The following is a 72,089-nucleotide window of genomic DNA, read 5'->3' on the forward strand; positions in this document are numbered from 1 at the left end:
GTGATCTTATTAGAATAGTCAACAAAACTAACGTTTTGGAACGCATGCCAAATAAAACCCACATTTATTATTGCTATTTTAATCATACACACGAAAATAAAAATTGCCAATTGTTATAGTCATTGCCTTTAATACAAAAAAATCATGTTTTTATTATATAATTTTGATTCAAAATCCTATTTCGGATTTAAATAACTCTATAGATTTATAGTTGTACTTATTTTATTTCGAAATATGGCTCTGAATCGAAAATTTATTTAATAACGTAATTTAAAAAAAAAAAAAATATTTAAGGAACAAACATAGAGCAATTGAAAATTTAATATTTTGAAGACTTAAACCTTTGCTCTGAACTCAAAAGCGTAGATAGGATTGTCATACCCCACTAACCTATTTTGTTGTCAATTTTTATACTTCTTTTCATCTAATTGGTGTTCTGATGATTGAATTGGTTGAATTCGAATTAGCTCTTGCGCAGCAGTGAGCAATTACCCCAAATAAAAATGAAAAAAAAATTGTTTTAGGGCATTTATTTATATTTTTGATAGAAAGGTTGCGATATACAAACCCTATATAATATATTTTTGAAAATTACTTAAGAGTAGACGGGGATTCATCAGTCAGAAAAAGAGATGTTCATACCCTGACGATCTATAAAAGAATGAACAAAAAAAGAAACAAGAATGGTCCTCAACAAATCCGCTTAAAATCAAATTGAATTATGTTTCTCAATTTGTCCAAAGTAATGATTGATTATGGATTTTTTACGTTTTGAGTTATCTTGACTTTGAACTCTCAAAATTTAAAGACCTCCTAGTTTGACTTTGTATCATCTTCGTACCAAGTTTGATCAAAATTGATTTGTAACTTTGGGTGTAATCCTGGTGACTGGGGCAAAAACATAACCTCGGTTTAACTTCGTTGGCGGAGCAAAGAAGAAAGATAGCACGAACTATATTTCCTTTTTTAATGATAAAAATGTTATTTATATCAAAGTTATGCCATCTATATTTATGCAATTAATAGCAAAGGATTACCCGGCTTTATTCGGATCAAGGAGGGAGCAAAAAATCACATAGATAATGGTCGATGAAATTTTCTTAATGTTTAGATCTCTTCGACACAGGCAAGCGGTAGTGTATTCTATAATTCATTATAGTATAGCGCCTGTATATTATATATGAAATGTATTATTGCGATTTTTTTTTAAATTAGTGTTAAAAACTTCAAATAACATATCAAAATGAGAAGTCCATCGTTTATTTTTGTCAACAAATTCCCCCATCGAAATTTGCAAACAAAAAACTGTACTGCCATAATTTGGACAATTAAGCTGTTAATAGAATTTATTAGCATTATAAAAAGGATCATAAACCTACCAATAAAAAAAATTTTATTCGCAAAACCAACAAAGTTATGGAGAATAATGTCTTCAAAAAAATGAAAAAAAAAAATGAAAAATTGTTCAGAAATTGACAAATATTTCTGTTAAACATCCATTTTTATGCAACGAATCTCCAAACAAATTTTTACAGACTTTATTTTATCTACAAATACAATATTTCATTGAAAATCCATGATTTTACACCTGAAAAAAAGAGAAACTGCAATTTTTACTAATTCCTTTTTTTACCCATAACTATTTTTGATTTTGAATCTAGAAAACTTCCTTATTCGTATAGTTGTATTTTTGAGACGTCCGTCACTATTTTATTTATAACTCAATCCCTTATCTAGTCTCCTTTACCTCCAAAAAATAGTTTTTGCTTTTGGGGTATAGAATAAGCATGTGGACGGGGCGGTATTTTCCCGCACCTCAAAAAAATATAATCGCCACTCCCGTCTTAGGCTGATCAGTTTCAAAAGAGGCACCCATAGAAAGTTTTAGCCTCTTAGTGGGAGTACCCATAAAGGACACACATACTCTATTTTATACACATACAGATAATCACAATAGTGTGCTATGAATAACAGCGAGAAAATCATCAATTTTTCAAGTTCTACTTTTACGAATTTCGACATGATTTATTTCTAAAATATGTACCATTCATTTTTTAAATCATAGTTACCATATTGACGACTTATATCGACCGATGCACGAAGAACAGATGTACATTACTCGTGAGTAGACCTATATCATATATTTGGGAGTAGACATTAATAACCATTTATTGACTGGAAAAAAGATTTTTGTTTTTCTTTTATCAAAGAGTTTGGAGGTATTTTATGGTGTATACGTATGTTTTAAGAACATTATATGTATTAAATAAAATATCCGCACACAAAAGAGACAGACATTACATATATGGACCATATCAATGTATCCCTTTCACATTCTTTTTCTTACTCAAATTATAAAATGACACACACACAAAAGGGTTGGTTACAAAGTACCTTATAGTTCCACTCCCAATTCTATTAATGTTATATATAAAAGTTTGAGTTACTTTTTCATTTCAAATATGTACTGGTCTATTATTATATTATAGCCCAATATGTCCAATAAGGACGGATCCATTATTTTTATAATCTATATAATGTCAATACGCTCATTATTTGAAAAAAGGGACACCACCTTATTCCTCCTGTCCTTTCTTGATACCCCACTATTTTAATAATGCATTTGTTGTGTTTGATTTGATTAATGAGTCAAAGTATGCACGTCATATATTATCTTTTAATACCGATGAAATTGGAGACAACAAGAACGGAAAGTTGAAATTCAAACCTCGCAACCTTTCATTAATGATGAAAGAACTTCGCTAAGCGAAGTATAGCGTAGCAACGCGTATTACTGGATGGTTTATTAAAATCTGAATACTTTGAATTTTAAACTTCAACACGATAATATTTATTAATTAACAATAGAATTTCAACAAAATTAATACAATAAATAGATGTGTGTCTTACCAATCTTAATCATTAATGTAGCTAACCTTAGCGGTAATGATGGCTTCCAGTCGGCGGTGCAAGGCCTGAAACTCGCTGCGGAAGTAGTCCTCTCTCATGGCGTACCAGTGCTAGCTGACAGTGGCTTTGAGGACATCAGTGTTTGGATGGCAGACACTGCAGGCCTTCTTCTTGACATTCACCTTAAAGATATAGTCGATGGGGTTGCCATCAGGGGTGTAAGGGGCCAAAAAAGAGTCAGAAAGAGTTTTGCAACAGAGGAGATGAATTTCTTTTATTGCTAGTGTCAAAATTGGCCTCTCCAACCTAGCAAAGCTCTTTTCACTCACTTTTTTGATATTTCCCTGGGCAGTCTGGTGTGAAACTAGCACATCTCTTGCATGGACACTCATGGGCTTGAAGGGATTGGCCTAGGCTGTTTTCTTTAACTCCTCTAGGACCAGTTTGACCTTTTTGACAGTGCCTTTCTTCCTCTCCAACGTTGCTGACTGTGTAGACGGGGGTCCTGGAAACACCCAACTGCTTGAAGTCACGAATGGAAATTCATCGATCACGTTCTAGTGTCATTTTCTCGAAGTTTATGTAACCTAGAGAGCTTAGGTTTGTTTTGTTTTGTAACTAACTGTTTTTGCTTTAGTATATTCATTAATTTCAATCACTCAACCTTCATTAATTATTTAATTAATAAGGGATCCCATTTGAATGGACCACCCGGTATATACAGGAAATCCCCGCATAACACGGTTTCAAAAAATAACGTTGTGTTTGGAGTTATTTTGACTCCCCGTATTTGGCGGAATTTTGACACAGAGTATGTGAATGAATACACGGAATTCTAGACTCATGGAAAACTCACGCTTTTTTTCACGTTGCAGGATGGGTGGAATATTTTCTTTTCTTTTTTTCGGAAGTTAACAATAATTTATTTATGAGAACAATCAACCTTCTACGTAATTTAAAATGAAGATGATTTGTTTCGTTGCCTCTATAGAATAAAACAAAAATCGTTCAAAAAAGTAATTATGGAGTCAGTTTAATCAAATTACATCAATTTTCTTACTAGCTTCCTTTAACTCCAGTCCATTGGTTTCACGATTATTCGAATATTCTGTGATATGGAGTTAATAATCAATGATTCAATCCAAATTATACAAATGAGGAATAATACCAAATTTCGTTGTTACGCATAAGAAAAACATTTTAAACTAAATAAAAAAACAAAGAACCTAACACAGCGTTTCCCAAAGTGGGCGATACCGCCCCCTGGGGGTGTTGCTTTGATGTCAGGGGAGCAGTTATGCAAAAAGGGGATTAAGAGGGGAAGTAGAGTAAAATAGCGGTGATAACATAAAATTAACAAATTGATTTTTAAAAAATTTAAAAAATGTGATTACAAGGTAGGAGCAATGAATATGTTGAGTATTATTCGGTTGATAGGATAGAAGTATGTAATGTCTAGATCGTATTATTGTACTTCATTATTGATGCCTTCATATTTTATCCTATATTTAGTATATTATTACTCCCAAATGCAAACAGATTACTTAGAATAAATACTTATACTTGAGTTAAAAACGTGGAATTACAAAAAAGTAAGATACCTAAAGCAAAACCCAAATTATGTACCCTAAAACTTTAAGCAACTACTTAAAGGACGTCCAATAAATATAAAACTTAATTAAGATATTTTTTGTATCAATAATCTTTTATGTCTTTCCCTATTTAAACCCAAAGTCCCTGAGAGTCATGAAACATATTTGTTTGTTGCTTTGAGAAAAGTTTAAGGCATTAAAAACTTATGGAAATATGGTTTTAATTGGTTCACAACAATCAATTGACAGTTTGCGTGCTTCTACAAACCTTTCTTTGCTTATAGATAGATCTGGTAAGGCTTACACGATTGGGCAGTAAGAAATATTATACATACAGTTTATGCTTACTAATAACTCAGTTCTAGGAAAGAATAGATTAAATGCCTGAAAAAATAGAAAATAAATTCTGCAGCATTCTTGCTGCAACATAATTTAGCTTGCAAATAGATGAGTCCATTTTAATAGGAAAGGGACATGTTTTTGTTTTTGTCAAAGATAAAAAGTTGGTTCAAGAAATGATATTTGTCAGATATTTTATAATAAATACGATAGAAGAGTAAGTATTTGATATCATTTATATATATATATTTTATTTTATTTTTTAAGAGAAAAACAACCCAATTTCTAACATTCTTGCGATGCAATATATGGTGCACCATCCATTATAGGTTGTTATCTCTGCTTCATAAGTTTCTTGAAAAGCTGTACCTGGTGTACTTGCAGTGTTTTGTGCAATCCACTGGCAGGATCTGGTAGTATAAAAATCTTAAAGATCGACTTCACTAATCAATTAATATTGTTATCACAGCAGTAAATAAGATCCAAGCACATTTCTTCAATTCCAGAGTGTTTCGACAGCTTGGCATTGATAATGATGAAGATTGTTAGCGTTTATTCCTACACACAAAAGTTCCATGGCTACCAAAGGGTAACTTTTTGAAACTTTTTTATTATTTTTTCAAGTCTAAAAAAGGACTTTTGTGATAATCTAAGAAAGAAACAATTTGCAAAGAACTTATACCAATCATTTCTGAGATAGATCTGTTATCTCAACCTATCTATCTAAGTGTAAGCTACTCAAACGAAATTTAGCCCGCTATGAACTTTACCTGTTTCCATGCCGCTGTTAATTGGAAAAGTTCAAGATATCATACCAAGATTTTTTTCTACAAAAAAAAGTATTTGACCTCTATCCAGTATTATGAAATAAGGTGGAAATATATTTTATTGCTTTTCAATCATCATATTTGGTAGAAAGGTCCTTCAGTCTAAATACCTTGCTTTTTTCCAATCAAATTAACAAATTAAGCTTACAATGGCCGAACGTGAGGATATACATCTCCTTTTTAGTAAGTTTAAACCTGATATGGAGGAACTAATATTACTATCCCGACACAAAATATACCCATTCCATTATTTTCCTTATGGAAGAAAAAGTTTTATTTATTTATGTAGGATGGGAGAGGGGGGGAGGCGTTAGATGTTTATTTTGAAGCCAAAAGGGCGCCGCCAGCCTAAAAAAAGTTTGGGAAACCCTGATCTAACTTGTAAGGAAAAAAAGGAAAAATTAAAAAATAGAATCTTTCATGTGTCATGAATTATGTGATATATAGTCTCGGTAGTTAACAAAAAATTAACATTAACTAAATCAAGGACATTAAATAGGTTCCTACGATGTATATTGATTTTGTTGACACCAAAATTACTTTATTTTTTTGGATACGCACTGAGTTATTGCACTTTTTCTAAGCTGAAAATTGAATTTTTTTCTCCTACCTCCTCAAAAAATGACGTCACTTATTCTTGTGAATTTTATATTTATATAGGTAGACGCCACATCCTATAGTCAGCCCCATCTGTTTATGTTTATTTTACTATTAATATTCCAACACAACCTTTCATTAAATTAAAGAGGTTATAATTTATAAATTAATAAATATATTATTTTATTTCACATAAATATATAAAATGGACTTGATAATACAATTTTATATTATAATTTTAAAAAATATAACATACGGCACACTTCCTTATAGTATGACATCACACTTTCGATTGAATGTTTTTTATAGATGACGTCAGAACGTCAGTCATTGTGCTTATCAAACAGAATTTCACCACTCCAATAACGGCTATATCAGTGGATATAATTTTATAAAATTAAACCACTTGATAGATAAAAGTCTATAGTTTGCCCGTTGTTGACCAAAAATGTCCGAAAGTTGACGAAAATTAATCTGTTATAAAATACAAATTTAAAGATTGAATTTTTAATGTATTATAGCTAAAATGATGTTTTTCTTAAAAAGAGTTTTATATAAAAAAAAGTTTATTCGTAGCCATGGACAAATGTATGATCAATTTGATGGTGGCGCCCTCTAGGTTTATAACCTACCTACTATTATAGTATAATTTAATATTTAGTTTACTTATCAATAATAATAAAATATGAAATAGTCAAGACATATCAATTGTGATGAGTGAATCGACAGCTGACAACAAAATACATTGAATATTTTCGTATTAGCGAGGTAACACTGTGCTTAATGTATATAATTATTAATAAATATTATATTATTAATAATGAACAGTTGGTAATATGAAAAATACTAAAGGTTAGCCACGGTATCATTTTATTTTTTCAATTTTTATCTTTCCCTTTTGTCAAAGGTCGAGGTTGAGAGTGAATAAAAAGCACAGTGTGAACTACAGTTCAGTATAGTTTTGCCATCTTGTAGATGTTGAGGTTTTTTTAAGTTTTTCATGTCTGATAACATTATTTAGTGTTAATTTTTCTAGCGAAAGCCAGTTCAGGGAAAAAATAGGTTGCGTAATTTATTAATTTTAACAGTTCCGTTCACTTTTTTATATCAATGAGATATTTTATAATTTTATTTTCATCTATTAATAAAATCATGAATAAATATATTATTTCAAGCTATAAAAATATAATTTCATTCCTATTTATTTGTTTGAATTAATCTATTCACATTTATTCAAAATTATGCCCTACAAATATATTAGAATCTCCTAATAATGTAGCTAACTTGAATTCAATCAATAATTACTCATCTCACTGACCGGAGACCGCAGCACATGGAGGGGAGAAGGGGGAGTCCTATCGGGGTAATAGGTAAAATTATATTTTGGGGAAAAAATTTGAAATAGCAAAATTGAAAGGAATTATATTTTTTCAAAGTTTATTTTTCTAGAATAAATGGGAAATGTCAGGTCAAAAAAAAAAATTGTACATCTTATGATATATTTACTTATTGGTCACAGCGTAATAAGTAGATTTGCTTACTTGTAGATCTACCAATGTGACAGTACTACTAGAGAGCCTAACAGTTAAACTGGTGCAGTCCAATGATCATACATGTTTAGAAACGTTCCGTACGGCCTCTAATATGAGCAATGATGTAACACTGTGAATTTTTTAACAGGCTCTTTTTTTTCAGAATTGGTAATCTGAAGAATTAATTTTATCTCTTATCTTTATTATTTAATTCCTGAGTAGTGAACATCCTTTCCTAAATAGATAATATTATATTCAACCCCGGATTGAACATTCGTGTGTACTCATAAAAGACGGAGAGTAATCCGGAGGATTTGTAGTGGAGTTATAATTGTAAATTTTTGGTTGGACTCAGAGTGGAATTGGTGATCGACATCGGAGTAATTCTAGCAAATTTCCTTGTTTATATCCTTTTCTCATTCCTCTCTTGTCACAGCTGATTATAGCTAATTTAATGAAACACCATGAACATTCTTTAAATTGTCAGGGTTACCATGTTGATTTTCGGTTGTTTTTTTAAACATACCCATTGCACACAGGATTTTCATCAATAGTTATGAGACGAAAAGCATTTCATTTATAAAATTTATTGTAGTAAAATATCAATTGCTTCACGGAAAACGTTTGTATAAGTTCAGTTGTTATTCAATTTGTGTCTTCTCAATATTTGAGTATTTTTGATAAATAATTATTTTATTAAGATATTAATTATATTACGCTATAAGAAATTATAAACTTTATCTTGACGGAAATATCTCATAATTTTTGTAGCATGATGAGTTTTTAAAATAGAGTGCTTTAAAAATTTTAAAGACCGGGCACTCCTGTGGGAGTATAACACGCCCTCTCCTCCAGACATACCTAGATAGAGAAGTCCAAGGGGTTCGTGTCTGGAGAGGAGGGCGGCCACATGTTGAGGTCCCAAAAATTCGGAAAGTAGTCTCTTAGGAAGGCCTAGGGCTTAGTAGCAAGATGACACTGAGCTTGTTTTCTTGAGTAAAAACAAAGTTGTTTCCGAACATTTCCTTGTTGAACTTGAGTAGAATTGAAGATTGACATTGTAGTAATTCCTTACTATAAATTTCCTTGCTAGATACAGAGTGGGATTTGTGGTTATTTCTTTGTTTGCCAGTAATTTTCAATTTTATCTCTGGAATGAGTAAAAAATTATAAGTAATTTAATATGAATGGGCAAAACGTTGAGAAAAATAACAGTTTTAAGACAAGGAAAGAAAAAATTGTCGGTGCTATCGTTCTTTATGTTCATTCCTCAGTAAATCGTCGTTGCGTTAACATTTCTATTGAATGATGCATTCCCACCAACTTTTGCTGTAATTTTATAAAAATGTGCAATAATATACATGATTAAAAATAATTTTACAATACTTTCCCTGAACTAATGCTAATTTAAATGTTGAGGGTTCTCTTTACTTTAGCAATAATACATTTACTCACTCCGAGATCATATAACAGGCAGCTGATATTAACAAGGGTCTTAATTCAGCTCCCACCTTCTCCTCCTGCTCTGCAAAATGTCCATCCCTCGTTACAACAAAATCGATGTCTAGGATTCCTTTTTTTTTTTTTTTTTCCTAAGTATATTTATTTTTACATAGCTGTAGATTTTGTTTATTTAATGTATTCTACAAGTTAGTAAATGCAATTTGGAAGATTACGGTTCAACCACTAAAAACTGTTATTGTGCATTTCATTCCGTATCAATTAACATAAATAATAAAAAGCATTCCATAGATTTGTCTATGTAAGTTATAACCAAATACGTGACTGTACAATGTACATAAATGTGGAAGGAGTGTAAATATAACACATCTTCAATTATGGGCGGCCATTCATTGTTGAAGACAAACCCTTTTGGGGAAAATGTAAACGCATTAATTATAATTATCAATGTATGTATTTTTTTGGCATAGTTAAAAAATATACGATTGTAGTTAACTTAGATAAGTATTTATATATTATGTAATTCATGGACTTATGATTATGTAGGTATGTGGTAGAAAACCTCATATACAAGATGTCAATTATCTTTGTTGTATCTCACAACCTTTCTTTTAAAAAGAAACTGAAAAAAGGCTCTAAATCAGTTGATAATCAGACAATTTTTTCCAACTTTTCTCAATAATTGTTGAGAACTGTTAACAACTTAACAAGAGCTAATTAGAATTCCACAAATCAACGTTCAGAAGTAAATAAAATGGACAAATGACAACAAAATAAAGTGTAAATGCTTATTTTATCTTTTCATGGCTTATAAAGAATCCACGTAAGTGTGCAACTTGAGTGACGAAAAGTTTTTTCTTCTGGACACCACCAAGAACATGCAAAACGACACATTTGTGTCTTACTCACCCAAAAAGATTCCTTTCATCTCCAGACTAAACATCTAGTCAGTGGCCTTGCCTCTTGATCCATTCGTCCATGTTCTCGAAATTGGCACAGAGCAATACTTGGAGGTCATGTGTGAGGTAGTGACGCCCTGCCTGGACGTTACTAACCTTGCAGGTAACAATGTTTTGACCCAGTCATAAGTATAAAAAACCCGAAGTGGCTTGCTCACAATTTGGCAACATTCTGCCTTGAGAGATGTAGTTTCCTCCTCCCCAGACCTCCCCCTCCTGGACTATTTTCAAGTGTACATACACAACAATTGATACCACCCTATCAGGGTCTTTATTGCTTTCTGCCCATCCTGAAACACATGATTGCTGCTGAGAGTGGACATTTTGAGAATTAAATGTGCATATCTTTGACAATGTCTATCCAAAGTTTTTAATTGATAGGTTAAATAATACTACAAATATTTTACTTAATGTAATAGACAAAGTATTTTCCTTCATTTTTTTTTTATAAATGCACTGTATACATAAAATTCTTTAATATTACAACATTTGAAATTTGTACATAATGAACCAAAATATATCTATTAAATAACGGGTTGTATTTTTATGAAGATATTATTTTATCAATAACAAAACATATTTGATATTACTGCTTGTTTGGATATGGTAAGAAAGTCACATACAGGGTGTCCAACGATAAATTGGAACTACTTTAAACTTCATCCAGATCCATAATGTGGATATTCGGGGTTAAATCATACTAATATAAAAGGTTGCATGAACAATACACTATAATTTACACCACAATTGTTTTGACAACAAACAATAGACATCATGGAACAAGCAAGGAGAGACGCCATCCTCGAATTGGCTCGCGCGGGACACAAGCCCTCTACTATCTACAAGCTTCTTAACCACCGCAAGACCACGGTGTACCGGGTCTTCAATGCCTGGGAGGTTGATGGGAAGGTCTGCTGCAAGGCCCACAACATGAGAAGTGACCGAATCCGCAGTCCTCGCTTCCTTGAAGGCCTCCGGAAGTCTATCACGGCTTCACCGGGGACTTCCTTGTCCAGGTTGGCCAAGAACCGTGGAGTGAGCAAGCAGCTGGTCTCCAAGGCTGTGAATGAGGACCTCGGGTACAGGTCATACCGAATGGCCAAACAACACATCCGCACGGCATCCATGAAGGCGACCAAGCTCACCAAAGGTAAGGGTCTCCTCAATGACCTGAAGAGCCATGGAGGAAGAATCATCTTCTTCTCCGACGTGAAGAACTGGACTGTCGACAGAAGCTACAACGTCCAGAATGACAGGTAGCTTGCCAAGGAGAGAGAAGAGGTCCCTGTGGTCTTCACCACAAAGTTCCCGGCCTCCGTGATGACCCTGGGTGTCATCTGCAGCACCGGTGAGGTGATGTCTCCTTTTGTTCTTCAATCCCAAGGAAAGGGTTAACGCGATAAGGTACTGCGAAGTCATGGAGGAGTTCGTCATCTCCTGGATGAAGGATACGGCTGCTGGGAGGGAGTTCATATTCCAACAAAACTCAGCGCCCGCACACATCGCCAACCTCTTCAACTCCCACGACATCACTTTCTGGGATAGCAACATCTGGTCCTCCAACTCACCCGACCTCAATCCGTGTGATTACTACTGGTACGGGAAGTTGGAGAGGGAAGTGTGCAAGGTCAGCCACAAGAACATTGTGGCCCTGAAGGGTTCTATTACGAGGGAGTGGAATGCTGTCGATTCCGCGGAAGTCATCAGGGCATGCAAATCCTTTAGGGGCAGGATAGAGAAGATGGTGGCTGCTGAGGGGGACATGTTGAATAAATTTATTGTTTAATATCATGTCTAACTTTTTCATATTAACAAATACACTCCAAATTCCATTTTTATCAAGCAAGTTGAATTTTAAGATAGTTCTAATTTATCGTGGAGACCCTGTATACAAAATTCCCTGCCATCTTAAGGTAGCATATCAACCTCAGAATTTGAAAAAAGTTCTTTACTTCATCAATTAATATTAAATAACAGCATTCATACATATTTGACATTAATTAATGATGATGACATTGTTCTAACCTATAAGAAAATGAATTGGGTTTTTTTTTAAAGATACTATATGGAGCGAAAAGAAAAAATAACATAAGAAATTTTTGATATTTCCTTTCAAAAAATGTATAAAAAATGAGGCCCTTCTACGCAGATAATCAAATTTTTCCAACTTTTTTTCTAACTTTTTGCTCAATAAGAAAATATATATATATACTTTTTGTAGGTTAGAAAAACGTCTATCAAAACTATTTATACAAAATAAGTAAAAATCTATTCTTAGTATCTATATTACTAAGAAATAGTTTTGCCTTTTTCCATAATTTTATCGAGATGTGCGACGTAAAGATGAGCTTGTAGGACAATGCAATTTGGCATAGGTAATTTGCATACCATATGACAAGTTTTCTGCACTACTTGTAATCGAAATTCGAAAAAAGTTGAGAATCAAACTGTCCTACTGAACATGTTGTCTCCTTTCCATAATGTTGTTCAGAATTGTTTTTATGTTAACTCATCACATATTTAGGTGCATACTATATATTATTTGTGTACATGTGAAGGCGTAGAATAGTATAGAAGCAGCATGTTTGTATGTATGTATCTATACACAGTACACACCTTTACATACCAATTGTACCTGTTTTGTACATATACCCATGAATCCCTGGATATATTCTAAAAATAAATGAGAGTAAATAATATCTACTTATTGAATACTAAGCCAGTAAATCATCATCACAATTGCTGATAAAATTTTTGCATAACTATATATCAAGTGGTCCATTAAAATCTGAACACTTTGAATTTTAAACTTCAACAAGATATAATTTATTTATTAACAATAGGATTTCAACAAAATTAATACTAGAGATGGATAATTGTCTGAGCTCTGTTAATAATTAATGTAGCCGTCCTCAGAGGAAATGATGGCTTCCAGGCGAAGGCAGAGGAAGGTTTGGCACCCACTGCTGATGTAGTCACCTGTCATGGAGTCTCAGTACTCTCTGACAGTGGCTTAGAGGGCCTCAGTGTTTGAATGACAGACACTGCAGGCCTTCTCCTCGACATGCATTCCAAAGGTGTATTCGAGGGGATTTACATAAGGGCTGTCAAAACAGAGTTCAAAAGTGGCCTTTCCATCCTTACAAGATTCTTTCCGCTCACTTTTTGATAGTTCTCTGTACAATTTAGTGTGAATCCCTGAGATCTCTTGTATGGACTTGAGGGGATTAGTATGGGGTGTTTTCTTTCACTCATCTGGGTACAGTTGTGCCTTTTTGACATAGCCTTTCTTCCTCTCCAACGTTTCAGACTTGCTGACGGCGTAGACGGTGATCCTCAAGACGTACTGCTGCTTGAAGTACGTGCATGGAAATTCGTCGATCAAGTTCAATTGTCATTTTCTCGAGTTGTAAGTAAGCTAGAGAGCTCAGGTTTGTATTGTTTTGAATGTAATTGTTTTGGTTAAATATAACAGAATATGAATTAATTTCAATCACTCAATCTTCATTAATTATTGAATTAGTTAGTGTTAAGATTTCAATGGACCACCCGGTAGCTCTTACTATGTAGGTATAAAGTTCATACAATTAAAAGGGGAAGGAAAAAGCTTTGCAAAATTCCTCTTTTGCATTAGAAACAGGATCTTGTTGATCAACATTTTAGGATTGCACAATGCATAACCCTTTTGCACCTCATTGTGCATACACTCATGTCATTAATATACAGGGTGGGGATTTTTAGTTAAGGCCTTGAAGTAGGAGACTGTAATTGAAGTTGAAGGTGGTTGGTTTGAGTAATTCACTTCACTATGGACCCCTACATGTAAAAGCAAAAGATTTGTGATTTCTTCAATTAATTTTGGGAAATAAATTGTAATATACATTATCCTAACAATTTCCAGATATAAAATCTCCGCCTGGTATAGCTCTATACATTCAAGTGCTTGGGTATAAGAGTAATAATATCATATATATATTTAGGGATACATAAAATTTAGAATTTTTTGGACCCTTTACACTAAATTATTATTTATTATTCCAATTTCTTAATAGCACCGTCGATAGATGACAGAAAAGTAGGTGTTTCTTCACGTCGTTATCTTATTGTATCACGCAACCTTTTCACCAAAAAGAAACAGAAAAAAGGACCAAAATCATCTGGTAGCTAGCCAAATAGGTCAACCGCTATTTATATCTTATATACTCGGAGACTATCACTGTCATATTATTTCTTCACTATTTTTAAAATAAATTACATATCATTAAAATCTACATAGTATTTTATTCGATACTGTATTAAAATATTGCTTAGTAATATTTGATCAAATGAGTAGTTATGATTAGTTATTAAATTATTTCTATAAAGAAACAGCCAAAATTTATTTACAGAAATAATAAAATGGCCAATATATAAATTATATATAAACGACGACGGATCAACAAGAAGTTGTATTCCTGTTCTTTTGGAAACGGAGCAAATGTATAGATTAACTTATTACTTTTCTATTTATCAAAAAGAATAGATTATGAAATAGCCACGACGTATCAAGAGAGAAGAGGGAATCGACAGCTGACAACAAAATACCTAGGCTATTTTGTTGCTAGCGAGGTAACGCCGTGTCTTCTCTCATAAGAAGGTTATTGACGTCATAAAATGCATCATAATGGATAGAAAAGACATATTTTTGATATATATCTAGTTATACTAGATAATTTTACTACATAAAATGGATAAATTTTCAATATATCGGGATGAAATTTCATCAGATGGGGTGGTTAAGAATAAAATAAGACTGAGCATCTGAATTGAATACTACTTGATGCAAATGATAAATACTGATATTTGAATTAAATCAAACTAATTGGTAATAAAAATACCACGATTTGTACATCTTTTAACAGTTAGGGACGAGTAAAGTAGGATCATTCGAGAAAAGCATATTATTTTTTCCATTTCAATTAATTATTAATTTATTCTCCACAATATGAAAATAAGGTTATATAACGATGTTATTATATATTTTTATAGATATTAGGCAAGATATATAAAATATCAAGGAAACGACAAGGAAATAGAGGTAAGTTTATGAACTTTTATTTGTCTGTCCCATATTGTCCCAATAGTTCTCTATTCTCAATAATATTGATGAAAAAATAATATAACATTGTTATAAAACCTGGCTATTGAGGCCCTAAAATGGTTGACATCAACTGAAGCCTCTTTATTAAACCAACATAAAAACACTAATTTAAGCTGTGTACATCAATAAGTTCCAAAGTTATGGTTGATTATGCATTTTTAATTAACGTTTTGTGTTACCTTAACCCCATAAACGTACCGGAAGGGACGTCAGGGATCTCACATGCCATCCTTGGAGTCGGTTTCATTTTCAAAAGGGAAAAAATTGGGGGGGGAAGAAAGAAAAAAATACGCGGAAAAAAATAGAAGAAAAGAGAGAGATAGAGAGAAAACTTGTTTTATTTAATCACCTGGTATATTAATTGCCGAGCTTAAAATAGGATGTAACGTCCCTAATGTCAGATCTCCGGTACATCAATGTTTGACCCTGACCTATAAAAATTTAATGACCTCTTACTGTGACCATGTATAATCTTCGTACCAAGTTTGATCAAAATCGTAATTCTTGTGACAAACAAACAGAGGCGAAATCATAACCTCCGTTCAACCAAGGTTAATAGAATTACAATGTTATACCACAACACATGTACGACTAATGTTCGACTTCCACCCCGCTTTTAATATTGACGTCATAGTAGATGAGCATATTTTGTCAAAATCTGTTTTTCTTGTCTAGCAGTAGGTACGTTACATTAAATTGAACATTCTAGCAATAGTGACGTCATATGTAGACTATGCGTGATTGTGTGTTTTGTCAAAATCTGCCTGTCTTGCCCAGCAGTCGGTACAATACATCAGATTGAAAATTCTAGCATGTCCGATTACATAATGGTCTAACCTTGTATTTCTAATAACCTTGCGTTCAACTTAGTTGCAAAAGTTATAATGATAAATGAAATCCAAGCTGAAAGCAATGTAATGAAGGGACATATAGTTATGACTGGTATATTTTAATTTATGTCCCCATATATGGCTTCCACTTCATATGTAATGGACCCAGTGATAATCAATATCACCTAGATTATCTTCCTACTCTACAGGGTTGATCTTATCTAATGGTACACATTTTATTATTTTGAATTTTTCAAGAGTAAAATTTAAAGGAGAGGTTTTGTAAGGACATTTATTAAACAAAATCATCTAAAAATAGTCCTTGGTACACTTTTATTAAATATATGAGTCCTTAGCTCTAATAATTGCCTCAATACGAGGCCTACATCCCTTGCAGACCTTGACTATGAAATCAGACTCAAGCTTGGTACGCTCCTTTTTTATGGGAGCATCAAGAGATTGGGCACTCCTGTGCGGAGCAACTCACGCGGTCTCTTCCAGACGCGCTTATATATGGTAGTCCAAGGTGTTTGTGTAGGGAGAGGAGACTGGCCACATGTTGAGATCCCGAAATCCGGAAAGTTGTCTCTCAGAAAGGTTGGTGTATTAGTGGTGCGATGTCACGGAGCTCCGTCTTGAGTGAAAAAAAAGTTGCCCTCGAACTTTTATCTGAGCCAAAGTAGCACTGTTTTATCCAGAATTTCGATGTAAGCATCTGCATTGCGCTGTTCCTTCCTCTCCATTAAAAAAAAATGGAATACAGCCTTCGCCTGTGTTGGTCACTGGAGTTTTTGTTCTGAAGACATGTCCCAGTGAAGCTGTTACATTGGTTGGATGTTTGGTTGTGATGTAGTGGCTGTTCTGCTTATTCACAGTGCCGGTGAAAATTTTATTGTCAGAAAAGAGCAAAACTTTTGTTGGAATTGAGGAAATTTATAATCTTCTTTTCTCTTTCAAACTGTTTCAGCTTGCTCTGTTCAGAAATAAGATGTCTTGCTGTTCTACTCCGTGATTTTACAACAATGTCATTCAGGATTGAAAATAATAAAATGTGTACCACTACATAAGATAAACTTTATATTACCAAGTTATATCAAAAAGAGAAGACAGAAGCAGATTTACAAGGTTATGAATACATTCTCAACAGAGGTCAAGTTCCTCTTCTTGTGATAAACCTAGAGGGTTGCTATATAACTGTTATGTAATGTAAATAAAAGTTTTAATTATATTTAGATATAATCAGACTATATTTTACTTTTTTTATTTTACGTGGAGAACTATTTGTAAAATGAAATAAAATTAAAGATAATTACACATAAAAACAGAAATAACCAATACAGTTTTTGAATAACTATTAATAACTACTTAAGTCCAAATGATATTCTGAGACATTTGTTTGTTTAATGCATTTTGTTGTTATATGAGGTTTTTTTTCTTGTGTCCCAACTTTTAGAACTTTGAGAGCACAGCCTTTCAATTTTGTTAAAGTTCTCAAATCATACACTGCCAATGTTATGAAAGATAATCCTCACTAAGAAATGGCATTTTTAATTCCTGAGTGATCTATTGAAATCTGAAAACATACAACCGGTTGAGGTGAAAAAAATCGTTTTTACTACGTATTCAAGGTTTTTACGCATGCGGTAAAATTGTTCCGATCAAATACTAAAAATGAATAAAAAATGAAATAAGCAAAAATAACTAGATCTTTCTAAGTGTCTAAGAAGCCGAGAAAATACGATTTGAACGTGACCATCGAATTTCGGTCTGCACCCTTTTGGACGCTGGAAAGAAACCAACGGAGATTATCATGTTAACATGGGTCCGAACCAACTACCCGGGCATTAACGGGGTGTTCCATCAGGATGGTGCGCCTGCACACACGTCCAAAATGGCAAAGAAGTAGGTGGAGGACAACTTGCGTTTCTGGTCAAAGAAAATGTGGCCCCTACTCACCAGATGCCAACCCATATGACTTCACTTTTTGGTGTATGTTGAGTCCAATGCCTGATCTGTCCGTCACTCACCAACTTCAAGGGCACTGTCAACCAACACTGGGATGCCATGTCTGAGGACTACATCTGCCAAAGCCTTCTGTGGCCGCCTGGAAGCCATCATTGCTGCCAAGGGGAGCTACATCGATGATTAGGATAGCCAAGAGATAGTATTAGTCATTTTTATTTTATTGACATTCCCTACTACAACTAGTTTGCTGAATTAAATCTTCATAAAGTTCTAGTTTGAAAGTGTAATATTTTTTCGCCGCACCCGGTAGTTCAATAATTAACAAAGGCAAATTAAAATATTTTCGTATTTCGATATATTAAAGCATAAGCAATTAGTTACAAAAAAAATTGAGCTCTCTAGCCTTTGTACAAGTCGAGAAAATGAAACTTGAACGTGTTCGACGAATTTCCATGCAGTTAGGCGTCTACAGAACCGCCGTATACGCCATCAGCAAGTCCGAGTGAGATAAAGGTTATGTCAAAATGCAAAACAAGTCCGAAAGGAGTTAGAGAACTATCAAAAAGTAGGGGAAAAGAGTCTTCTGAGGTTGCAGAGGCTACTTTGACAGAAGCAATGAAAAAAAAACATATCCTCTGTTACAAGACTCTTTTGGGTTCTTTTGAATTATTTTTCTTTACACCCCAATCGCCCTACACCCATGATGCCAACCCCTAGACAACAACTTATGGCTCCATGTCGAGGGGAAGGCCTGTAGTGTACGTTATCCAAACACAGAGGCCCTCAAAGCCATTGTCAGCTAGCGCTGGGATGCCATAACAGAAGACTACATCCTGAGGCGGTGCCAGGCCTGGAAACCATCATTGCTGCTAAGGGCGGCTACATTAATGATTAAGAGAGATTAAACACACATCTATTTATAGTATTGATTTTGTTGAAATTATTTTTTAATATATATATTATATCTTGTTAAAGTTTAAAATTCAAAGTGTTCAGATTTTAATGGACCACTCAGAAATATAATAATTGGTATATGTATATTTAATATTATTTTAATATTAAACGCTTCATCTTAGTATTCGAAATTTGAGATCCTGTTGTTTATATAGACGGCGCCATAGTAGCAATATTTGCACATCAAACAGTCTCTATTCTTTGTTAATTACTCTTTCAATTGAATTAACAAGGTGAAAGGAGTAAAAATTGCATACATCAAGATGCAAAAATAATAAAGTAACGTTATTTGTTGTACCACAAAAACAACGTCTGGTGGGGGAAATGTTTTCTCGTAGGAAAGACAATCTCCTAAAAATTAAAGGGTACTTTTCGTCCCTTTATTTTAAAGCTTTGAGTAGAGCAAACGAAGATTCAATAACGTACGATAACGAAAGTTAAAGAAATATAACTCGGTACGAGCCTGGGAACGGAGCTTTGAGTCTGAATCAGACACACTTCCAATTATAGGAGGATCAGGGCCTGACTAAGGTTTTCTTTGCAGATTGGCCAGCTTAGGATGGTATATTTATATTTGCTTATTCTTGAAATTTTTAAATATATTTCTAAATATAAAAGTCGAAAATTTGAAATTATTATCATTAATTTGTTTTGTTTCGTTTTTGAAAAAAAAACAATTTATTTGCCATTCATGTTATCAAACTCCTCAGTAGTCACAGGTCTGGAGGGTTCATTTAATAATTATACAAGTGTTTAGTGTAATAAATTAAAATGTAATAGAAATTCTGCAGTTTTAGTAAAATACAGTTAATGTATATATTTCAGTTTGGGGGCACAAGCATTAATTGGGTAGACAGGGCCTCTAATAGCCGATCTTTAGTTATGGCGCTGGATATGATCCACTGTCTTGCCATGTTTGATGCATCTATTAGGTTAGTCTGTCACATTAATATTTAAGCCAGTTTTAACTTAACATATTAGTATTTCACATAAGGATCTTTATATATGCATTTCTCAGCCTTAATCCCATATAAAGAAAGAAAAAAAACATAAATCAGCTCGACAGTTGGCCAATGTCGTCATAATGATCCTAAACAGTTCTTATGATAAATCTAGAGGGTTGCTATATAACTGTTATGTAATGTAAATAAAAGTTTTAATTATATTTAGATATAATCAGACTATATTTTCACTCTACTTATTTTACGTGGAGAACTATTTGTAAAATGAAATAAAATTAAAGATAATTACACATAAAAACAGAAATAACCAATACAGTTTTTGAATAACTATTAATAACTACTTAAGTCCAAATGATATTCTGAGACATTTGTTTGCTTAATGCATTTTGTTGTTATATCAGGGTTTTTTTCTTGTGTCCCAACTTTTAGAACTTTGAGAGCACAGCCTTTCAATTTTGTTAAAGTTCTCAAATCATACACTGCCAATGTTATGAAAGATAATCCTCTCTAAGCAATGGCATTTTTAATTCCTGAGTGATCTATTGAAATCTGAAAACATACAACCGGTTGAGGTGAAAAAATCTTTACACTTCGTTTTTACTACGTATATCAAGGTTTTTGCGCATGCGGTAAAATTGTTCCGATCAAATACTAAAAATGAATAAAAAATGAAATAAACAAAAATAACTAGATCTTTCTAAGTGTCTAAGAAGCCGAGAAAATACGATTTGAACGTGACCATCGAATTGCGGTGTGCACCCTTTTGGACGCTGGCAAGAAACCAACGGAGATTATCATGTTAACATGGGTCCAAACCGACTACCCGGGCATTAACGGGGTGTTCCATCAGGATGGTGCGCCTGCACACACGTCCAAAATGGCAAAGAAGTAGGTGGAGGACAACTTGCGTTTCTGGCCAAAGAAAATGTGGCCCCCTACTCACCAGATCCCAACACATATGACTTCACTTTTTGGGTGTATGTTGAGTCCAAGGCCTAATCTGTCCGTCACTCAGCAACTTCAAGGACACTGTCAACCCCCGCACTGGGATGCCATGTCTGAGGACTACACCTGCCAAGGCCTTCTGTGGCCGCCTGGAAGCCATCATTGCTGCCAAGGGGAGCTACATCGATGATTAGGATAGCCAAGAGATAGTATTAGTTATTTTTATTTTATTGACATTCCCTACTACAACTAGTTTGCTGAAATAAATCTTCATAAAGTTCTAGTTTGAAAGTGAAAAAAAAACAATTTATTTGCCATTCATGTTATCAAACTCCTCAGTAGTCACAGGTCTGGAGGGTTCATTTAATAATTATACAAGTGTTTAGTGTAATAAATTAAAATGTAATAGAAATTCTGCCGTTTTAGTAAAATACAGTTAATGTATATATTTCAGTTTGGTGGCACAAGCATTAATTGGGTGGACAGGGCCTCCAATAACCGATCTTTAGTTATGGCACTGGATATGATCCACTGTCTTGCCATGTTTGATGCATCTATTAGGTAAGTCTGTCATATTAATATTTAAGCCAGTTTTAACTTAACATATTATTAACGTATTTCACATAAGGATCTTTATATATGCATTTCTCAGCCTTAATCCCAAATAAAGAAAGAAAAAAAACACAAATCAGCTCGACAGTTGGCCAATGTCGTCATAATAATCCTCAACAGTGAACGGATTGTAAATTTAGTAGAAGGAGTGTACTCACTCCTTATCAAGATTTAGTTAGGATTCCACAAATTCACGTTCGGAAGTTCTAGGGGTACAATAAAAAAGTCAAAAATCATCCCCCTCAATGAAAATAGTCGAAATAATCACCTTCTAAAACAGGCAACCCTTAACTTGTAGACTTTTGTTTAATTTAAACGATGAATATGGACACTGTTTCCATATTAACATTCAGTCTAACTTTCACCAACATATTTTATCCATCTTTGAGGCACGCTCACACAAAACTGAGTTAAGCAATAACAAAACTGTATAAATATTTTTTTAGTACGAAATATTATAACCCTATCTAGCATAAACCACTCACCCTTATATGTGAGATGCACATTAATGAAGCCATTAATAGAAAAATAATGGACATCTTTTACTACAACCATATTTGGAAATACTTTTTTATTTCATAAAATGTTATTAATTATCACGGAGTTTAGTCATTTCAGTGCTTAACCTCGTAGAATTTATGCTCTAAAAATATCAATATTACTGCTGAATTAAATATTTTAGAAGCAAATACTCTTTTTAAATGAAATCTTAATTATTTACGCTTCAAATAAGTTACTATGGCGTAAAAACAATGAAAAACATAGTCATTATTCCTATTTTATGCAAAACCTCTTAAAATATGGTGGTTTTTAAATCTTTAAATAGTATTTTCTCAGGATTTAATAATTGCATTTAAGATAAACGCCCATATTTGAAATGAGCATAAAATTTTACAAAATAAAAATAACTTTTTTCGAAATTATTTGGTTTTTTTTACACTTAAAAATTGGGTCATACTTATAAAAATGGTAAAAATATTCCAAAAGATCAAATCCGAAATTATAGAAAATTTGAATATGATAAGAAAAACGTATTAGAGATTCCTTATCAGCTCTTCATGGACTACTAGAATTGAATACATAATTTTTAAAAATTTCTTTTTTTAGTTGAAAAATACATAGTTGTTATTTATGTCTTGGTGAAACCAGTGTGATTGAGTATATTGGTTTCATTTTGGAAAGTGTATACAAAGCCTAACATGCCCATTATTTACCACATGACAATAAAATTTTATGAACTAACCCCTTAAAAAAATCACCCCTTATTCTAAGAATCATGACACATTTGATATGTCATTCAATAATTAATTACCATATCTATATGAATAAAGCAAAGTGTGTATCTATGCATGGATACATGAAAACAAGTTACGGGGTGTAGTGTATATATTGCTCCATTAAGAATATAATAAACATATTTTCATCTGAGAAATAAAAATGTAGTCTTATTAATGAAATATTGGAGGCGTGTCCATAGAGCATCAAACGTGTGTACAGGGTGCACTGTATAGTGTATATATTGCTCTCTGATGTAAATCTTGCCAATATTTTTGATAAAAACAACAATAATTAGTCGTATTAATCAAATATTGCAAGTATAAGTATACAAAAAAAAGTCTGTTTATTCTTGTTATTGGCCTCTTATATTTTATATTCATAATTTATATGCAAATCATTCCGAATATTTAAAAAAAAATATTCATTATCCCTCCCAAAAAACCTGTCACCAGTCTCTGTTTATTCGAAAATAGGTTAGCGCGGAACTTGCACCTAAAGATCCACTCCTCTTTCTAAAACTGTCTGTGATGTAAGCAAGTAATTTCATTGGCTTTCAAAAGGAACTATGAGGGGTTAGTATTGTTTACTTAATAGGAGATTGTTTACATACCCGAAGATAGTGGTGCCATCTTGGATTTGTTATTGTTTGTAAACTTATTTGTTTATTCCGACAACATAGACCATCCCCACCATCTTGCGGATATTGATGGTACTTTAGTTCGCTCATGACCTATTACCCTTTACATTTTAAACTCCTCATTACTTTTGACTGGCAGAATTAATCATAAACAACCTACTTAGGAATTAAAGTTAGATTTATCAAGTTATAAATATTCACATAATATATTAGTGACTTAATTATTAGTTTGCAAATGAATTATGCGCAATATTTATGAACAAGCGCAAAAAAACAACCAAGGGGGCTTGATTGTTTTCAAGGTCCTTGAGTTAAATGATTAAATACATAGATATAAACATATTTTGGAAGCTTCTACATAAAAGCCTCATTCACAAAAATATTTTTGGTATTGAACAAGAGTAGTTAGGTAGAAAAATGTATTTTTGTGGGTTGGGCCTCTATGTCAGCACAACAATAACGACAAGAAGTAAATAGAGGGGCTTCAATTCAAATAAATTGTCATTTATAACCATTTGATAAGTCATTGAACGTTTTAATTATGTTTTGTTTTGGGAGGAGATCGACTTTGCCTTCAAGACAAAACGCATGATAGTGGTGATGGTCTGAAAGGTGGAAAATATCGAATCATGAATCTTCCTATAGAATATTTGTGTTCATAAACTACGACCAGCCCATCACCATCTTAGAATAATGATTATACCTAAAAAAACGTATTATTCAACAAATGACGTCTAATTTGTACATTAATAAGCAACATTTCAAAAAATATGTTTGTGAGTTGAGATTAGGGTTGAGTCGATCCTTATTTTAGAATGAAGACCCCGAGTTCAGTCTCGGCCTGGTCTAATTAAGTCCTCAAACTTATAAATTTCAGTCTTTGATGACATCAATCCACTTCATTTCTTCTTTATCTAATCAGATCTAGAGTACCGACAATCTTAAGGACCGGTGCTAAGACTCAGATTACTTTTGTTTTTTAACTAATGGTTTATGTTTTAATATATCGGAATATGAATCAATTTAAATCACTAGACTTTAATTAATTATTGAATTAGTAAGTGTTCAGATTTCAATAGACCACCCGGTAAAGCCACGGGTCTTTCAAAACTCTGGATCATTTATAATTTAATCAATATTATGTAATAAGTCATCATTTACTCGACGGACTCATTCGATTTTACTTTTTACATAGTATGTAGCTATTTGCAACAATACTTCGTAACAAGGAGAAATTTGCAATAAAATTCAAATTAATTACATAATAATATGATCAATACCTACGCACCAAGATCCCATATTTTTGTAATGATGCTCTACCACCCTTACGAATATTGATTCGGGCCTGCCCTATTTTCCTCCGTACATCTTCAGACTACTTATTTTATGTACATACTTGGATAAAAGTTATTTAATAACTGTTGGTTCGAAAACTTTACTCGTGGGTCCTTATACACAATATTTAGTTAGAGTGGAAAGTTTCAGATACGAACATCATAAAAAGATGGCGTACAGATTAATAGTTCCCTTACTACTTTTTGAAGCAGTCTTTGGTAAGTTGAATCTACAATTTTTACTTTATTTATTTTTAATATCATCAGTATGATGATATTTGAGGTGGATGCGAGTATTACTCGAACTCGAAAAATACTTGATAAAAGTAAGGACAATTTTTTTTTTTTTTTTGTAAATTACTCGAACTTGTCCAAAATATCTACTCAAAAACTACATATTGTTTGAACTCGAACTACAGAAAGTTGAAATATTTATAATAGTAATCATGTATTTAGTTACCTATTTTCAATATCAAGGAATATCTAATTATTAGTTCGAAATAGAAATGTATACATAACTATTCAAAATAAATTATACTGATGTTGTGAAATTTACATCTTTTTTATATAATTACAGGGCTCGACGGACACGCTAGCCCGTGGCTTATAAAAAACCAGTCAGGCTATTGTAGGGTGACCTGTATCTAGTCCGTTTGGCTATGTAATACTGTAACTTATGAAAATCATATACACAGGCAATTTTGGGTTCAAATCATAATTATTGCCTTGTGTCAACGCCTAAAACGTCGAATAGACATTGATAACAAATATTAGTGGTCGTTTTTATATAAACTTTTTGTACTTTATAAACTTTCCTTATTTCAAAACAAAATTATATCCATACTAGCCCTGTACTATTAAAAAAATGATCCAATTTTTGTGGTATTCTGGGCTAGTAAAAAAATACATTTACTTGACAGGTTGGCTAGTGGCTAATTTTAACGACCGTCGAGCCCTGAATTATTCTTATCAGAGTATAGGAATGGATCCATAAGCTACAGATTATAATAATTATCCAAGTATTAACTAGTTCTAAGGCCAACCACACATTATTAAGTGTATAACTGAAAGTTTTAACTGTGCAGGCCAAGGGCCACGGAATATTTTTTTGTTATAAGGAACCTAACTTCTCTTATTTATTTTATTTCTTGATAGCAAACTCGAAATAAAATATGAGTATCATCCCCATACTCGAACTCGACTCGAGTTAAATCATTGAACTAGACCGAACTCGAGAATTTTAACTCGATTATATCTCTAAATTATATTAATTTTAAAATTGACCCTCACATACCTTTCAAAATTAAGTAGGGTGTCCTGTAGGCAAACTTATATCCAAGGAGTATTGGTGTGTCAGTCCTTGATGACGTCACTCAAATTTATTACTTCTTGTTTTAATCAGTTCTAGTACTGACAGTCCCAAGGGCCAATGGTCTTCAAGACCGGGTTTAAGACTGGACTGGACCAAATAAATAAGGATTGACACCTTTCTGCCAAGGAAGAGCACTCCAAGTTCTAGGTAGAGCCAGGGCTTTGACTAGAATTTCTCTCTGTGGGTTGACATTTTTATCTATTTATAGCTAAATTTTGTTAATAACTTTGTTTTATATAAAAGCCTCAAATCTGAATTTTTTTTTTTATTTTTAGAAAAGACAATTTCCTTAACATTCATGATAGTATTAATCCCCTCCCTCAATGAATACTCTATAATTGGAACAAACTTTCACCTCATCCATATCCTGAACAAATTAATAGCATAGATGATAATAGCATCTTAATTTTCAATATGACCTCCATGGGCCTTCATCTCCCAAAAAGTAACCATTTGACTTCATAAAGAAAAATATAAATTTTACATAAACGGTCCAAGAGGTTATAGACTATATTGATTTAAGTATTGAAGTCAAATTATAGTTTTAAAATTAGTAGGCATTTTGAATATACATACATAGTTTTGAATGAAAAAGGTTTGCATTATCTGGCCAACTTTTCCATTTTTATCAGTTTACACTGTTCGAAGAACAGAGTTATTGAAAAAACTTCAGAATTTAAAAATTGTATTTGTCCTTGGAGTACCATTTGAAACCCTTGGTATTACTAAGATTTTATCCAATTTATACTCTTACATGTGAATATTTGCATTTATATGAATCTATGAAGTAAAAACGAATGTAACCATTTTACGTTATAAATAAAAATATTGATATTCCATAAACAGTTTATTATAATTACACGATCTGGATTAACCGTGCCAATTTAGGATTCTTAAATGATGGGGGAGGGAGGATCAGATGGTATCAATTATAGCACTATATTATAACTAATTCTGAAGTTATTCGTGTTCAAAGAATTTCGAAAATTGAAAATTAGAAAAAACTACTTGTCACCTAATCTCTTATATGAACAAGTGGAAAAACTTAGCTGTGGTTTTCTCATACGGGATCAGGATGAGGTCAAGTTATGTTCCAATTGTATTACACGACACAGTATACACGAAACACACTTTTTTTTTTTTTTAACCAACTAATTACGATTTTAAATAACAAAATATTTATGAAATGATATTAGGAATTGAAAGTGTAATAAATGCCTTAAGAACTTAAAATAGGGTTCCATGTTGATCAATTTGTTTTATGTCATCATAATAATCATTAGTAAAAAAGTTATTTTAATTCATTAAGACGATCATTACATGATTTTTTTAATTCAATCCCTTCCTTCATTTCATAAATGTTATATTATTATACGCCATCAGATGGTCAAAAAAGGGAAGTGTTGCAAGCTGCATTATAAGTAACGTCATAAGGAGAGCGATCGTAGGATTATATATATATATATACATTTTTTTTCTTTTTTTTTTACTAAAAAATCCTGAAATTAAAATTTTTTGAAAAAAAAATTAAAAATTTATATCTATTCGCTAAAAATTTCAAAAATCGAATCTATTCACAAAAAAAAATAAGTTTTTGGAAATAAAAATTAAAAGTACACAGTTAAAACTCACAAAACATTTAATTTTTCGGAAAAAAAATTTCAAAAATTAAATTTCAAGTATTAAATTTTGTTAAAAAAAATTTCAATTTTAATTTTTTTTTCAACAAAATTTCATTCTTATTGACAAAAATAAAAATTTTGAAAAAAATTTCACAGGTGTTGCCAAAAAAAAAATTCAAATATAATATTTTTTTTAAATAAATTTAGAAAATTCATATCAATTCCCAGAAAATAAAAATTTTAGGTAATAAATTGCAAAAATTAAATTTCAAATATTAAATTTTTTCGAAAATAAATTCAAAATTTGACATTTACCAAAAAAATTTCTAATAAAAATTCCATAATTGGGAAAGGAGGCTACAGCCCCTCCATAACATCCCCTACGGACACCCCTTTCATAGTATAATAAGGAAACTGCCTCAATTTCAAATTATTAAATTTTTATCCTAATTGAAATAGGACACTCGTTGTCAAAAATAAAATTTTTCAAATGTTATATCGGAAAGAGCACACTATTTTTTTTTAGGTGTACGATTTTTCGATATTTTCTAATAAAATTAAACTTCCTTATTAATTTTAATATTTTTTTTAAAGTAATGCCTATGAACACAAACAAAAATAATGGACCTCCTCCTGTAACATGCCCTGGATATCCAGGATACTGCAGTGAATCCTACCCTGGAGATACATGTTTGGTTGTATGTGCCTTTGGTCGAAATAATGTCCCAGAGTGTCAGGTAAAAAGCATAACAATTTATATTCTTTTTTTGAGAAAAAAACCTAGATTGTTTAATAAATAAAAGTAAGGATTAATGATAATTATGCTCCTGGGATGCAACTTTTGTAGAGCACGAGAAGAAGAGGACGGGAGAGAGACATGTGGAACTATTTATTAAAATAAACTTATTTCATATCAACTGACTGTTGCATAGCTAGAGTTGTTGGTGCCCTTATTTAGGACCGCGGTCCAGCCAATCTTGCCTCATCTAGTCCCTTAAGAAAGGTACAATCGATCCCTCGTGACGTCATTGAGGTTGCCTTTCCTTCTTTAATTATTTTGTTAAATATAATAAAAGCAATTATAGAACTTATTATAAATATCAAATGATCGTTTTATATTTCATTTTAATTAAAGCATGAATATTTTTTGAAGATAGTTGTAATGTTCTTAATACATATCTCATATATCTTATTTGGGTTGATAAAGCTTCGAAATTATAGGAAAAATTCAAAGAAATAACATTTAAGGACCAGCAGTCCTACGGACCAATAGGACCACGACTGGATTGAGTCGAATAAATCAGGACTGGCAAAACCTTATGCATAGCCTATAAGCTTTTAGAGCTAGCTGACTATTAAAATGTTAAAGTTGTCTGATTACAATTAATGTAAAACAACGCATTCTTGCATTCTATTTTATCATGCGTGGCATTCAGACTGTAAAAGTAGTATCGGAGGGGCGTGGTTTCATTCTAGAGTCAGGGCTATAAAGTTTTCTTGGAAATACAGTCAACTTCTATCATACCATTTTGTGAGTAACGTGCATTTGCCGTCGAAAGTCTACTTTCCGAATCGACGACCTATATTTACGACCCAACACATCTTTCGAAATCGTTTCTATGTAGCCCCATGAAGCCATGTTCCAGACCGAAAAAAATTGTTACATGAGTTACTACTTTCAAGCCAATTGGGAGTACGACAACGAACAACTGGATTACCTCGGCCCATCAGATAAACTGAGAATATTGAAGCAGTACAAGCTTCAATCCAATAATCCACACGAGGTTCTTTACACAAACATGTCTCTACCCTTGGGCTTTCCAATCGTTCGGTGAAGCGAATACCTCACGATGGCATTCTTATAAGATGGCGATTGTGCAGGAATTCAGCAAACGTGATTTCACTTCAGGAAGGAATGCATGTGAGGCTCTTCTCGAAAATGTTCTTAAAGACACGATTTTTACTTCAGAGTGTAAGCTCATTTTCATATGACCAGATTCGTCAACAAAAAAACATGTGCTACAGGACTGATACTAATCCCTGAGAATTGCGTAAAAGATCTTTGTATTCACCTAATGTATCAGTGCAATTTCCTTCACAGGAATTGTGGGTCCTTGGTTTTTGAAGAGAATGACAATGAATTCAGACCGGTATTTTAACATGTTGGAGGAATTTTTTCTTCCACGAATTGATTAATTAGATTTATAGGATATTTGAATTCAACAGGATGGAAAAACGGCTCACACTTCAAGGGGCATCGATGGCTGTCTTACGGGAACACTTTCCGGAGCTCCTCATTTCAATAAGGGGAGATTTAGAGTGGCCAACCCGTTATCCCAATTATAACCCTTGGCTTGAAACAAAAATAAAACTTATCTTATCTATAAAACTTGTTTTATTGCCTTTTTATGTTGTCGCACCCTTATATTTTCCTTTCTTTTTTTTTTGGGACCAACTAAGGGCTATTTTTTCTATCTTACTATTAATAGAATAGTTATAAAGTGAAAGAGAGAATTGAACCAAAAGAACTGGGTAATGAGTGTCAGAAGGAATTATAAGAACTTTATTTGTAAATTCCGATAATATTAAATTAATTGATAGCATGTGATAGAGACCTTTAGATATTACCGATTGTTTCAATTCAATTCCCTTTTTCATTTAGAGTAAAATAATTATGAAATTCCTTGGACAAAATAAACATTCTTGGAATATTATTTTTAATGTTTTTCAATGAGACATCCATAACTAACAGATATATTTATTTTTTTACTTCATCAAATATTACAGCCGGATGGTACATGGACAGATGTTCCAAGATGCATTGAGCACGAACCAGGAATCCCCGAACAAATACCAGGTATTTAAATATAGAATTACTCAATAAAGTTGAATTTCAAACCCCTTTTCCTTTATCCTACAGGAATTTGTCCAGGTATTCCGGGCTATTGCTCATTAGACTATCCTGGAGCACTTTGTGAATTTGATTGTCTCACAGGGCCAGATATTAGCTCTTTCTGTACTCCAGATGGTACATGGGATCCATATCCCACTTGTGATGGAGATGTTAGGTAAGAAACTAGATGTTAAGACAAGTTATATGCATACAAAATTATTCTATCAATTTTTTTAAAGAGAAACTCGAGATGGGTGTAAGGAATGTCCAGGACCTTTTGAGGGGCAAGAGATCGTACACAAGAGGGAAATAACTCTGTAAATAAGCAATCAGATAATATTAATACTAATAATAGTAAAAATAAAAATAACATTAAAACAACCATTCCTCGACAACCCTCGAGGAATAACAATAGTCCTCGAAACAACTTTAACAATAATAAACCTCCTCAACAACACAAGAACAATAATAATTTTAATCAATCCAATAACAAACGTCCATCTAACAATGGAAATTTTAATTCACAAAGGCCAAAGGATAACCATTTTAGTCAATCCAATAATAAACGCCCTTCTAGCAATGGGAATTTTGATTCACGAAGACCAAATGGAAATAATAATAACAATAATAAACAGTCTGCCAAAATGAACAACAGCAATTTTAAAAATTCTAATGGAAGATGTCCAGGAAATGCTCTTGAAGATTGTTTGGATGCTTGTCCTTCATCCAATACTCGAATTTTTAAAGCATGTGTTTTAGCCTGTGATCGACGATGTCCAAATAAGAAATAGAATATATTGTTATATTATATTATAAATATTGCCTTTCCTATATTTTTTCATTCAAATATAACTTCGATGTACCAAATTACTAAAGGTATTTTTACTTCATCATCAATAAACACATACCTGCCTGCTTTCACTTTGTACTTTTAAGAGTTTAATTTGTATTAGATCAAACGTAACTTGTCTATGTACGTAGATGTGTACAAAATATGATTTTATCTCGAGCAAAGCCAGCGGTCTCTGCTTTGGAATCCTCTAGTTCTAGCATAAATTCTGGGGCTAATCAAAAAAGAAAATTCCAACCCTTGATGAGTTTCTTAGCCAACGTGACTATACGGGAGCACTGAGTTTACTTGATTTTGATCGTAATTCGGGTAAAGGTGGTAGTGACATTGATCTATGGATGGGATACTGCGCTTTTCATCTTGGGGATTACAAAAGAGCAATGCTGGAATATGAGGCTATCACAACTCATGACCAAAAAGGAAAAGGAAACAAAGAAGCTTGGTTAAATTTGGCATGCGTTTATTTCTTTTCTTGGTATGTACAATGAATCCCAGAAGGCAGCTGAGAGGGCGGATAGTAGATCCCAACTTCGAAATAGGCTAAAATTCCATTTAGCTCATAAGTTCTCAGACGAAAAAAAGTTGATGACGTTTCATCAAGAGCTCGAAGACGTTGTTGAAGATCAGTTGAGTCTAGCTTCCATTCACTATCTTCGATCTCACTACCAGGAAGCAATTGATATATATAAAAGGATTTTATTGGGTAATTACATAATTTGTTCATTATTTCATTTAGATTTATATTTCATTTTATTAGATAATAGGGAATATTTGGCACTCAATGTTTATGTTGCGCTCTGTTATTATAAATTGGACTATTATGACGTTTCACAAGAGGTTTTAGCAGTATATCTGCAACACTATCCAGATTCTGCTACAGCAATCAATCTAAAAGCTTGTAATCATTTTCGTCTATATAATGGAAAAGCAGCAGAGCAAGAATTAAAAACCCTTAAAGATCAAACTACGACAAATTTTAATTATGGGCAAGATTTAATACAGCATAATTTGGTGGTATTTCGCAATGGAGAAGGAGCCTTGCAAACTTTGCCCCCATTAGTTGATGTGGTATCTGAAGCAAGACTCAATCTAGTTATATACTTCCTACGTCAAGATGATGTCAATGAAGCATATTCACTCATAAAGGATTTAGAACCAACAGTTCCACAAGAGTATATTTTAAAAGGTGTTGTTAACGCCTCAATTGGCCAAGAAAATGGATCTCGAGAGCATTTAAAGATTGCTCAGCAATATTTTCAGTTAGTAGGTGGATCAGCGTCAGAATGTGATACAATTCCGGGTCGTCAGTGCATGGCTGCTTGTTTTTTCCTACTTAAGCAGTTCGTCGACGTTTTGCTTTATTTGAATTCTATAAAGTCATATTATTATAATGACGATACCTTCAATTTTAACTATGCACAAGCAAAGGCCTCTGTTGGCAATTTCAAAGAGTCAGAGGAAATATTTTTACAGATTCAAAATGAAAAGATGGTGAATGATTATGCTTATTTATCCTGGTTTGCCCGATGTTATATTATGAATAAGAAACCTCGCTTGGCATGGGAATTATATTTAAAAATGGAAACATCAGGAGAGGCTTTTTCAATTTTACAGCTTATCGCTAATGACTGCTATAAGGTAACAAGGATTTTTGAGGAAGTATAAAATTATACACTTTTACTTATAGATGGGACAATTCTACTACTCAGTCAAGGCTTTCGATATGTTGGAAAGATTAGATCCAAATCCTGAATACTGGGAGGGAAAAAGAGGAGCGGCAGTTGGAGTATTCCAGGCAATCATTGCTGGAAACGAAGAAAGACAGCTATTAGAAGAGGTTGCACAAATACTTAAATCGAATTCTGGCCCTCAAGTTGAGCACATCCTAAAAGTAATGAGAAAGTGGGCAAAAGACAACAGAATATCTATTTAAATAAATTTAACTTGTGTCTGCAAATAAGTCTTATAATAAAACTAAACTATAAATAATATATTGTATAAAAAGTATAAAACGTAACGACATTGCTAATGGTTTAATTCAGTACAAACACTAGGTAAAGGTCCAGTATAATGCTTGCAAACTTGAATAGCTAAATCATGGAGTAGACTCCGCTGATTTGATTGACTTTGTCGAGTTCAACAGTGGGAACAAATCTAAGACGAGGACTGAGATTATGTGTTTTTCTCCTTCTTCATAAAGTAAATTTTCTCCTTCTATAGAATGGGCACACCTCTCGATGGGTTGCCAATCTACGCTGTACTCCTTAGCACAACTTTTTCCAATTTTTATAGCATCTCTATTATCTTTGATCATGCATGCAACAAAGTCAAGCAAAACGGATTTGGATTGAACATACTTAATACTGCAGGCATGCACCATATTTCCAAAACATTCTTCTTGACCATGTTGGCAATTAAACTCATATCCTCCTTCAGATTTTGCAAAGGACTAAATATCGTAAGAATAGATAGATAGCAACATGAAATAAGGAGGAAGGAACTCACGGATGCCTTTCCATAAGGAATGAGATGAAAGTTCATAATACTACTCAGCTTTGAGTATGTTGTTTGGAGCTCATTGCGAACGAAGCGAATGCTATCGGGACATAAGACCTCATAGTATGCGCTGACTTCAACCTTGGGAATGTTATCCTATTAATTAGACAAATAAAAGATAATTATTGATCAATGAATGTATGTTTGAAATGAGTGTCTCTCGATAATAAATACCCTTTCTAAAGACTCAGAATTAAGAAATAAGTTTGAAAAAAATATAAATATTGAGTTAATAACTTGCATATTTATTAAAGATAAATAGTATGGCTAATCAATACAGAACTAATTGAGAGAAGGAAACGATTTTCTTCTTGTTTCGGATCCATATTATGTTTTGTTCATTCTAATATATCATTCCTAAATCATAACTTGTTTTGTGAAGAGTAGAAAACATATCCCCCCCAATGAGGAACTCAAAGAAAATAGTAATTTAACTGTATGGAATATGAATTAATTATCCATCAAAGTGGCATGTGGGGGCGAGAGAGCTGAATAATGACAAACAAGTAAGTAGAAGGCATGCATTTGGATTTAGATAAATGAAATCTAAGGAAAGAGAAGTAAATGAGACCTTTGGGAGAGAAGACGGCTTGGGATAAAAATTCCAGATGATGAAAATAGCGCAAGCACAAATTAAAACGTATTTAACAGCATGATTATTAAAACTAATCATTGCGAGTCATCCAGTCTGTTTTTATTTATTGTAATAACTAATAATTAACTATAGTAAGAGTTGAAAAGGAAGAGTCAAGTAGAATTGAATAGGGACAACTCATCACCGTAATACAAAACTTATAACATCTTTTGTATTATATTTTCTTAGTCTACGTAGATATTATACTACTAAATACCACCGGCTTGACTCACATTATTCGTAAAAGCAAAGTATCAAAAACATAAGTTAATGAATATGACTTGATAAATACGTCAGCTTAGCTCAAGGCCGTCAGAATTGTCAAAACGTTTCATCACAGTCGACAAGGAGAATAGAGAGGGCCCCAAAAGGTGGCATTTCCATCTATTTCATTGGATGACGACGTCTTGAGTAACTTCATTGGAGAAGTTTTCATGATGTTAATCTAAGAATTTATATTTGTCAACTGCTGCTCCCTTCTTCTTTTCTTTGATGAAAAGAAGAATAGGGGATACCGGGAAGATTGTCATACTACATACTTTTTATGTCGTATGAAATTAAAGTTCAACTCAGTCCAAGCATCATAAGTTATTATCCAACATTTCAAAGTCACCGTTTGAATTACTTATTAAAAATGTCTTTCTAAATACTTCATTTTGTTAAAATATTTACCAAATGGGCAACTGTCCCACTACTCGAGTTAGTATTAATTCCTCATCATTTATATAGAGGGGATAACGGCCAACTATTTTTAAACAATTTTTTCCTAGATATTTAAAATTAGGACATATCGTGAGTTGAGCGGCAAATGATCGTAACTCAGATATTTATTTTACAGAATGAAGCTTGGAAACTTTATTCTTTCTTTATGAATTATCGTTTTTTTACAATAAAATAGATCTGAGAAATTCATTTCATTACTGTGAATTTCTCTGCTTTTAAATATTAGACTTGTAGGATAACATATAGGCAATTAAAACTAATATTTGTAATTTTTGAGTCAATACAATTTAGTCATCAAGCCTCGATATGTAAAATGGGGTCGTCCAATAGAATGAATGTACTTTCAGAACAAAGATGGATAAATTATAATGCAAGTTCTATAATGAACCCCATTTCCTAAATATAGCAGTTGTGGTGGCAAAAACTAAAGCATATAATAAGAATCTATTCCAGCCCTCCCTATCGGCTAGGGTTCATTTGAGTCAGCTACTGTATCTATGGTCCTTTTTTAAATTTCCCGCTGGAGCCAGCTGGGCCACAATGTACAGTAAACCCCAAATGACAGATTCAATGAATAATTTCTCTGATTTTAGAGGGTAATTGAAAGTGTTGGACTCCTTGAGAAGTGATTTAGCATTGACTAGTCTATTGTATAGAGAATATTGGAAATGGGGAGAGGTAAGGATTTACTGGACTTTTTGGTGAGAATGGAGACTCCGAACATTCCTGAGAGCTCTGACGGAGAAGAATTGGATTGGGTTTGGGAGATGGGGAGAGGAATTTCTGGAGTGGCTCCTTTGTAACGTCCACCCTGAGACGCACCTCTTAAGGAAGAATGAAGCCAACTATCGTGAAGGTGCCGGACCTTGTCTCTCGGACTGTGTCCTTGAGAAAGCCTTGGATGCACTTCCGGATGAGAGGTCCGTGGAGGATGTCCGGGAGGAAGTGGACACATTGGAGAGGGAGCTGTCATCTTTGGAGGACTTTGAGAAGGAGATGTGGGAGTGTAGCAAGAGTGTGGGGAGGCAAGAGTCTGCTCTCGCTTCCAGAGCATCACTCATCAAGAGCAAACTCATCCAGGAGCAGGAGAGGGAGGACATTCCCTTATGGAAGCCTCCAATCAGTACACACAACAACTAGACTTACTCATTAGAGAACTCCACTCCATTTCAGAATTAACATCCTTCAAAGAACCCAAAAAAATGTATGTTTACGTCACAATTTGGAGGTCGTCCATTTTGGGGCATAAACAACAAAGTTTTATAACACGGAAAACTTTCATAATTTTTTTTACATTAAAATGAAGGAAAATAGTCAACTATTAAATGTACAAATGGAAGGACGTAAACTTTACTGTCCGTCAAAATTTGATCACTCAATAGCCTTGTTTTATTATCCTTCAGACCCTGAATAGCAAATATGATATTACATCATTATAATATCTTATTTCTGTGTCGTAGATATAAATTAACTATTACAATAGAAATTGTAAGATATTTTAATGTAATGCAAATGTCATTATTGTATCATTTGCATCAAGTAGTATCCAATACAAGTATCAAGTCTTTTTTTTATTTTTAAAGCCATTTGATGGAGTTTCATTCAAATGTATTAAAAATATCAACTTTGTGACCCCAAGATAGTTCCTCCTTCCATTATGATGCAATTTATGCCGTCAGGGAAAATGCACATTTGTATTTAACAATTAATTAAGTAATCCATGATTTTCAGTCTGATTTCAGAGTTCAACATTGAATCTATTACAAAAGAGGACGATAAATTTAGTAAACTTGTTGATGAATTTATCGATAAACAATTTAAAGTGGGAATACAAGCAAGAGATTTATCAGAGAATATATGTTACGATTTGGTTGTTGGAAGAAGCGAAGCGGAATTTGAAGAGTTGGTGGCTGAAATCTCTAGATTGAGACTAGGGTTTAAAGATGAAGAAAAAAGGAAAACTCTATCTTCTGCACGTTTACAGGGAGAAAAAGAGGCATTCCAATATTTAACTACTTATTCTTTCAAAAATGATCTGAATAAAGAACCCTCTGGATTAATGGTATCATCACAACAACTGTATAACATTATAACAGATGAAATTAAAGTTGAACTGATTAGTGCCTCTCAGAAATCATTGAGTCCTCTTTTGGATGAAATTGCCGCTCTTCATTGTCGGCAAATATTGAATTTAGACTGTCAAGTAAGGTTAATTCTTATGACGATATAAGTGTATATCTAATTTATATTTTTTATTCATGTTTATCCTACAGATTAAGTTATATCGCCAAAAGTATACTCTTGATAGACATAATGTCTTAAAGGAGATATTATTGGAACAGTTTTCTCGACAAGAAATGCTCCTTATTCTTCTAAGAAATGAATTTCAGGGATTCAAGCGTATTGGAAATGAAGTGTCAAGTATTCAAGATCATCATAGAATGAAGTATAGTCAACTCACTAAAACCAAGGAAACTATTAAGTCCATAAAGGATGAACTATCTGGTATTGTTACAACTACAGTTGTTAACCCACACAATGACATAACACTGGCCTCACTAGGAAACATTTTAAACTCAACTACGCCTAGTGTACCTTTGACATATAATAAACTCTTGTCCTCGTTCACCGACTTCATTTCTTCGCGTAAAAATAATATGATGGAATGTGAAAGGCATTCACAACAAAATATTATACTTTATAATCGATCATTGTCTGGCTTGAAGTCACTTTATGAAGATCTAGGGAGTGGTTCTAAACTTTTTTTGCCATTAATTGATGAAGAATATGTGTCTCTTGCATCTAAACTACAGGCAAAAGTAACGAGCTATCAGTCAACTTTTGTAAAATTATCTGAGGATTTTGAAAAAGAACAAAACACTTTAAAGCAATATCCACATGCATCTGTTCAAAAAAAACTATGGGTGAATTTCTTGAATAATCCTAAACTAATGGAGGCGAATGTTAACTCATTGCTAAATAAAGTCAAAAATATCTGAAACACTTTGAAATCGTATTTTCATAATGTTGTCAAAATGAATAAATTATTTATAATCGAGTTTATAATACCTTACCCATTGAAATTTTTTATTATGGCTGTTTTGATAGATATTGAAGGAGGATATTTGAGACACAGACATCAATACAATTGCACATACGGCGATATTCACAAAATTTTGCATCTGTTAAAAAAATAAGATAATTTGATTCAATGTTACATTTATTATTTTTTTTGATACTATGCATTGCTAAAAGTATGGGGAATATATAAATTAACCATAAACTTATTGAATACACCTTTTTCTTTTTTTGAACGATAATTAAAATATCAACTTTATTGTAGATAAATTCTCATTTCCTATCTAATAAGATAATCGGAACAGTTTCTGAAGAAAATTATAACATTAATTCTAATATAAAAAAAAGTATATTTTTTACGGGCCCGTTAAACATAGAATAATACACCGTTTGCTTCGGGTTTTCATTTCATAACTTTTTTAAGTTTAATCAAACATTCACCTATATGCAATAAGAATAAAATGTCAGTTTGTAGCCTTAACTCACTTATTGTTTGTATAGAATTACAGATTCGAAGAATAAGTCTGAGTGAACAATCCCCCGGACTGTTAAAAATATTGTTGTATCTATATTTTTAACTATATTACATTTCATAGGGTCTATCATCTATTATTAATTCTGGGGATTTTGTTCATATAAGAACAAAGCTTAAATTCTTCTGTTCCAATTGTTTATACCATTAGACATTTGGATGAGTACAGTAAATATGACTAAATTTCATGGGTATGCATAATGAGAATGGATTAATTATGTATTTAATCATGATTAGAGTTGGATTCGAGTTTTACTTAAACTAGAAAAACACTCGACATTAGTAAGACAATTTATCTTGTAATTTACTCGAATTCGTCTAAAATATCTTTTGAAAAACTAAATATAGTTTGTACTCGAAATATTAATATGTGTCTCAAGTAATCAAGAATCTAGTTATTTATTTTCAAAATCAAGGAATATCTCATTATTCCTCCGAAGTACAAAATTATAAACTTAGGATTAGAATTACGCCATAACTTACTGGTCATTGATACAAGTTCTATGATCCGCCACAATCTGGCAGTTTAAACTGCGCAGGCCAAGGACATAGAGGAAGTATTTTTTTGACGGCCAAGGGCAACGCAATATTTTTACGTTGTAAATGTTATGTTTTATTTAGGAGCATATACTAAATATTTCGTGTCCTTTGGACTGTGTAGTTAAACAGGAAGCACTATATACTATCTACTTAGTGCTCCCAGAGTTAAAACTGCAAGTTATAATCAGTGCTCCAGTTGTAGGAGGATGGGTGGGGATACCATCTCGCCTATGAAAATGGTATAAATCTTCATTATTGATATACAGGGTTAATCTTATCTAGTGGTACACATTTTATTTTCTTAAAGTGTAAAATTTAAACGAGAGATTTTGCGAGGACGTTTATTTAACCAAATCATCTGAAAATAGTTTTTGGTACAACTTTCATTCAATGTGTGAGCGCTTATCTCTAATAATTGCCTCAATACTTGGCCTAAATCTCTTGCAGACCTTGATTATGCAGTCAAACTCGAGCTTGATCCATTCCTGTTTTTATGGAAGTTTCCAGAGACTAGACCCTCCTGTGAGGAGTAGCACAAACCCTCTTGTCCAGACGTGCTTAGATAGAGTAGTCCAAGGGGTTTGCGTTTGAGGAAGAGGGGGGCCACATGTTAAGTTCCCAATAGTCCGTAACGTTGCCTTTTAGGGAGGCTTGTGTCTTAGCGGTACGATGACATGGAACTCCGTCTTGAGTGAAAACAAAGTTGTCTCCGAACTTTTCTCTGACCCAATGTAGCACTTTCTTATCTAGAAGTTCGATGTAAGCATCTGCATTGAGCATTCCTTCCTCTCTACAAGAATGGGAGGGTAGACTCCACAATGCCAGAGACTTCTGAAGACATGTCTTACTGAAGCTGAGACATTGTCTGGATGTTTGGTTGTGTTTTAGCGCCTGTTATGCTTATTCACATTGCCATCTACGGAGAATTTTTTTTCATCAGAAAAGAGCAAAACATTGCCCGAATTTTTGTTGGCCTTGAAGAAATTTAGAATCTTCTTTGCTCTTTGTAGCTGATCGTCTCAGCTTGCTCTGTTCAGAGATAATATGTCTTATTGTGCTCCTCCGTAATTTTGCACCAATGTAATTCCTGATTGAAAATAATAAAATGTGTACCACTAGATAAAATCAACCCTGTATCTAGTATTTTATAGTTTATGTATTTATAGCCTATATAGATTCACATATTGCGTTGAAATTACACTTTACTCAACTATATTTTTAAAAAAAAATATCGGGGAGAAACCCTTAAGCCCTTAATAATCAGAATCCATCGTTAACCATTCCCTGGTTTGATTCTACAATTCCATCACTACTTATAATCGTACGTATCTGGTGGGCCTAAAGAGTAATGAAATATACATACTAAATATCACATTAATAAGCAACCTAACTTCTCATATTTATGCCATTTTTTGATAGCAAACTCGACTCGACTTCAATCATTGAACTCGATAATTTTAAGTCGAATCATGATGAAATTGGATTGTCTCACCTTGTAGATCCTATTTCTTGTAAATTTCCGCACAAGTTATTTGAGGGCACACAACAGTACAGTTTTCGTTAAATGGATAAGGAATAGATAAAGAAGATAAAAAGTAACTACACCTTCTCTGACTTGTTTATAATAATTAATTGAGACAAAATATGTGACATTTCACGTTATTTTTGATCCAACATACTTCTAGATTCATTCTTAAATACAAATGTTTTCGTAATTTTCCTAATGAAATAGAATACGACAAATTTAAATAGTTGTTAGAGTTTACCAGGAAGTAATTTGATTTATTTATTTAATGAGGAGTAATTATATACTGCTATACTATATTATAAGTTTAATCATTATAATATATGTGTTTTATGAATTTAATTAGGAAACTAAATCAATAAATGAATACATTGTGAACTCTTAAAATGTATTTTCATTCTGTCACTCCAAGGATATATTTAGTTATGTAAATCGTGCGTGTTTTTTGACTACCACATTTTTTTTTTTTTAATTCGTCATTTGAAAAATCAATTTCCGTATCCTCTGGTGTTGACATTATTATTTAATTCCTGAGAAATGAATCTCATTCAATTTTACGTGCAACGTAATTGAACATTCGTCTGTGTAGATAAAAGATGGAAAGTAACCTTGAGGATTTGTTGCGGAGTTATAATTGTAAGTCCTTGTTGGACTCAGAGTAGATTTGAAGATCGACGTCGGAGTAATTCTTGCATATGTCTTAGTTTATTTCATCCTCCCCTATCCCCTCGTCACAGCTGATTGTAGCTGGTCTAATGAAACGACATAACAACTAAGCTGCTTCTCGTCATAAACATTCTTGAAATTATAAGGCTTACCATGTTTTTTATCATCCCTAAAATAAACACAATTATCATCAATAATAACATATTCAATGCACGTAATCGTAATTAATTTATGGTTAAGTGTCCAAATGATGATATGATTGTTCCAATAGAATATTTCAACTTGACATAAATTAAAACATTGTTTTCCTTATGATTACATAAAGCAGTGCCTGATTTATAGTTGTGAATTGGGGGTAATGGCCCTAGGCCCTTCGTTTGATTGTTAAAAATAGGGAGACTGGAAAAAAGTGATCAAAATGTTAAAATATTGTTAAAAAAACCTTAAAAAGCATTATAATGCCTCAACAATATAAAAAAGCTTACATTTTTCTTCGTCTTAAACCTGCACATTTATCTTTGACACAGGCTTCGAACTAGGTAAAATCAGCCCTGACAAAAAGACCCGTTTTATATACAAAAAACTACATTTATTGTATTAATGTAGAATTTGAGCCAAAGACTATGGCTATTTACTATTTATTATATCCACCTTGTACATTGATATTCGTAACTAAATTTTTATGTTATGACAATTCATTTTTTTTTTATAATTTTGAAAAAAATTGATTTTTTTTAAAAGGATTTCAAATATTAAAATTTTTGAAACTTATTTTCAAAAGTGCTCAGTTATTTCCAAAAGAATAATTTTTTGGGAAAATAATTTGAAAAATTGAATTTATTTTATAAAATTTTTGGAAAAAAAAATCAAAAGAAAGAAATTGATATAGGAATCTCATTTGCAAATGTGGACGACTAATTTGTTATCAGAAAACCGGATGGAAACAATAAAGGTAAAAAAGGGGTTGTTAAAGGTCTGAAAGCTCAACGAAGAGACAAATATGGGAACGCTATTGTCTATGTAAAAGAAATTACAATTCCCTCTCCACACGAGTATATCAGAGTTGAAGATATTATTGAGACTTTCAAAGAATTTAGAGGCCCTGTTAAAGAATGTTGTCTTCAAGAAGAAATACTTAAAGGCTTGATGAATTGGAACTATCTCGTAAAGGTAACCCCCACAATTGATATCCCAGGTTTTCTTCCTATAAAGGGATTGAAGACTAGGGTCTGGTATCTAGGTCTAGGTAAATACTGCGCTCGATGTTATAAAGGTGGTCATTTTGCTAATAAACGGATGAAATGGCGTGAATATTTGGGATCAATGAAAGTAGGAACTGAAAAAAAGTCGGAAACAGAGAATACTGCAACCAAACATATTTTTCGTGAAGAGCTTGTTAAAGATCTACCTTGTCTTAATAACAGTAGTGAACCCTATGCTCCCGAAAGGGAGCCCTTATTAAGTAATATATCTAAAGTCCATAATATAGATGAAACTACATTGAGCAAGAGAAACGAAACTGATAAGGATCAAACCCATGAACATGAAGTGTCAATAGAAGATATAGATGTATCATTTCTCTTCTATTGACAACAAATTGACTTGAAGTCCGAAGAGTGAGATAAAAACTTTGCAATTAATAAGTTCAGAATTGGAAGGAGTGACTAATAATATATTTATCAGACCAAAAAAGCCTGCACCCCAAATTCCAGGAATACTCCTGAGGGCGGCATAAGACCTCCTTGAGATCTAGAAACAATCCATGGACTTGCTTGTACGAGTTGATCAGAATCTAAATATTTTGTCTTTGTACCGAGACTTGGAAATTCTTCATGAAGTTTATTTGCCAAAAATCCAGTGATATAAGTGAATGCTTCTTTTTCACATTCTTTTGATGGATCCAGTAGTTCATCATCTTTAATTTTGTTACCCTCATCTTCTAAAATATCATCAATGTCCTTATCTTCATCTTCAAGCTTACAATTTTCATACTCATAAGTATTAGGGTTTTCAGTTATCATTTCACCTTCTTCAAGCAGCAATTGTATATCATTTCGTATGTCAATATCATCTTCATCATAGTTATTTTCTTCTGGTTCATTTACCAGAGAAATTTCATCAAGGGTACTTTTTATCTGATCCAAAATAGAGGAGTCATATGATGCAGTTTTTAATTGACAACGGCGGTTGAAACAGCAAATTGTGATGAATTGAATATAACTAGTATACAAAATCGATCCATAAATTCCACAGAGTTAGGATGCTGGCGAAATCGACCAATTCGTCAGATACGTGAGAAAATTTTTCCAATGATATTTTGACATCGAGCCGACAAAATATATTCAATGGTGGTATTTTGAGAAGTAAGATGACCATGCAAATTCATAAGAGACTTGGATGATATGATAATTCCTTTTTGATACGGGTTTAATTTGGTTTTCTTGTTGCTCGTAACCGGAAGTTGTCTCATGGATGAAATGATCTTGATGGTGTCCACGAGAACCTTTTTTTGCTTTTCAAGGTACTTTCCAAATCCGCTTCCAACGTCATTCTTGGAATCGTAAGGATCATGACTGTTCATAACATCAAACCAAGAATTGATGAAATCCACAAAATTAGCAACATTTTGAGAGTTTTCTTCATAGGGAAATAATAAACGAAGACTCATCGCAGAGCTCTTACTAAACAGTTGTGTAGCTAAATGAACGCGTTGTCTTTCATTTTTCACGCAATTGAAATGTTTAGGGGTCAATTTATAATTCATTCGTAACTCATTATTGTCAATTTGTAGAATTCTTTTCAGAGAGCCTGGTTTTATGATTGCACCATCTTGTAGTTTGAAGTCATCATCGATGAAGTAATTTCTTAATAGCTTGATTAAATTAGGAACATCTGTAAAAACGTGAATTGAACAACTGGAATCAGCTGGATTTACGAATGACGTTTGATCAACCGTTATCCCAAACTGTTTCCACAATCTTTGAGTTTTCGTTCCCATGTCAGAAACGATTGCGTATATTTTAATTCCTATTTTTTCTAACTCCGAAATAATTTTGAACAATAAATCTTTGGTGATCGCTCTATCGTAATCATAAAAAATCGCTTTTTTCCAGGATGAAATCAAACCTCGAACCATAATGACCTGAAAGGTGAAACAAAAATATTATAATTCAATATAATAAAAGTTTTGCAAAGGGAGCTAATTGAATAGGAAATAGTTGAGTAGAAGAGAAGATAAGAAAATACAAAATACAATAAAAAATTTATTCTTACCTTATTTTATTGTTTATATGGCTGTAGTAATATTAAAATGGTGGCTGTTATCATGATAAAATAGGTAAGTTGTATAATTAAAAAAATCTGCAATGATTAATAAATTTGCTGTTTTCATTTAGTAAGATAATAGAGTACCAGAGATATCAAATATTTGCTCATTTCTTTGACAAATAGTAACTTCTTTGGATAATGACATTTCATCAAAATATAGGACACCATATTTATAGTTTGACTCCTTATTGACTTCAACTTATTATTTTTCAATAACTTTTAAGGTATCTCTTTGTACTCCAGGAAGTGTTTCAAAATCTTTAATCCCCCTTTTGAGGGTTGTCACACTCGGTAAAGGAAATAACTTCTTGTCCCTTATGTACTTATAAGTCCTGCTTGAGAGGCTATTTAAAGAAAGGCCATTAATAATGTCTTCCTTTCTCCCACCGTGTCATAGATTTGTCCTTAGCTATGAGCATGTTTGTTTGAGAAGGTGTGAACCATTTAAGGAGTTCTTTTCTCATGAGTTGTTTAATACTCTTCTTTGACTTGAATCCCTCATTTGCCGTCTTATACAGATTGAGGAATTCTGTAAGTGGTTGCACCTAGTTCTGCAACACTTTGATTTTGTTTTTCTGCAAATTAGTAAGAAAATCCTTGACGGTCTGGGATTCGGTAGTTCCCATTTCAGGTTTCACTTCAACACTCTTGGTTTTGTCAAAAATGGAATCTTCTTTGGGTTTAGTTTCAACTTCTCTCATGACTTGATAAAGCATTTCTCTCCTCTGTCTCTTAGCCAATCTTTCACCTCTTTCATCCTCACGAGGATTAGGATCTCCATCATCCACCACAGAGTTGAACAGTTTCAAACTTGGAATGGCATCCTTCTTTAGTTTATTCCCAGCGGCATTTCCCAACAATTCATTCTTCAAATCTCTCTCATCATTTTCGTCAGTAAAATGACTGGAACAGATTTTGGGAAACTGAGGCATAGTCACTCCTTCTGCAAACTTGTATCCATATATGACGAAAATGAGAATCCTTAGGGGAATAAAAAGTAAGTAATTCCATTTGGAGAATTGCATGAAGCAACGGTACAAATATTTTTTTTTTTAATTCTTCCTTTCCATTTTTACTCATTTTAGGCATTGATGATTGATTACATAGGTATGTTAATTAAATATGTAATGTATAACTACTACTGCTATTGAAATGGCTTTGCCGTTTCGATGACGTAACTGATTTTTGCACGAAAAAATGGCACGAAAATACGAACGACACATCATTACTATATTATCATTGGACTTGGACCTAGACTATTCTTTGCGTGTTGGGCATTAATCTTCTAGAATCGATCATGCTTTGGTTTCTCCATGTTTATACTTTTTGCAAAAAAAAGCATTTTATGAATTCACACCTTTTTCTGATCATAAGTTAGTTATTTCAGAATTGTGTACCTGCTTCACTAAGAAGAAATAAAATAACTTACTGAGTTATCCAACAAGAAATTTTTACAGCCTCTCTGAAAGATAGATTAAAAATATCTTTTGATTATTCCTTTTCGTGTAAAAAATAATATCAAATTTTAGTCTCAACCATTCCGGACACTACTATCCTTTTGATTAAAAAAAGAAAAGACAATAAATTGCCAAAGACTTGGCAATTTCAGAGATTAAAAAAAATAAAATGAGGCGAAAGTTTGAAATTGAACAAAATCCTTTGAAGCGATTAAAATTGTTTTTGCCTAGGAACGACATATCGCCTAAAAGGATAAAGAAACTTATTTTTGACGGCAAAAGTATAACAGAATCCAAATCAATTCTGAAACTATTTCATATAAAATTTCCTGAATATTGTTGGATGCCACAGGAATTATTTTGCTAAAAAAGTAGAATCTTGTTCGGTGTTCTCGTATGAAAATATTCTACATTACATAAACCATTTTTATAAAGATAATGAGGCATCTGGCTCCGACAACATTAAAGGAAAAATTTATACCTTATGATCTGATGCCATAGTACCGTATCTTTTGAAATTTGGGGAGGAGATGGAACTTAAAGGAAAACTTCCTCAAGCATTAACTCGTGGAAGAATTTCATTTATTCCAAAGAAGGGTGATGGAAAGAGCTTAGGTCATTGGAGACCTTTAACTACATATATTAAACGAAGCCTATCGAATATTGGCTGGTATTGGATGTTGTCATCAGTTTTATGGTGGAAGGAAATTCATTTGATCATATAAATAAGAGGATCGAGACTCTGGAAGCTTTTTTAAACAGATTCCATAAAATTTCTAGAATGAAAATTAATTTAGAGAAAACGCCTATTTTATCCTTAGGCATTAGCTCTCCTTTGATTCCTTCAACTAAAATAAACGGTTGTAGCATCGTTGAGAGGATAAATATATTGGAAATCGAGTGGCAGAGTAAAGGAGCTTCAGATACCAATTGGAACATTCTGCTCTTGCATGCACGAAAATGATGTAAAACCTGGAGAACGCTAAAGCTTCAGAAAAAGGTAGACCTATATAATACTAAACTAATATCTCAAATGTTTTATGTCACAGCTGCACTCCCATCGATCGGGGAGAGCTATCGAGTAAGAAGAAAGCTGGCTTAACACTTTATTTAATCGTAAATATCTTACAGCGCTGAAAATACCTTGCTCGCAGTTAGGTGGTGGCTTGTCCTTATTAGAAAATATTTACCTAGAATATACATAAAAGTTTTTGTCGATATAATTACTAAACCTAGTGTGAAATAGAGGAATTTTATTTATGAATCGCATGTTTTTAAGTTTCTTATGTTTGGTATAGATCTCTCAAATCATATTATTAACTGATTTTCAAAGGAATGGGGGGGGGCGATCCAGAAAATCATATGGAAATTGTCACTTCTTTATGATTCGAATAATATCGTCGATATAGTGCATAGAAACTAAAAAAAGAGACCCTTATTTAAAAATCTTTTATCACCGAAAATGTTGGAAAACGAAAGTGATACTATAACTATTCATGACACTCATAGAAATTTTATTTTTAATACCGGAAGATTTATTCTTCCTATGAAGCGATCACTTCTAAAACACGTGCCTCTCACTCCATGGTATATGAAATTGCACTCAAGGAAAAAGGGTATACCCTGAGGTTGAACTAATCAGTGGAGCTTTTATAAAAATGTCATGCCTTCCTCCATCTTGGGGTAAGGTGATTGTGCATTCTCTAGTGGGCATCAATAAAAGCCGAAAATTCACGGCACAATTTCAAATATGTAATAATCTTATCCAATTTTATTTATCGTCCCTGCAAGGATTGTGGGATAACTTTTAATAATATAATACATGCTTTTAGCGATTGTCCTGTTTCAAACATCGTCAAGTCTTTTATCATTGTAAATCAAGAATTCATTCGAATTTTAGCCCAAATTTTGTAAAGGCATACATATTATTTGGTATGATATCTAGAACATTTTATAGTACAGAAGAAAAAGCTATCAGTTCTAGTATTTTAAATATTAAAACGAATATTAGTAACAGAATATGGAAGAGGAACCAATTGACACCGCTCACATTAGAGCAATTAAGATATCTGCTGCAGCAAGTTATTTAAACTGAAGATAATGAACATAACGAACGATTCATCGTAGAGGTACGCGTTTGGATGATTAATAAAATACTTCCCATCAACTTCTGTTAGGCATTTGAAAATGTTAAAACGTATTATCGACCATAACATACAAGAAGCATGCCGTGAAGTCGGAGGTTCTGCAATAGTTTATTTGAATATTTTAATAATTTTGATTTTTTTTTCTTTTGTTTGGAATTTTTTTCAATATATGAAATATGATTAAATGATTAGTACATAATAGGCAATGCCAAGGAATTTAGGTCCTTAAATAGGGAATTCATTTTAAACTATAATTTATTTTTTTTTTCAAGGGGGGCTTTTTTTTTACAATGTTTTTGAAAAAGTAAATTTTTGGAAACCAATTTCAAAAATTAATTTTCGAATATTAAATTTTTAAATTTTTTTATAATATTCACTGCTATTTACAAAAAAAAAATCAGAAAAATTATTAACAAATAAAAACAAAGTTGAAAATTTTTTGAATTCGACCTCTTTATTTACTCGTACCTTTACTGTTAATTAATTTAGAATATCAAAAATAACCGAGAAAGAAATGAATTATAAATGGATGAGACTGATTCAAACAGAAGACTTAAAAATTTGCCCAAACAACGAAAATACTCAGCTCCTGCCATAAAAAAGTTTATTACTTATGGTAACATATTTACAAGCCCAAAAGATATTTTAAAATATTTTCATTCGGATTTTCAATCAGTAGTCCAAACTGATGGGATTTTATCACTAAAAGGTGTGGATATTTCCTGAATGATAACATTTATTCAATGGAAGATATTAAGAATTTTATAATGGAAAAGTATGAAGCTAACAGGGCCGCCGGCCCAGATGGAGTTTCTGGAGAGCTTTTTAACATGTACCCGAATGAAATTACGACCTTTCTATATAGAATGGGGTGTACAATGGAAAAGAAGGGTAGAATGTCGCATCATTCACAAAAGGAAGGATAGATTTGAAAAAAGAATATGGGACAGACTTCAATCACAGGAGTCCTATTATCGTATTGAATGTCTCTTACAGAATTTTATCGGGAGTTTTGGCTGTACAAATGGAGCTCATATTAAACAAAAATACAGGAATGGCTCAGAAAGGCTTCTTGAAGAAAAGGAAAATTTCTGATGTTTCACGAAACATCCAAAAGTTATTGTCGGAGTTTACTTTAGAAAGCCATTTGATTTGATAAATTATTCTCATGGTTTTAAAATAAAAGATAGGGACTTTTATATAATGGTTCATTCTATTTGGTTAAATGGAAGAACCAATTTAGCTGAAAAAAAGCTGCAGACAAGGCTGAATCTTTTATTCAATGGAATTAATCATACTTATTTTAAAAAAAAAAGTATCTGATCCATGCTTAGCAGATAACTTTAACAGGAGAAGCTAATTCAGAGCCCCAGCTACCAGAGAATCAATACCCTGCTGGAGTTTCGAAAAGTATGAGAAAAGATTTGGTTTAAGACTAACACCTTCATTCTTCCTTCAGGGTGCGAATGAGGATCAAAAATAATAAGTTGTCAAGCAAAAATAAAATTGATATCTTGGGCATAGTTTTTCTATATTTTAAGCATATTTATAAAATGGGGAATTGATTCATATACAATAGTTCCCCTAGTTATATACAAAGTCTCAATTTGCTATGAGGGTGAGAAATGGAACCTTAAAAGCTATTTTACCATTGACCCCCCTAGAAACTAAATCATTCATTGGGGCAATTTGCACTTCCAGTGAATATATACCAAACTTTAAGATATGTCCAGGAAACCGGATGGAGGAGACAGGTTTCATGAGAGCTCTAAAGACTCATGATTGGTACTGACCTTACCAATCAGAAAATTGCTGCTTAATCCACATGGGCTGCAGTTCAACTCATTATTTGGTCTGCTGCTGATTTATTTAATGATTCTATTCTGATTTAACAAGGTTAAGAAGCCTGTCTTTTTTAATCTTAGCACTCCAAAGAAATTAGAGGTTTTGAAGAAGATATTTTAACCTTTCATGACCTACAGACGCAACCCCTTTTGCGATGGTGTTTTTACTTCCCTTTAAAAGAGCGACAAAATATTTTATTGTTCCATATCTTAAAAAACTTTAATTAAAAACAGACGAACTCAATCTATTTGGGATTACTATTTTAATTTGTTAGGCTCGAGAAAATTGGAGAAAAATAACTATATATTCCCTATGCATAGATAGTAGGAAATTTACCGCTCAATTTCAGATCTTTTCCAATTGTATCAAATTTTATAAGCCAGGCAAAGATTGTGGGAAATTTTTAAGAATATACTGCATGCCTTGGTGGATTTAAAAGTTTAAATGTTCTTCAGTGTTCTAGTGTGTATCGAAATTTTAAAAAGTTATTGTTTTTTTTTCAATCGTATCATAAAGTGATGTTTTAGAAACCAATATTAATTATGATAAATATATTATTAAAATAATATGTAAGATATACAGATGGCTACTATAAAATTCCCATTCAGTGCTGGTTATAAAATAACCTTACTGTTGGTATTTTGTTACAGTAGGGGTAATGATATATTATCCCATTTCCTAAAACACCTCCATATTCCATGTAACAAACATTAATAACTTTTTCACGACTTCAGGTATTTCTTTCATATTAACTTTGCACGCGCACGTGAGTATGTGCCCTTGTAAGTGAATGCATGTCGTGTAACTTGAGCTTGCTCTGAGGTGAGTGTGTTTAGGTTTGAGCCTATACCAAAACATATCGTGAACCCCCTTAGTCAATGAATACTTAACTTAAAGGAAGAGAAAGTGTTCGAAAGGACATACGGTATGGGGTATTCTTTACTTCATTTATTTTATTTCCTAAATACATATATGTATTACATTATATTATTGTAAATAACAGTAGACTGTAGTTAATTTATTCAATATTAATAATAGTATTGTACTTAACTTAAAGGAAGAGAAAGTGTGCGAAAGGACATACGGTATGGGGTATTCTTCACTTCATTTTTTCTACTTCATAGATAGATATATTACCTTATATTATTGTAAATAAGAGAGGAATGTAGTGAATTTATTCAATATTAATAATAGTATTGTACAATACAATTAGACAAACAAAATTTTTATAAAGGTTGAAGAACATTATCAATATTTTTAATGAAATAAATCATAATTTTAATCCGGTGTATTCAATTTTAATCCTTTTTTACTCTTTATTTATTTTTATTTTTTATATAAGTTATTTGTTTATCTTTTTGAATATTATCATTTACTTCAGAAACTAGTTGTTTTATCATGTACTTGAAAATTTGACCGAACTATAAAACGATTAAAATGATGCTCTTCATTACATTCAACGTCTAAACGTTTCTAGAAAAAATAGGTCTTCCGTTATTGGTTTTAAAATATTATAACTCGTGAAAATATTCTGTATGATTTTTTTGTTGAAAATATAGTTCTTATAATTTATGAAAATATTGAATAACAAAACGTAGTCACTCAGAAAAGTAAGCATAATACTAATTTTATTAGACTTTGATGCCTTGTTACTACTACGGCATTCTGGAACGAAGCAAAAACACTTATGAATAAACCTTAGACTAATGAGAGTAGTCAACAAAATCTTTTCAATACATACCTAGATATTTAGAAGTATATCATTGTAATAAGTGTAAATCGTAGTAAATTAATCAATTATCAAATGTATTATAAAGCTAAAAATTGAGACAAATTAAAAATTTAAACTTATATCAAGTACATAAATAAATACTATTTTTGCATTGCACCATAATTTACATTTGATAAATAAGAAAATAATTTTAATTGTTAATTTCATATTAATATACTTTACAATTGTATAAGGAACAGTTTTGTAACATCGTAAGAATTTTGAGTAATCCGTAATTACTTTATTGATGTGGAAATCATAAATCTTAACAATCGAGTGATATTTAAATATAATGGCAAGGGATTTAATAATTCAGAAAAATTACTTCCGACTCACTAACTTTTAAAATATGTTAAACAACATTCGTATTTTCCAATATAAATCTACTGAAGTTTTAAGATCATCGATAATTTATTAATATATTTATTACATAAGTGTTCCCATGAACTATTTATGCATATATGTAGGTATAGGAGAGTAGAATATGTTTTGCAGCTTTCCTGATAGAGATATTTTAAAAGTGGACCACATTACATTTATAGTCCAGGATCGTCTTCTACTTTTTTTCAATGACAGAAGAGACTCACAAGTCATAATGAAACTGTCTAGAATAACAGAAATAATACAGCCTTATAAATTGACTCAGTGTTATAAATATGATTTTTTTACTTTTAAGAGATGCATATGAATGAGGATAAGTCTCTTTGTTAATAACTGTACATTTCATTCCAGTGTTACTACTCTTAATTAAACTTATCCTCAGTTATTATAGAAGTATACAATGATTCCATACAAAATATATAGGGCAGATGTGTATTTGAAGGATGAAGTAACATATTTGGACGTTATAGGACATCTGCACAATGACTGATACTTACATTAAATGAGATAATATCCATCGAGTAAGGGTAAGAACCTTTCTTAAAGAGATGAAATCCTTAAACATGATGGATATCCCAATGTTATAAACACATTTGAGATTAATGGAACTATGAGTTGACTCAGATCCAAATATTTGGATGTTCTGTGAAGAAGATCCATCTAAACCCTCATTAATGTCTTATTATCATTAATTAATTTGATGACTAAAGTTTATCAAAATAACGGTTTTCACAAAAAAGTACAAAATCATTTTATTTCTTCCTCCTTCCCCCCGATGAAGAAGTTTGTTTGTAGGAGGTTTCGTGGCATTTCTCATTTTCTTTTGCTTAGATACTGCTTCCGGTGGGTCTGGAAGTAATCCATGGCGTATGGGGTTCATACAGGAGGAGTTAGAGGCCAGGTCTAGGTTGTCAAAATGAAACTCTCTTTTCTTTAAAAAAGTTTTGTGTCTTTTGCCCTTGTGAGAGGGGTCTTATTACAACAGGAACTCAAATACCATTGGCCTCAGCTTTCATCACTTGGTCAGGTAGGAGTTCACAATACCTGTCGGTAACCACGCTCACCTTTGGCTCACGGTAGATGCCCGCATGATACTGCCGTTGCTCCCAATGACTCCAGAGATCATGATTTTGCCGGAAACTTGGTTTCCGTGCAAACAAATTCGATTATAGTGTTCCTCCGGGCCTCCTACATCGTAAATACTTGTTTCGAATTGAAAGTTGCGCAACTAACTTAAAGCTAAGGATCAAAATTGAAATAATTGGGTTAAATGCTTCTCTTATTGTTCAACATATAGTTTAAGATGGTCTGGATTTACTTGAATGATCCCGTTGTATTTTTTTCATTTCTAAATAACATTTGTTTATCTTAACTTATCTTTATTCAGGGTTAGATAAATAAATTAGTAATAAGTCAATCTTCATTAAATAAGAAAAAAAATTGATAAAGTTTGGACTAAATACATAGCCAAAAAGTAAATTCTTAGTTTCTTTTTGTTAATTCCAGCATAATTTTGATCGTTTTTTTTCTTAATAGAATAAATAAATTAACAAAAAGTATTAATAATTTTTGAAATGAATTAGGATTATCTAAACGTACTTTTTGTACAAATAATTATAGAAGTTTTATGTCATTTACGTACAATATAAATATACTGATAAATATTAGATATATTATACCTAATTGGGCCATTTGTCAATTGATAACGATTTTGAAATATTTATTTCAATCCTTTATAGATATTTTTACAGTATATTTTGAACTCAAGGTGAGGAAATATGTATTATTTTAGGTATTGAACACTAATTTATAACATTTCTATTTTGATTTCATATAGATGAAGAACCAACATATTTTGTCCATAACTATTTTGGTCCTTATTGGACTTGTTGCTCCAGGCAAATGCAATAATCTTAATGAAAAGGTACGTATTTTTAGGGTTGTGTCGATCCTGAAGACTGCATTCACGTCCAGTTCCGTCCTGCATATCAATCCTTGAAACTGATAAATGTTGGTTTTTGATGACGTCACTCAACTTTATTTTTTAATGAAAAGGACTGGTCCCAAATACTGATAGACACAGTCTTAAGACTGTATTGAACATGAGAAAATAAATAAGGACTGACACAACACTACGAATTTTGCTCATATTCCCGTTTATATAGAATGTGGGTTTATGATTATAACTTTTGCATTATTTGATTTTTTTAGGAAGCAGCCAAAGTGAACATAACCTTATATTATGAGACAAGGTGTCCAGATTGTATAAGATATGATACTCAAACTTTGTATCCAACCTATAAATTACTACAAGACATCATGAATATTCAATTTATACCATACGGAAAAGCAAATGTAAGACGTAGGACGGTTTAAAACTATTTTTTTTACTAATCATTGGGTTTTTTTAATTCTTATAAAGACGACCGCTAAGCCTGATGGCTTCACTTTTATATGTCAACATGGTCCAACGGAATGTCTTGGAAATATGGTTCATGCATGTGCCATTCAATATGTCGAATTGCCCATTCTCGCTGATTACATCAACTGCATGACTAAAATAAGTGAGGACCCAATTAATGCTGGTAAAACTTGTAGCGAAAGTTTGTCACTTCCTTGGACCAAGATACAAAAGTGTGTATCAACCCTTGAGGGAGAAATACTCCTTGCTCAGTATGGAGAAATAACGCATGCTTTAACTCCAAAACTCACTTCAGTACCAACTGTAGAACTTAATGGGAGTCAGGACAATCAAGACGCTTTAATTAATGATTTAAAAGGTAGTGTGTGTTCTGCATATACAGGAGTGAAGCCCTCTGCGTGCACTTAAACGAAAATTGTGCTTAATAGAATTATTTATCAAATAAATAAAACTGTTTTTTATAAAATAAAATAACAAGTGATTATTATTTATAAAACTTTAAAAAAATTAAATTGTTATTTTTCTCTACAAAACTCTCATCGCAGAGACAATACAATATGAGAAGACAAAACTTAGTCATGAAATAAGTAACAAACGACAGTTGCACTGTTATCAGGGCAAATCGACAAAAAACTATGAAAAAGATCGACCCCGTACTTTGTTGAATCATAATACTGTACAATTTCAGGAAGTGTTTTTGCCCATTATCAATAGGCACAGTTCTATGCAGTGTAATCAACAACAGGACGTTTTTAGAGGGCTTGCACTGGTTGACTGTGAATGTTGATTGATTGCTTTTTAGTATGGTCGTCGTGTCGATCTCCGCGGGATTGTTTGACACACTATGGTATTCCTCTACGAATCCTATTCATAGTGCCTACAAGGCTTGTATTTTTGGCCTTTAGCTTCTCGGCAAGTTTCACTTACGTGAAAGAATTGTCAAACGTTACATTCCGACCTTTTTCTGTGTATCCTTTCCAAGATAAGGAAATCAATTCAAGCAGCACTTGGATTTTGTGTCAGCTGTCAGCCAAAATTTTATATCAAACTTATCTGATTTAGCAGCAATATACTGCGTAAAAGGGCACCTTGCCTTTGTTGGAAATAGCTGTTCGTCAACGGTTATATTTTCATTGGGCTTGTAGCATGTGACACAATTTTCAATGAACCAAACCAAAATTGCTACAACCAGTGCAAATTTATCACTTTTCAAGCGTAAAGATCGCGTTGATTTGATGTCGAATCGTAGAAACTTCTGAATTTCGTTGTTGCGATTCCGGGACATTGTTCATCAAAAATATTGGGGACCCAAGTCTAGTCGTTTAAGGTATATTATACTGTATATAAAAAAGTATTTATCAAATTGAAAATTAATTTTACACACATAACAGTAACTAGAACTTAGGAAAAGTCAACGAGTATCAGACCCATTTAAACAACACTACACTATTTATTTATATTTAAACTTCTGAAAACGGTCAAAATGACCGCTCGGTCGTTCTAGTGTTAAACGGTCGTCGTGGTGCAAACGTCTCTATCCATTGTGAGGATTCTAGCCTGTCTTTGGTGTAAATTGTTTGAAAATGCAAAATAAAATAATTATATATGAATTTATATACAATTTTAATATTTTTCATGCACTAATGCTGTTTTAAATGTAGAAAGATTCTCGTCTTTTATCAGTAATTTATTTTCTCCCTCTAAAATCATATTATAATATCAGATAGCTAATATTAACAAGGGCCTTAATTGAGGCGTGTCATATGTCTCAATCTTGCTTACTCCTTGCACTCTTTTTTTTTTTTCCTTGGAAGGCAGAATCCTTTCTCTAAATGCTATTTTTTTCTGTAGAATATACAGTTATTAAACAAATGAGAAAAATTCGATTAAAACAATCGCGTAATGAATGTTTTAAGGAATTACAGTAAGGTTTGGCAACCTTTCTAGATTTGAGCTTGTTTTCACAAGATCTTTTTCTGCCTTCCTGTCGAATGTTGTCAATGAGTTGAGAAACCTAATTTTTACACATCATGTTGAAGAGGATTTGTGAAATCTTGCTAAGAATGCTTGCTTATTTGTGACTTTGATCACACACAGTATAAAATAGTGCTTCGATTGTAGTTTCTGAGCTCTTTCTTGACTCTTTATGAGGGATTTCTTTGATATGAGCAAAGTTAGGATGTAATGATGATTTAACTCTTAGACGGTATAGGTGGAAAATTGAAGTATTCTTGCCTTTAGAAGCCGATTGCCAAGTAGAAAAAGCCGCTTCCGCTTTCTAGGACATATTTTATACACCTCTGCCAATAAGATACTACATACATCAGCATGGCTAGCTTTTTTTATCCACTCTCAACCTCGAATGTTAAAAGTGAAAGGAAATATTTGAAAAAACAACATATGATTGCTATTTTTTAGCTGAATTTTTCTTGTTGTCAACTTTTAATTATTTTTTAGAGAAGAGTTATTATATTTATTGGATTGATAATTTCATCAAAAGAAGTATCAATGATAGAGTATGGAATTACATCTATTCTAAATGAAAGTCCTTGACTGATTGGATATTTGGATTAATCAAAATACTATTTACTAACTTTTTTGAGTTCATAATACTCAGTCCCTTTAAATTAACAAGTTTATATTAGTGAAAGAGCTAAACGCACGACTAGCTTTTGTATTTTTCTTGTTGCCAACTGTTAATTATTTCTTAGGGAATAGTTATGAATTATTAAATACATTGAATTGATAATCATTATCAAAGACAGAGTATGAAATGACGAGTCCGAATTATAAACAAAGTCCCTTGATTCATAAAGATTAATATAAAAATAAAAATCCCGTGGAATACCTTTTTTGAGTTGATAGTAAGAGGTGTCAGCTGTTTTAAATCATACAATAGTTCAGTTATAAAAAGGAATGTAAACAGTACATACAACATCTTTGTTCCTTTCAGAAAGTGAGGGAAGTGCGTCTTAAAATGACGCTCGCCTTTTCTCACCAAATAGAGGCCAAATGTGAAATAGGGAAGTGAGTTCTGAAAATTCAAGATCAATTGTTCATTTGTAAACAATGCCTCCATAAAATTTATCTAGAACGAATTTTAAATGAGATGATTAATAGGGCCGGTTTAGCGTGAACAGGGCCTGAGGGAAAGATAAATGTGCTGACTTTTTTGTCCTTGATTTAAAAAAATACCAGATGGTCTGTTGAAATCTGAACACTTACTAATTCAATAATTAATGAACGTTAAGTGATATGATATGCTTTCATATCATATGTTTATAAAAGCATAACCAATTAGATACAAAACAAAACAAACCTGAGCTCTTTAGCTTACGTACAAGTCGAGAAAATGACACTTGAACGGGATCAACGAATTTCCACTCGTACACTCTAAGAAGTTGGGCGTATCCAGGACCACCGTCAAAGCCGTCAACAAGTCCGAAACGTTCGAAAGGAAGAAGGGCTCTCTCAAAAAGGTCAAATTAAATCCGGAGGCGTTAAAGAAAACAGCCCTCGTCAATCCACTTAAGTACATGAGGATTGAGGGCCCATGCAAGAGATCACGGGGTTTCACACCTGAATGTCCAGAGAGTAATGAAAAAGTGGATGGAGAGGTCACTTTCGACACCAACAATTAAAGAACCCCATCTGTTCCGTTGCAAGAATCTTTTGAATGAGTCCTTTGAGTTCTTTGAATTCTTTTTTTTTTTTCACTTTTTGCCCTCTACAGCCCTGATGCCAAACCCTTTCTACTACACCTTTTCGGTGCATGTCGAGGGGAAGGCCTGCAGTGTCTGTTATCCAAACACAGAGGCCCTTAAAGCCACAGTCAACCAGCACTGGGATCCCGTGACAGAGGACTACATCTGCAGCTTTGCCAGGCCTTCCACCACCACCTGGAAGCCATCATTGCTGTTAGGGGGGGGTACATTTTGATTAAGAGAGCTTAGACACACATTTTTTTATAGTATTAATTTTGTTAAAATTAATAAATTATATTTTATTGAAGTTTAAAATTCAAAGTGGTCAGATTTTAATGGACCACTCGGTATAACTTCACTTATTTTTCCAATGCAGACCCTTTATTTTAATAAGCATAAACAAATTTTACTGATCAACATCTATTTTTATATTTTTTTTAATGTACCGAATTACTTCAGTCCATCAAAAATTACACTGGTCTCAGGCAAGTTTAGAATTCCCAGACCGGAACAAAACACTAATAATAAACAATATCATTTTATGAAGAACGATTTTATTCATTTAAGTTATTTGATAAATAATCTCGTTAAACGTAGTTTTCGTTTAAGTACACACTGAGGGCTTCACTCCTTTATATGCAGAACACACACTGGCTTTTAAATCATTAATCAAAGCGTATTGATTGTCCTGACTCCCATTAAGTTCTACAGTGGGTACAGAAATCAGTTCAGGAGTCAAGGCTTTCGTTTGATTTCCAAGCAGATAAAGAAGCTTATCACCTTCATAAGTATATGAACACTTTTCTATTCTTTCCGATCGAATAGAAATACTCTTGGAACAAGCTTTACTTGCCGCGATTGGGGAACCGCTTTTTTTCATCATGCAGACGATGTAGTCGGAAAGAATTGGTAATTGGACATAGTTAATCGCACATGCATGAATCTTATTTCCAAAACATTCTATTGGACCATTTTGACAAGTAATATTGAAGCCACGTCCTTTAGCCTTACGGGTAATCTTTAAAAGTGTAATAAAAACAGCAAAAGATTAGTAAAGAATAATAAAATATGTAAGTTTAATTAGTGATGTAAGTCGTGTTTATTTTTAGCTCCCCCTTTTTGGAATTGGAAATATGAAGAATGAATTTTCTTTTCCGCAGCTGTTGTCATTATTATTCAACTGTAGAGTAGAGAACTTCCTTTCTTATTACATTCAATTATATTCAAAACCTGATTGAACATTCGTATGTGCTCATGAAAGACAGAGAGTAACAGTGAAGATTTGTTACAGAGTTATAATTGTAAGTCCTTGTTGAACTCATAGTAGAATTGAGGATCGATATTAGAGTATTTTTTGCCTATGTCCTTGTTTGTTTCATTCTCTCCCTCACTACAGCTGTTTGTAGCGGTTCTAATGAAACGTAAGGATGTCTAAGCCTCTCTCCTTCAAAACCTTCTTCAATTTGTCAGGGTTGCCATTTTGATTTTGGGTTTTTTTTTTTTAACATGCTCAAAATAAACACGATTTTAATCACTAGGTATAGCCACATACTTTTGCTTTTCCGTAAGGTACAAATCGCACAACCATGATGTCTTGTAGTAATTTATAGGTTGGTTCCAAAGTTTCAATAATGTATTTTTTGCAATCCGGGCACAATGTCTCATAGTATACGGATATTTCCACTTTGGAGGCTCCCTTTAAAGTTCAAGCAAGAATAAAGCAATATATTTATAAATACATGGGAATATGAACAAAATAGGTACCTTTTGAAGTTGATCATCACAATTGCTTAGGGCAACAATTGCAGTAAGAACAAAAATTGTTATGGAGTAGATAATTTGATTCTTCATCTATAATAAAGTGATAACGCTATAAATTAATCTTTAATATCCAATAAATATATTAATGTTTCCTCACCTTGAGATCAGAATTGAAACTAATCTTTGGACTTCGAAATCCATGCCTTTTTAAAGAACCATATTAGCAAATGTATTATGCCATATGTGCATTTTGAAAAATATATTTACACATAAAGGCAACTTAAAAAACGCCCTCAAATACAATATTGATGTAACAATTGTTATTTAACTTTATTTTTGAGGGTTTCAGCTATGTATTGCATTAAGTACCTGAATGACATATATAATATATTATTTGGCCGTAGTATTATCTATACATAATGACCCTTAATATAATATGTCTATTGCATAATGTATATTTGTTCTATAAGAGCATTTTCACTCAGGTCATAAATTACATCATAATTTAAAGAGACGCCATTCTGGGGGTTCAAAAATACATTTCTTATTGGTATTGGATCTTATTTTTATATACAATATATATCATTAAAAATGATATATATATATATATATATATTTTTTTTTTTTTTTTTTTTTTTTTTTGCAATTATAGCGTTTTTTGAATGATTTTTATTTTTACGTCGCCAGGGTGGTACAGTTGTATATTAGTTCCAAATAGCTAAGGGCTTCTTATGGATCTGGAAAATGGGTTTAGGCACCAGACAGTGTAAATACAAGAGGTATTAGATTATGATCCAGATCCACTACTATGCTTGTCGGGGGCCTATAATATGATAACTATAATATTTCTTAAGCCAGGTTTTCCCAAACTTTACTATGCCAAAGACCCACTACACTAATACATTTTTAGCTGAGGCCTCCTTCACACGAAACATGTGTACTATGTATGTGTAGACTGAAAGTAATCCTAAATTCTCCATCTTCCTGCAACCCCCTAGCTTTCCCTCATTTGGGACGGCCACTGATGGAACTTGGAGCACTATGTACTCTGTATGTATCTAATATCATTTCCTTGAACCGGTCACAACCTGGAAAATTTCTAATAAACCTTGTTTTAACTCCCTCAAATATATTTATGAGTAAAAATAATAAGAATAATTTTGAAATTATGAGTTCTACTAATATCTGGAGTGGAACAAGGTTCATCACTCAACCTCATGTGGAGGAGAATTGTATTCTTCTGCTTAAAAATCAAATGGCAAATGCTAAGTAATTTCTGTAGAAACTCCAGTCGGAACACTTACTTAAAGCAAGTTTTTTTCATACAAAAACTTTTACTTCTCATTTGAAAAATGGTGTTCTGTAGGAAGAGGCATCCATTGTAGCATGTGATTCATATATTTTCTGATAAATAAACGAAGTACTAAGTTATAGCCAATAATGCTTACTTCAGAGGGAGAAGTTTGTACGACTACCACCTATTGAATATTGAACAAAAGAAGAAAGAGCACACGTAACAACCTTTTTTCCTTTTTTTATTTCTAAATGTAGTTTGTATATATCACAAAAATCTCAATTCTGCCCAAAAGTAAGTATTCTGGGCTTTATAGACGCCTGATCAATAAAATCAGGGAATATTGTCCAATGCACAATGTATTGTCAATGCATTGCATTATACACAAGAAAGCCTCTATCAATCTTCATTGTAAATCAAGCATGTTATGGATCTGATCATACTTGAATTGAATTCAATTGAACACTCTCAATTTTGAAGTTTCCTAGAAGGTATGAATGTGGATTTCCCCGAAGTCCTTTCCTACAAAAATGGAAAGAGTACTAATAAGTGTGTGGGAGATCATAAGAGAAATTGTTATGTATTTCAATATGGCAAATATTTATTGTGACTTTTCAAAGGAAATGAAAAGTGAGGAATGCTATTTTGCATCTGCTGTTGACATATCGTGAAAGATAATTTAATAAAGAAAAAATTACAGGGTAAAGGTTTAACGAGCGGTTCATTAAAATCTGAATACTTTGAATTTTGAACTTCAATAGGATACTTTATATTAATTAACGATAGAATTTCAACAAAACGAATACTATAAATAGATGTGTGTCTGAGCTCTCTTAATCATCAATGTAGCCGTCCTTGGCGCAATGATGGCTTCCAGGCGGCGGTGGAAGGCCTGGCACCCACTGCAGATGTAGTCCCCAATGTAGGCTTACGGTGGCTTTGAGTTTTGAGTACAGCTCGTTATTCCTCGAGTGTTTTTTTGTATTTTTTTAAACTCGAAAATACTCATGTAGCAAAATTCAGCTACTGCACATCACTATGAATATTATTTACGTTAATTAAAGGAAGGCAATTTATTTTATCAATTGTAAATCTAAGAAATTTACAGCAAAATGATATTTTTTAAATATTATTTAAAATATTAAAGAATTGCATAGGGATTTTTTATGGAATCGCCCCATCACTAATTTTAAGTGTGTTAAAAAAGAAACTGAAAATCAACATGGTAAATCCAACAATTTCAAGAATGCTTTGGAGTAGATCAGCATAGCTATCATGGCGTTTCATAGGATCAGCTACAATCAGCTGTGACGAGGGAGGAGGGCAGAACGAAATAAACAAAGACATAAACAAGAATTACTACGATGTCGATCCTCAATTTTACTCTGAGTGTAACAAATACTTACAATTACAACCCTGCAACAAATCTTCACTGTTACTCTCTGTCTTTTATGAGCACACACGAGTATTCAATCAGGTTTTGAATATAATTGAATGTAATAGGAAAGGAAGTTCACTACTCTGTTGTTAAATAATCAATGATGTAAATCGTATGTATGATGGTTTTCCAAAATACTATTCTTAAAGCGTACCAATTGCCCAAAATACTCACGTTTTTCATTACTACCTTTTACAATACAAAAATAATTTTGAATTCGTCGATGTAAAACCTTCATTCGTATACTAGAATTATTATAGGAAATTGTAACCTAATTCGGTTCTATATATTTATGATTAATGAGTAGTATTCATGAAGAATAATTTGATCCCTGTTTGAGCAACAAGAACCGTACGTGCAATAATTCTTAATATACTAAAGTGGTAAATTATACATTTTTATTTCATTTGATTTTAAATTAATACAATAAACAATAAATATATAGACAGATCTTATAAAAGCATGGAAGATAAATAAAATCAACCCTTCTTTGAGTTATTTTACGTCGTATATTCATTAAGTAGGTAAGTGGACGATTTGTTTGAGTATATCACAGTAAAGATTAATAATCATCATAATAAATTCCTACAATTTTTAACAAACAAATAATAATAATTGAGAAAATAGAATGATACAAAAACAATGAATTAGAAAAGATTGCTTTAAATGGATTCGACTACAACTTAGAGTGTCATTCGATGAAATAATATTTGTAAGCGGAAGTTGTCTAATGTATCTAATGTTTAAATAAGACCAACATCCTTCAAGGCAAGAGATATAATTTCATCTTCTTGGTAATTATCAGCATATTCAATTTGTTTAAGTATTGCTTTTTGGACGTTTCCTGAACGTCACCCGCAAGAATGAGTTCGTCCAGTATGAAATACGCTCTCTCAAAATTAAAAATGATGTCCAATTCGCAAACAGATCCAAAATACTTATCCAGAACTTCAACGTATCGATGAATGATTTCAAGAGTCAATAGTTCATTGTCGTTTCGATCAATAGCAAAGCAGAAGAAAAGTGAGGCATAGCGTTTATAAACAATCACTTTGTCGTGCCATTCCAAAAAGTTGCTCATTTTGGGTTTTCTAGCTGTAAAGGAGAATGTTTTTATGTTTAATAATCTGTCATTGGTTATTCAGCACTTATAAAAGTAAGTTAGTTAGCATACCTATAATGATGGAAGTGAGCTCTCTCGTAATTTTTTCTTTTCCTTATCTGTCCGTGCTTCGAACCACTTTTGTAGTCGAATCTTTCCTTGCCGACTGAATAACAAAATGAAGTGAATCATCTTTCCCGTATTTCAAAATTTATAAACGTTTTATATATTAATAATTGATTAATTAACGTATGGATGGAAGAAGAATGGAACAAGAGAAGTGGACTTCACTTAAATGATCAGACACTCTATTCTATACACGTTGCTGCTTTGGTTACGACTCTGTTATTATGACATTAATGTATGTCTCAACACATACAGAGAAACTGAAATTGAGTATAATTAAACAGCTGATGATGGAATGACGATGATTTAAATATCGAGTGTTATATTACTGGAATTTAACACGAATGTATACTATAAGTAATATTTTTATTGCATTAATAATAATATCCGTTTTCTCTTGTGATCAAGGGCCTTTCTCACACACACATGATAAATACTTTTCCATGTAAATGTATATATTTACATATAAATAATATTCCTAATGGAATTAGGAGCACTGTGCTACTTTCTAGATAGAATGGCACACTAAGCTCCCTTCCTTCTTAAAGGTCCACAATAGTTAAAGGAGACAGGTAAACGTGATTTGTATTCCTTTCTTTTGACTCAACTCACAGGTACGTATCGTTTTTTCAATATTATATCATATGTACATTTAACACTCTACATTATGCACGAAACGATTTAGAACATACATAATGCTAATAATATTGATGTCTCACTAAAGACCTATTTGATTAATCAATGGTGAAAAAATTAAATTGATAAATTTACACATTCACTCAAGATATATTTTATTTCCCCGAGTTTTATATAGTATTATATATATATATGATCCCTTATACTGTATTGCGGATATGATACAATTTTCATATAATTATGTTACAAAAGACCATATGTATCGGGGAGAGTGAGGATACTTGTTACGGAGGAGACATGTTACATTGCCAATAAATTTAAAATGTAAAGTTATCTAACTACCCTGTTCTTAAACAATTAAATGTCTTTCTTTGTTTATCAAATCAACATGAAACTATGTTTGCCTAATGCTTACAGTTACAGAGAATTCCGACATTGAAATTTTTGACACAAAAAGTAAACCTTTTAGGTAAGTTTTTTTGAGATATATTTCTATTATAAAACATGAGATTTTAATTTATTAAATGTCAAAGTCTAGCATGTTGCTCAATTAATTAGCATGCATATAATATATTAATCGTTTCAATATTCAGTTCATATCATTTTTTCTGATTCCAGCACTATAGAGGAGACTTCTTACATCCCATTTTTATTATATTTACTTGTATTTTATATATACAAATATATTAATTTAATTATGTTTTGTTTTTGTGTAATTTCATGGCATACTTTAATCACAGTAAATAGTAAAACAAAAGATTTTTCTAAATTTTATTATTAACTATTCTCTATTTCTTTCAATGTTTTATTTGTTTATCTTATAGGTATATGTAATTATAAGTATTTACTTTATGCTGACAAACTGTAGTAAAAAGTAAAATAAATGCTTGAATATGACAAATGGCAGTTTTTACATGTTTCCTCCTGTTGTAACATGTCTAATCCTACCCTATACCATGTATCTTCCTACCCTGCATCATGTCTCCTCCTCGTGTATCAAGTATCCTACTTTTGGTTAGTTTCGAAAACACCAATAAATGGCTATTAATTATTGCACTACATCAAAAATACTTTGGAATTATTTTTCTTAGGTAACTTTCAATGTCATGTTGTCTGTGCGTTAAGTTATTTTTTAAATTGTGAAACTTATGATGGTTTTAAAAAAAATGATTTTTTGTAATATGTATCCTCACTCTTCCCTATATCGAAAATGTATTTTTTGTCTCACTGTATAGTGTATACATATGTGACCCGTCAACAAAAGCAATCTATAATATTTCTTCTCAAAATTCAGTATGGCTTACATTTATATTATTCGACTAAATATTCTCAATTTCTATCAACAAATTGGATGTTCCTCAAATTGAACTTAAAGTAGTTAAAATTGATCACAACACTAAAAAAATGAAAAATTGATTGACTTTACTTAAAAGAGATAATATCAGGCCCAATATAAGTCTCTTAGATCTAATAAAGATTTTAAAATATAGATATAATTTTGATGTATCTTATCTCATACCACAAATTTGAATACAGCGCCTATTAATTGAATCAAATATAAATGCCAAATTCTTGTTTTTATATTGACACACCACAAATTATTATGTATATTTGGACCAGAAAATCAATTAAGTACACTATATATTAGGTCCTGTTCAAGTTGCAAATAGCTAGCAGATTCTCACAAATATTAAAAATCGTCATTTCATGTTTTGATTGCTATTTGTAAAAATATGTATCATTTGATCATTGTATTTGCCAGAAATGTTTGACATTAAATTATTTAAGGATTAACTATATACTTGAATTGAATCTTATACAAGAAATATTATTTTAGTTTACAAAATTAAAACAAAAGCTCTTAAAAACTTGTCTCATTTATTTTAACATTCACAATAATAACATTTTTAATTCTGCATCCTTGTTCATCAATCTTCGTCACTACTAGCTAGCTTATAATTCTTATATCCACCATAACCTACTATAATATAATATTATAGTTGTATGTCCGCTGATAAAAACGCATAGGGTATTAATATCAAAAACAGACATAAACTTTAGGCATAAAATAAAAGTTCTTCAAAATTTTGAGTACTGTAGGTAAGACCATTTTTAATTCTGATGAGACCGGAATCCTGGGCTCTAGAGGGCAAGTTTGTTTTTTACGCACTAAGCTGATTTTTGTCACAAAAAGGTATGGGTTGTGGATCTGAAAATAAATCCAATAAACGAATTATTGTACTAACGGAGAAAGGGAGAACGTTGAATTGAATACGAATTAAAAAAAGGGAATTAGGAAGAGGTTTAGCGAGTAAGTCTTAGTATGTATCTTCATTATAGTTGAAGGAGGAACAAATTTCTAATTATTGTATTTTTACCGACAAGTTTTAATAAATTCTAGAGTTATTTGAAGCCTTAATAAAATATATAATGCGGATACATATATATGAATTAATTATAAGACTCTTAGAGGGATATAATATTCATTATACATCTCAGATGTATTTTATCGGTTGGTATTTGTCCATCATAATAATGATACGTCCATAATAATATAAATGAATTATAATAAAACTATGTATTTTCAAAACGCAGAAAAAAAAGAACTCTTCTTTCTTTCCCACAACTTTTATAATAATAATATGTATTAATAATAGATATATAAAAAAAAAAATATCAAAATTCTAAGAAATTATATATGTATATATAGTATAATACAAGTAAAAAGAATACCGCGTTTGTATGTTTCTTTTCATTCAATTTCTTCATGCCAATTTGAAATGAGAAAAAAAGGAGATGTCGGTTGGTTGGTTGTTGAACAAAAAAAAACACTTTATACATTATTAAACTTCTATAAATATATGTATCATCAATTAATCCGTGTAACATTTTTTGTGTGTGTATGAAAAAAATATATAATAAGAAAAAGGAGTTAGAAAGAGAAATAATAAGATGGGTTTTATTCCAAAAAGGAAATTCGTAAATGTTTGTAAACAATTCATTGTGTTCGTATTTATTACTAATTATGTATTATGATTCACATTGAAGAAACTACACATTGCTTCTATTTTTGGGGGTTCTTTTTAAAAATATTTTGAAAGAATTTACACATTGTATCCTATTTATTCTTCCTCTTAATAAAAAAAAATAATATAAGTGAAATTTTCCTTCTTTTTAAAAAACCTTGTTCTATATTGCACAATTTTCTTTTTTCCTTAAATAAAATGTTAAAAAAAAAAAAAATATTAATTCTTTTACTCCTTCTAATATTTCTGTATCGTATCCAGAAAAAAAAAAAAAATAGAGAGAACACACTATAGTGTTATATATTATTAATAATAATTAATTATCATGGTAGTCTACTAATTATATCTTTTTTAAAGCAGCTTTTCCGCTTAACGGCGAGCCGGGAGGGAGCCCAAAAAAGTGTGTAGTTATTCATTATTACGTGTTCGTATCATACAAATAATTACTTTTTCTATAATTGAGGGGATAGTTGGGTGGGCGGGTGTTAAGTGGGTATTCAAATCAGTGATTGATAGAAGTATATTATAATAGTAATCCTTTCTTTTTTTAATATATATATATATATATAAACCGCAATATTACAAAAATCCTTATCTTTTATATATAAATAAGTTGAGAGAATGAATTAGTACTATAATGATATAATATAATATGAAGAGACTTGAATGGATTGATTCTTGCTTATATCTATATATATATCTTATTTTGGAAAAAGTGAGAAATGCAAACTCCAGATATGAGTAGCAGGGTCCGTATAAGACGCCCCAGATCATTGCACATACAAAAAGCGGCGGCGGCAGCAGTTTTAACATTATTTCTTTCTTAATAATGGGTCGTGGTGATTTTGTTCTGTCCACAATTTTTTCTTTTAGTATAAGGAGGAAGAGTAAGTGGGATAACTATCTTTTTGAGCTATTATTATAAGATTGATTGATTTTTTTTTTTTAGTAATTATATATGTTTATTTTTTATAAACTCGCAAAAAAGCAATGCTTAAATGAAGCAGCAAAAGAGAGATAGATGGCATGATACTTGATGTATATGGAGGGATATAAATTATATAATCGCTGGGAAAAAAAGATACTTTTTTAAGAGGATCGATCAGCAACAGATGCGTCAAGTTCCTAATGAATAGTATTATTTGTCATGATTCCCCCCACATGAATTCTTGCAGTTCCTCTTCTTTTCCTGCTATTTATTTTCTATATTCTTTTCCTTTAAAAAAATGTAATACATTTTCTGAATGCTCAATGTTTGTGTATTCTTTCTTCATCATCATCTTCTTCTATTGTGTTAAATGAACCTTATTCAAATGAGTTGAGTTATGAGAGAGGCTCTTTTCTTTTTGTGCTTTATATAAATATATATAATATAGAGTAGTAGTAGTTGTTGTTGTAAGAGATAAGTTATTCACAATAGAACACATCCTTTGCAACAGTAAGGAGCCAGTGTTGGTTTATTGTCACGACCGCGCCTCTCCTTCTGCAAATAAAGACAACATATATGATCAATAATGGGATAACAAATAAAGAAAAGAAAAACATCTTCCAAATTAGTAAATTAATTATGCATTATCATAGTATACAAATCCGCTAGTACTAATGAAGTAAGTAGATTCATTTAACACATGACAATTCATATTTTTCGACAAGGAGTGCAAACCAAAAAAACGCACACACACACACACACCTAGGTCTTGAGTTATAAATTAGTATTGTACAAGTTGTAACTTGTAGCAAATGGTACAGGTTGCAACCCCCAAAATAATATGAATACATAACTTTATATGAATAATTTAGAGTACTTGTGATTAGTTCTGTGTCGATCCTTATTTGGGACTGAAGACAACAGTCCCATCCAATTCAGTCTCGGTCCGGATCACTCCTTCATATAAGCATCAAAGCTGATAAAGTTGTATCCTTGATGACATCAATCAACTTTAATTCTTCTGTTTTATTCAGTTCTAGTATTAACAGTCCCAAGGACTGCACTGGAACAAATAAATAAGGACTGGCACAACACTAAGTTCTAGTCTCACAGTCTTAAGGACCGATCCTAAGACTGGACTAGGTAAATAAGGACTGACACAAAACTACTTATGATTAAGGCAGTGTTGCTGGAATGATTGGGGCACAGGGTATCCCTCCCCCACTTTTGCGGAATTCTTATATTTTTGACATTTAAAAAAATAACCTCTTTTCCAAAAACCTAGTGTTAAAAAAATATAGTTTTTGTCTCTTCTAAAAAAATGATTTGTCAAATTATGGATTCATAAAAAACAAAAAACTTTTTAGTCAAAATTGTCATAACAAATCCCACGGCCCAGTTATGATACTGACAGTTCAAGGAACAATGGTCCCAAGGACTGACAGAACACTAGTTATCATAATAAAAAATCTCTCTTTACGAACAAATAATTAATGTTATAATTTTAGAGGGAAAAAATCAATTTCCCTATTAATTTAGTTTTAAGTTGTTATTCGTTAAAATTTAGTCTCTTCTAGTAATTGATAACTATAAGTGACAAAAGTTTTGTCTCTTCTAATTAACAAATTATTTGTCAAATTTGGGCAATTATATAATTAAAAAATAATAACTTTTCAAGTCAAAATTGTCAAAAAGTCCACCGGACAAAAAAAAAAACCATGCCCCTTACATTCCAGTGCCGGTTGATGAGGATAGTGTTGGTTGGGTCCGTATTTCGACTTAAGACTGCAGTCCCGTCCCACCAGTTTAGTCCTACAGCTTTTAGATTCGGTCCTTAAGGCGTCACTCAATTTATTTAGTACTGACAGTCCTAAGACACGACTGGACCGAATAAATAAAGACTGACACAACACTAGATGAGAATAGTGCAATAGCTAAATATTCATTAGATTGTTCATAATATATTAATTATGTAATTTTAGACTTTTAAATTGAAAATTATTAGTGTTGGATCCGAACATTACTCGAACTCACCCTTTTTTTTATTTTACTTGAAGAACTATAAATATTGATAAATAATGATTAGTTAAATGTTTAGTATCATTCAAAAGGACAGTAAAAAAACTACATACAAATGCTGCACTTTCTGATTAAAGAAGATATTCAAAAGTAGAGCCACATAGCATAGGTTACTCAAACTCAAAAATGGGTGCAGAGTTCTAACATGAACTCAACTTGACTGAACTCAAATTCAACACTAAAACTTACTCATTTAAACAAGTGGCACATTATAAAGTTTTACTGCTCAAAGTAATTAGCGTTAAATCCAGATATAGTAAAAATAATACGCTATTAGTTAACGTACTCTCAGATATCAATTTTTTATAACATATAATACTTCGCATAAAAGAAACACAAAGTAAAAAAATCCGCATAAAGTCAACTTTTTACTCCCTTTGCTAGTATAAACTTCATAGGAATTCATGAGTCTAATGGAAAAAATTACATTGAAGAATTCCCACGAGGATTTTTCTTTTTTATATGTCCACATTTTGATACATTGCTTTTTCTATCAATACGGATATATTTCAAGAGTTCTACCCAAAAACACACTGAATATATGAAATAAATAATACATTTTAAAAAGTAAACATTTGGTTGTTGCATTAGATTATTGACCAAAAAATGCTGAGTTTTTTAATATATACTTTGAATAAAAGAACATCCGAAGTATATTCAACTCAAAAATAAAAGTTTCTTTTATCCGAATTGAACTGCTTGTTACTAGTACTATCACATAAATGCGTAATTTGAATGGAACACAAAGAAATGATGGTATCAATTAATAGTTGTAACTTA

General features: G+C 32.1%; 6 protein-coding genes, 1 long non-coding RNA gene and 2 pseudogenes across 8 annotated transcripts in view; 5 read left to right on the forward strand and 4 right to left on the reverse strand.

The window, feature by feature from the left end:
* Positions 1-24,948: 24,948 nt before the first annotated feature.
* LOC121122363 (uncharacterized) lies at positions 24,949-31,682 on the forward strand. The gene is made up of 6 exons (XM_040717336.2): positions 24,949-25,093; positions 28,463-28,605; positions 30,656-30,725; positions 30,789-30,936; positions 31,001-31,078; positions 31,165-31,682. The coding sequence occupies exons 1-6, from the start codon at positions 25,045-25,047 to the stop codon at positions 31,550-31,552; spliced, it is 876 nt and encodes a 291-aa protein (XP_040573270.1). The 5' UTR covers positions 24,949-25,044; the 3' UTR covers positions 31,553-31,682.
* Positions 31,683-31,755: 73 nt separating this feature from the next.
* LOC121122361 (intraflagellar transport protein 56-like) lies at positions 31,756-33,628 on the forward strand. Its single transcript, XM_040717334.2, is given in 5 exon segments — positions 31,756-31,830; positions 31,833-32,078; positions 32,080-32,314; positions 32,369-33,249; positions 33,299-33,628. Coding segments are annotated over 5 exon segments (1,683 nt in total). The 3' UTR covers positions 33,545-33,628.
* LOC121122364 (GILT-like protein 1) lies at positions 33,587-41,449 on the reverse strand (annotated as a pseudogene).
* On the forward strand, positions 35,972-38,597 carry LOC121122362 (uncharacterized). Of its 2 annotated transcripts, XM_071890280.1 has the most exons (4): positions 35,972-36,066; positions 36,118-36,728; positions 37,256-37,727; positions 37,798-38,597. In XM_071890280.1, the coding sequence occupies exons 2-4, from the start codon at positions 36,631-36,633 to the stop codon at positions 38,521-38,523; spliced, it is 1,296 nt and encodes a 431-aa protein (XP_071746381.1). In that variant the 5' UTR covers positions 35,972-36,066; positions 36,118-36,630; the 3' UTR covers positions 38,524-38,597. The 2 variants fall into 2 exon arrangements, with proteins under 2 accessions (XP_071746381.1, XP_040573269.1); XM_040717335.2 differs by having other exon boundaries at positions 36,019-36,728.
* A 12,264-nt stretch (positions 41,450-53,713) lies between the features above and the next one.
* LOC121122365 (GILT-like protein 1) lies at positions 53,714-55,702 on the forward strand. The gene is made up of 5 exons (XM_071890492.1): positions 53,714-53,820; positions 54,533-54,561; positions 54,631-54,717; positions 55,005-55,148; positions 55,216-55,702. The coding sequence occupies exons 3-5, from the start codon at positions 54,631-54,633 to the stop codon at positions 55,621-55,623; spliced, it is 639 nt and encodes a 212-aa protein (XP_071746593.1). The 5' UTR covers positions 53,714-53,820; positions 54,533-54,561; the 3' UTR covers positions 55,624-55,702.
* A 3,751-nt stretch (positions 55,703-59,453) lies between these two features.
* Positions 59,454-60,899, reverse strand: LOC121122430 (GILT-like protein 1). The gene is made up of 4 exons (XM_040717414.2): positions 60,838-60,899; positions 60,684-60,770; positions 60,472-60,615; positions 59,454-59,937 (listed from the first exon to the last, which is right to left on the reverse strand). The coding sequence occupies exons 2-4, from the start codon at positions 60,768-60,770 to the stop codon at positions 59,524-59,526; spliced, it is 645 nt and encodes a 214-aa protein (XP_040573348.1). The 5' UTR covers positions 60,838-60,899; the 3' UTR covers positions 59,454-59,523.
* Positions 60,900-63,796: 2,897 nt separating this feature from the next.
* On the reverse strand, positions 63,797-65,171 carry LOC121122435 (AP-1 complex subunit sigma-1A-like; annotated as a pseudogene).
* Positions 65,172-65,366: 195 nt separating this feature from the next.
* On the forward strand, positions 65,367-67,133 carry LOC139906093 (uncharacterized). Its single transcript, XR_011781347.1, has 2 exons — positions 65,367-65,745; positions 66,101-67,133. It is a non-coding gene; the product is annotated as an uncharacterized lncRNA (long non-coding RNA).
* A 702-nt stretch (positions 67,134-67,835) lies between these two features.
* Positions 67,836-72,089, reverse strand: part of LOC121122432 (ras-like protein) — an 8,342-nt gene continuing 4,088 nt past the window's right edge. Inside the window, 1 exon segment of the mRNA XM_040717415.2 lies at positions 67,836-69,785. Within this exon segment, the coding sequence (XP_040573349.1) occupies positions 69,714-69,785 (72 nt within the window). The 3' untranslated portion in view covers positions 67,836-69,713.

This window comes from Lepeophtheirus salmonis, chromosome 8, assembly GCF_016086655.4.
Source record: "Lepeophtheirus salmonis chromosome 8, UVic_Lsal_1.4, whole genome shotgun sequence".
NCBI lineage: Eukaryota > Metazoa > Arthropoda > Copepoda > Siphonostomatoida > Caligidae > Lepeophtheirus > Lepeophtheirus salmonis.

Excerpts from the sequence above, each read along its gene's own strand:
- LOC121122363 (XM_040717336.2), top strand. The coding sequence starts at position 25,045 with ATGGCGTACAGATTAATAGTTCCCTTACTACTTTTTGAAGCAGTCTTT. Across the intron at positions 25,094-28,462 it reads ACTTTTTGAAGCAGTCTTTG|TAATGCCTATGAACACAAAC; the intron begins GTAAGTTGAATC and ends TTTTTTTTAAAG. Across the intron at positions 28,606-30,655 it reads ATAATGTCCCAGAGTGTCAG|CCGGATGGTACATGGACAGA; the intron begins GTAAAAAGCATA and ends CAAATATTACAG.
- LOC121122362 (XM_071890280.1), top strand. The coding sequence starts at position 36,631 with ATGGAAGCCTCCAATCAGTACACACAACAACTAGACTTACTCATTAGA. Across the intron at positions 36,729-37,255 it reads TTCAAAGAACCCAAAAAAAT|TCTGATTTCAGAGTTCAACA; the intron begins GTATGTTTACGT and ends CATGATTTTCAG. Across the intron at positions 37,728-37,797 it reads TATTGAATTTAGACTGTCAA|ATTAAGTTATATCGCCAAAA; the intron begins GTAAGGTTAATT and ends TTTATCCTACAG.
- LOC121122365 (XM_071890492.1), top strand. The coding sequence starts at position 54,631 with ATGAAGAACCAACATATTTTGTCCATAACTATTTTGGTCCTTATTGGA. Across the intron at positions 54,718-55,004 it reads GCAATAATCTTAATGAAAAG|GAAGCAGCCAAAGTGAACAT; the intron begins GTACGTATTTTT and ends TGATTTTTTTAG. Across the intron at positions 55,149-55,215 it reads TACCATACGGAAAAGCAAAT|ACGACCGCTAAGCCTGATGG; the intron begins GTAAGACGTAGG and ends ATTCTTATAAAG.
- LOC121122430 (XM_040717414.2), bottom strand. The coding sequence starts at position 60,770 with ATGAAGAATCAAATTATCTACTCCATAACAATTTTTGTTCTTACTGCA. Across the intron at positions 60,616-60,683 it reads GTGATGATCAACTTCAAAAG|GGAGCCTCCAAAGTGGAAAT; the intron begins GTACCTATTTTG and ends TGAACTTTAAAG. Across the intron at positions 59,938-60,471 it reads TACCTTACGGAAAAGCAAAA|ATTACCCGTAAGGCTAAAGG; the intron begins GTATGTGGCTAT and ends ACACTTTTAAAG.